Source organism: Pinus tabuliformis, chromosome 3_1 (genome assembly GCF_031772625.1).
Source record: "Pinus tabuliformis cultivar Carrire ecotype Pingquan chromosome 3_1, CPIR1, whole genome shotgun sequence".
Classification (NCBI taxonomy): domain Eukaryota; kingdom Viridiplantae; phylum Streptophyta; class Pinopsida; order Pinales; family Pinaceae; genus Pinus; species Pinus tabuliformis.
Window position 1 is genome coordinate 583,218,742 of NC_142301.1, and position 72,089 is coordinate 583,290,830.

A 72,089-nucleotide genomic window follows, 5' to 3' on the forward strand; every position below is an offset into this window, starting at 1 on the left:
GGTAGTCATGGTTTTGGGATCCAGTGGGAAAATCTTTGTGTATATGTGGTTTATGTTTTATGCTCTCGCATTGTTTATTTTTCCATGTTTTAGAATTCGTATGTAGGTAATTTCTGTACGGGGTTAAAACCTACATTTGTTATCAGGGCCGTTTTGGCTTCAAGGGGACACCTTTTTTGCTGAGGGGTTTTTCTCGGGCCTATGGTAGACCCTGTTCAGTGGGAGATATGCAAGATCAATTCTAGTGGTAAAATAAGATGGTAAGCAGTGGAAAGATAGAGATCGAGAAAGTTAATTGTCAGAGTTTTGAGTTGTGGAAACTCAATATGGAGGATCTGTTGGTGGATAAAGATCAGTGGATCACGGTAGGTCCGGGTACTAAACCAACAGGAGTGACCGATGAAGAATGAAAGAAGTTGGATGGGAAGGCAAAGAGCACAATATGATTGTGCGTCTCAGATTCAATATTGTTGAATGTATCAAGGGAAGCTACAGCGAAGGCTTTGTGGGACAAGTTAGGGACTTTGTACCAATCTAAGTCTCTAGTGAATAAAATGTTCTTGTGGAAAAAACTGTATAACCTGAGGATGAAATATGGAGACTCAGTAACAAAGCATCTGAATAAGTTTAATACTATGGTAAGTCAATTATCATCTGTTGATATCAAAATTTTAGATGAAGATAAGTGCATTAGTTTGTTGTGTTCTTTACTAGATTTGTGGGATAGTCTGGTTATTGCAATAGGTAGCAATGCAACTGCCTTGTAGTTTGATGAAATAGTCTCATCCCTGCTAACAGAGGAGATGAGACGGAAAAATATGGAGGGCCAGAATGGTGATGCCTTGTCTGTACAAGGATGGTCCTAGAATCAAAACAAAAATAAGTCATCGAGTGGGAGATCTAAATCTACAGGGGGATCTAAATATCTAGGAAAACCTGTAAAGGTGGCGTGCTGGAAATGTGGAAAGGAAGGGCACTACAAAAGGGACTGTAAATCTAAAGCTCCTGACAAAGGAAAGGGATCTGATGATGCTCCTTATGCAGAGGCAAAAACCACCTCAAATAAAGGTGGGGATGTGTACTCGGTGTTAGAGTCGGTCGTGAGCCCTCCATCAGCGATCAAAACTCTTTGCATTTGCATAAGTAGGTGTCTCATCAGTGTCAATTTTTGCATCCCATTAGGAATGCCATAACCCTGATGGAGGAGCTGGTGTGTTTATACCCCTCTTGGCATTGCTGGATCAGGTCATTTCAGTCATTAGGCACTTGCAAGCCTGTCTTGTCTTGTTTTGAGGTCAATTTCCTAGGTCTAGGGTTTTGGTCAAATATGTTTACAAGGTCATGTGTCTGAAAGTCAATGAGTGTTCAGCAAGCCATAGGGATGTTTGTAAAGATGTTTCTTCGAAGTTTTTTATCTTGTACAGTTAATTCTCACCTTGGATTTAAAAACTCTATTTTTAAAGCCAAGGTCATCTTTCAAATATTTGTAAAAAGTGATGAAATTTCAAAAGTCTTTAGCGGACAATATGCAACCGTGGTCCCCTTGCCTAGATCGCTCAGATGATCTACCTGCAAAAAGAATCAAGTCAAAGCACTAAATGAGTCAAATTTCAGGACAAAGGAAACCAAAAAGTCAATTTTATAAAGTGTCAAAGAGAAACATTAGAAAGTGGGTTTGAAAATAAAATTTTTTCAAATGGAACTTATAAATACCCAATCTCCCTCCTTTTACTCTCATTGTGCATCCAAGACACTTGCAAGAGAGTTGGGTGAGTGATTGAAGGAAAGGAGTGAAAATTGAAGCGAATTCGGGTGAGTGACAGGCGCGCGACTCGTCAGGCTAGGTGCGCGACCCATCAGAGGGGTTCATGCAGTGCATTTTTACAATGGGCGTGACCCGTCAGGCCCGCGCGACCCGTTGGGCGAGGTGCGCGACCCGTCAAGCCAACCTCCCTTCAAACCCATTTCAAATTTGCTCAAGCACGCTTTAAATCATCAAATTGCTTGAGGTAGGTACTCTAAACTTGGAAATGGTTGCTGGTTATGTGAAGGACATCATGAGTGTGTTTTTAATGATCAAATTGTGCATGAAAAATCGCTCCATATGCTTGTATAGTAAAGTTGCAAAAAGATGCTAGGGTTTGTTGCTGTTTCAATGGTTTTTTCCCTTGTATTCATTTTTCCTCATTCCCTTTACATTTTCCCTGTATGTCCATATAAATTTCCTTCCTAAATTTGAAAAGAAAATAAACCCTACCCCTTTCCCTAAAAAATAAAAAATCAAGCCCTAAACGCTACCCCTCATAATACCCATGTAAACACATGAATTTGATGATGCATGTGCAGTGATGTTTGCATTGTTTTTTCCCTAAATTCCCTATTATATACATGTATTCCCATTTTCCTTGTAAAAATGCCCCTCCCCTAACATTTCCCTCATGTTCCTTGTCCCCTTGAAACAACATATAAATCATCATTTTATAAAGCAGAAGCAGCAGTACATTTTGTCCATTTTGCTCTTTTAAACAATGTCAGAAACCGAAACCTATGAGCAAAGTGATGACCAGTCATGAGCTTCAGAAATTGAGGTACAGAGGAGGCCTCATAAGGGTGGTAAGGGTGGACATCATAAGAGAGAGGAGCCCACCTCTTTAGCAGAGTTACAGGCTTGTCCTATGGCAGTCACATGTTTTCAGTATATGTCTTGCTATGAGTTTTGTTCACGAATTCAGCACCACAGAGAGTTGGCTCGCCTATTTGTCTTACACTTGCATGATGGACATGTCAATATTGCAGGGGTAAACTTTACATTGACACCCGAGGTGATCTCACATGCCACAGGGATACCTAATGTTGGGGAGGTGTGGAACAAGCGCAAGGTGCTGGATAATGTTCACTTTGAGCCTTTTGTCCGGCCACCATTCATGAGACATTTGGTAGGTGTGTTTCCATTTAGGTTTCTCAGGAGCAAGTATGCTCCCATGATGAGGCTCATCATGCACTATTTCACCTGTGAGGGCAGGTTTTCACAGGTATATTCATATCATATTTTCCTCTTGATGCACTTCACTCGAGTGAGGATGATGAACATCCTTGTTTTCTTCTATCAGAACATTCAGAGGATGGTGCCCATGTTGCAGAGGAAGAGCCCGACATAGCAGTATAGGAGCCTGTACCATTATGGTTTGATTCAGCTTGTAGTATTGCATCAGTTGACTCAGCAGGGCATCTCATGGGAGGAGTTCATCTCTCGTGAGTTTTTCACAGCACCACCCTCGCCACATCCTGAGGTTGTTCACGAGGAGGGAGGACCATCTCAACAGCATGACATCCCTGTCACTAGACATGTCAGCTCCTCACCTCTGGTTACCTATCAAAAAGGCCCAAGGGCCTTACTTGCAGCAGCTCAGCGAGTACTATCTCCACAGCAGGTGGAAGGGGTCTCGCCTTCATCATCAGCTCAGCGAGTGTTATCTCCACATCAGGTGGAAGGGGCCTCGCTTTCTTCACCAGCACAGGTACCAGGAAGGGGCAAGCAGCCCATGATTCATGAGGGGCCATCAGCAGTGCCAGATATTGAGCTTGTGGATCGTGAGACCAGTTCTCCTAGCCGAGAGGCAAAGGAGATCATTCAGCATCTCAGAGCTGAAAATGATGCCTTGCAGAGGAGGTTAGAGGGAGAAAAATGGACAATATCATACCTGGAGCAGCGCAACAAACAGTTGGAGGATGAGAAAGTCCTTGATGAGCTATGGAGGATTCGAGGAGACCGAATCTTGAATAGAAGGAGGCCCGGTGACCTATTGCCTGCTGAGAGAGAGTCCATGCTCATCCGGGTAAATGCACACTTAGAGAGGCTGTTGGCTAAGGCCAACCAAGAGAAGAAATTGCTGAGGAATATGAAGAACCATTACTGGGCAAGAATGCATGTGTGCAAGGCGAAGATGAAAATGTTTCAAAAGCGGTTGACCGAGGCACTGAAAATGAGAAAGAGGCCAAATCCCCTCCGTATCTTGGCTGAGGCTTCACTCAAGGATCAAGGCATTAAATAGCCCAGCCACAGCACAAATCCCAAGAAATTTTGAGAATTTTGGGTGAATTTTGGCATTTTTTGGCAATTTGCAGGTTTTTCCCATTAACGGGTCTCACCCCCCACGCGACCCTACATCAGGGCAACTCCTTTTGACCAAAACTCAGCTTTTCCAGATTTTTCATGCAAAGTTACATATGCTCATGGATGGACTTGAGATTTGGTGAAGTTTTAGGCCTCCAGAAAGTCAAAAAACTAGTAAAAATTGACTTTCTGCCACTTTTTTGAATTGCAGAAAGAAGGCTTGGGAGATTTGATTTTTGATAGGGCAAATGAACTCCAAATTCCGAAATTCCAGTTGGGTTGGAAAGTAGACTCACAGACCTTTCCAACAAGCCCACTTTTGCTCAATTTGGCCACCTTCAAGTGCCCCAAAGATGGCTCCAAAGGCGCGCGACCCGTGAGGCAGGGGCGCGCGACCTGTCAGGCAGTTTTGTCCAGAAATGCATTGTACAGCTCGGAAAAGCACAGTTTGACCCAGTTTGACTTTTTGGGATGAAATGTGATCTTCTTTGATGTAATTTGATGTAATTATTGTACTTTTTAGACACTTTTACTCTTATGTAATACTTCTAGAAGATTCATTCATGAAAAGGGTAAATATTAAATGAATGAATTGGTTTCCTAGCTTATAGAGGCAAGTTGTTTTGACTGCCTAATTTGTAGTGCCTAGTTTAGAAGTGGTTGAAACAGCTCCTAGGATAGTGAGCTCGACCCATGGAGGCAGGGAAAGAGGTTAGATCATCTATATTATGTACTTTCTTGCTCATTTTCATGGTTGGACTCTTGAGGGAGAAGCTATCATTGTATTATTTCACTGTATCTCTGCAATTTTTGGCTAAGGAATACCAGGGTTTTGGAGTCCTTTTTGGGATTCTTGTGGACTCATGTGTTGATGGTGTGTTTCTCAATGTTCTTGTAAGTGTGTTATGTGAATCATTTCCTTTCTTTTACTTCTGCACATTAAACAAATGAAGTGTTAAAGTAAGAATTCATGCTTGCCATGCTCTGCTTTTAAATTTGTTTAATTTCAATGTTTTCTACTGTTTAAGGGGAATTCAAAGTTATTGTTTGCTCTCCTTGGCTCCTCACCTATCATTCCTGATCATCCACCTCAATCAAAGGCATCAATATTGTCTCCTACCTCGCCCCAAAGAACCCCCTGCAGAAACTGTGTCCAATCCCCGCACCCAAAATTGCCATCCCCTCAATTTGCCACCAAAAACCCTAAAAATCCCAAAACAACCTTTTTGATCAGTTTACTAGCCTAAAATCAGTGTTAACATATTGGTCATCTCATCCATTGAAGGTTTTACTGAGATAGACCGGAGAGAGCCTTCTCCTGCCCCGTAGGGCTAGCTACGAGGCTAAATGGTTTGATGTTGCCTTGAGGTTTACCTTTCTCAGCCTGAGGTGAAATTTCAAGCACTAACACTCGGCTTCTTCAAGTACACATGTAGATCATGAGGCATGGTTGATTGATTCAGGTGCATTCTTTCACTTCACTCCCCATAGAGAGTGGTTCTGCGAGTATGAGAAATATGATGGTGGTGATGTCTTCTTAAGGGATGACAGGAAGGCTAGAATCATTGGTCGCAGAAAACTAAAGTTGAAGTTGCAAGGTGGAAGAGTTAGAACACTTCCAAGTGTTCTACATACTCATGCATTGGCCAGAAATCTAATTTTTGTAAGCAAGTTGGATGAGGCAAGTGTAAAACCTGTGTTCAAGAAAGATACCTGCAAGATGGTTCGGGGGGCACTGGTATTGATGTGAAAAGTTCAAACTAGAACTCTGTACAAGCTGCAAGGTAGCACTTTTGTTGATGGGTGCAATAGTTCTGTGGTTCCTAAATGTGGAGCAAAATATCTAGTGGTGTCTAGAGAGAAGGCCATGTTGTGGCATCAAAGGCTTGGACATATTGGAGATAAGCGCCTTCGAATATTTCATGGTAAAGGTATGGTAGAAGGTATGAGTAATAGCTCTATGGATTTTGATTTCTATGAAAATTGTATATATGGGAAGCAAAATTGGGTGAGTTTCCCCTCTAGTGGTAAGAGGGAAAAACAGATATTAGAGCTTGTGCACAATGATGTGTTTGGACATATGAAGGTTCCAGCACTGGGTAAGTCTATGTACTATGTATCATTCATAGATGACCTTCCAAGGAATAGATGGATATATTTCCTTAAGAAGAAATCTGAAGTCTTTAACAGGTTTAAAGAATTTAAGGCTCTGGTGGAAAAGCAGATAGAGAAGAAGATAAAGGTGTTGAGGTTAGATAACAGTGGAGAGTTTTGCAGAAAGAATTTGAAGAATTTTGTAAGAAGTGTGGTATAGCACGACAGAAGACTACTCCGTATACACCTCAGCAAAATGGAGTCGCAAAAAGAATGAACAAGATGTTGATGGAAAGGGAAAGAAGCATGCTCAGTGGTGCCAGGTTAGGAGAGGAATTTTGGGAAGAGGCGGTGGAGACAGAACGTTACCTGGTCAACAGATCACCTTCATCAGCGTTGGAGGATAAGACTCCACAAGAGGTATGGACTGGTAAGAAACCCTCTCTTTCACATATGAGGGTATTTTGATGTGATGCATATGTACATGTTCCAAAGGAGAAACGAACCAAGTTAGATAGTAAATCTGAAAAGTGCATCTTTGTTGGGTATAAGGATGGTTTAAAGGGTTATAAGCTTTGGAACTCAGTAACGAAGAAGGTTGTGTACATTCGAGATGTGGTGTTCAGAGAGGTGAAAGATGTTATTAAACATGAAGTCCAACCAAAGGAACCTGAGAAGTTAGAGTTTGAGTGAAAGGAGGAAGAATCAGACTCTATAGTAGAGAAGGAATCAGAAGATGAAGAGCCACAAACGCTGGGTGTAAGAAGATCAGCTCAAGAAAGAAGGCAGCCAAAAAGGAATAGTCCATCTGCTTTCTGTTCAAATTTTTCTTTATCTATTACTAATGATGATCCCAGAACTGTGAAGGAAGCAGTAGACTCAAAGGATGGTAAACTTTAGAAGAGGCCATGTTTGATGAAATGGCATCTTTTCACAAAAAAGAGGCCTGAGATCTAGTGGAGTTGTCGGCTGGAAGGAATCCCATTGGCACCAAATGGGTGTTCAAGAAGAACACAAATGCAGAAGGAAAGGTGGAGAAATAAAAAGCTCGGTTGGTAGCAAAAGGTTATTCCCAGGTGCCGGGAATTGATTTTGGTGATATTTTTTCTCTTGTTGCCAAGGTAAGTTCTATTAGATTACTTTTATTTGTTGTTTCTACTTTTGACTTTGAGGTAGAACAGATAGATGTGAAGACAACAGTTCTTCACGGGGATTTGCAAGAGGAGATCTACATGAAGCAACCTTAAGGCTTTGTGGTTAAGGGTAAGAAAGAACTGGTATTCAAGTTAAACAAGTCTCTATATGGGTTAAATCAGACACCAAGGATGTGGTATTAGAAATTTGATACATTTATACGAGGACTTGGCTTCACTAGAAGCAAAGCAGATCACTGTGTGTATTTTAAATTAATTGGTGACCAGGTTATTTATTTGGTCTTGTATGTGGATGATATGTTGCTGGTTGGAAATGACAAAGAAATTATCCAAGATTTGAAGACCCAATTGTCCTCCAAATTCGACATGAAAGATCTTGGTGCTGAAAACTATATTTTGGGCATGGAAATTAAAAGAGATTGGGCAAAGAGGAAGCTCTGGTTAAACCAGAGGAATTATGTCAAGACAATACTACAGAGGTTTAATATGCAGGATAGTAAACCGGTGAAGGTTCCTATTCCTGTAGGTGTAAAGCTATCTGCTGAACAATGTCCCAAGAAACAAGAAGAGGAAGAGGATATGTCCCGTGTTCCACATACAAGTGCATTTACTAGCCTGATGTATGCAATGGTCTGTACTAGACCAAACATTGCACATGCAGTGGGAGTATTAAGTAGGTTTATGTCAAAACCAGGGAAGAAGCATTGGATAATGGTGAAGCAGGTTTTCAGGTATTTGCGTGGCACTATTGATTATGGTTTGTGATACTAAGGAAGACCAGGATTGGACAGAGTGTTGGATATTCATGGCTTTGTTGATGCAAACTAGGCTAGAGATTTGGATCAGAGAAGATCGATTGGACAGAGTGTTGGATATTCATGGCTTTGTTGATGCAAACTAGGCTAGAGATTTGGATCAGAGAAGATCTACAAGTGCGTACGTGTTTAACCTATTTGGATGTGTAGTTGGTTGGATGAGTAAGAAACAATCTATAGTGGCACTATCAACTATAGAGGCAGAATACATGGCAGTCACTCATGAAAGCACGAAAGCAATTTGGTTGTAGAGATTGTGTTCAAGTATGGGGTTAGTACAGGGACAGCTAAAGTGCAATTTTCTTGGGAAAGAACCCTACTTATCATTCAAAGACAAAGCACATTAATGTTCAGTATCACTTTGTGAGGGATATGATAGAAGACAAAAAGGTGTTGCTAGTAAAGGTGGACAGTTTGAAGAATACTGTAGATGCATTGACAAAATCTATGAGCTCTGAGAAGTTCACCTCGTGTAGAGAAACAATGGGCATCTCAGAGCTGGAAAAATGACTATGCTCTCTTGTGCCCCCTGTGGAAAGAAAACAACAAGTGGGAGATTGTTGGGTTGTGCTATATTCTTTCCACGACTAACCTACGTAGTGAACTAGGGGGTTAGAGGGGGGGCAGAGCACTCCCTTCGTTGCGGTGATTACATAACGAGGGGGTCACATGGGGGGCGGCGTCCCCCCCCTTATTTGGGGGGGTTTGAGGGGGGCGGGTAGGCCCCCTCTACGGGGTAACCCATGTAGCACCCCGAGATTTTATTTTTTGACCCTATATTAGGTTTGGCGGACATACCTATGGTTTTCGGTCCATGGTTTTGGATGCGATGGTTTTCGATCTATGGTATTAGATGCTTCTACATGTATAAATATGTATTGTAACACTGAAAGGAATACAATGAAAAATCAAGCTGGTAGTCCTGGTTTTGGGATCCAGTGGGAAAATCTTTGTGTATATGTGTTTATGTGTTATGCTCTTGCATTGTTTATTTTTCTGTGTCTTATAATTCGTATGCAGGTAATTTCTGTACGGTGTTAAAAGCTACAAGTTCCATGTAGTCAATTTCATGTTGTAGATAAACAAGCTACCCTAAGAAAGGACAAAGAACAAAGGAATTATATCTCTATGGAGGATTGACATCTCTACATAAGTGGTGAGCTCCAGTATTGTAGCAATAATGCTACAACTCCTGGGGCTTCCTGTCTCTTAATTTTATCAATCCGGTAGTTCGTACAAACTTGGAAGCGGCGGTGCTATATGCACAAGTACTAGCTCTTATCGCAGCTGTCACTTGGTCAGCTGGCACAAGTCCGCTAGGGCTCAAGCCAACTTCTATAGGCTCTCAGAAGAAGCTTGCTAAATGATGGACGAAAGCTATTCTCAAAGGAAATCTAATTTACTTGTCAAAAATGAACTAAAAGCAAATCAAAGCATGTAAACCTAGGAAACCCTAATTTGACTAGTCTAACCTCTATAATGCAAAGAATGTGCATGAAACTTCTACCAATGCTGCCATTACCTCTAATAAGTGAAAATGCATGGATCTAAGCTACTTGCATCATAAAAGACATGTTTTTGTGTTTTTCCTTTAAGTGGATGGAATGATTGTGATTTTGTGCTAATTAGGGTTTGGTTGTGCAGATGGGATGGAGAAGGAAGGAAAGCGTGGGAAAGGTTGGGGAGGCTAGGAGAGGTCCCTAGGGATCCTTAGCATCCATCCACAGAGGTTCCTCATGTTCAGAAGCTTAGCAACCGAGTGAGTGGCCTCCTACAGGATGTCTGCAGGGGATCCTACAGGAAACTCAGAGGTTTCTACAAGATGTCTACAAACTGCTACAGGATGACCTACCATGGGTGTTTGAAGTGATGGGGGAGTGATGGAATGGTAGGGGAAGGTATGTAAGGTAGGAATAATGCTGGTGATGGATCAGAAGTGGAAGAATAGGATGGGGAATGAGTGTAGGGTGTAGGTTGGAAGAGAGAGGGCTATGTCAACGAAAGGGCTAGAGAATGAAGCTACGTGAGGAGTGGAAGACTTTGGGAGATAACAGAGCGGAGCAGAGGTCAAGGATGTAGTTGCATGCATGATCAAGATGAAGGAGAAGGTAATGGAACGAGAGAGAGCAGTGCAAATGAAACAAATGCTTATGACTGTCACCAAACCGAAAATGCATTAACCTAGACTACCTGTGCTATGAATTCAATGAACAGCAATCCAAAACGTGAAGAGAAATGTGTATGAAGCGGTGATGAAGGTGTGTGGTGCAGGTGTGAATGACATGGAAGCATCTAACATAACCGTGACTGTGTTGCAGCAATCATAAAGTAAAGAAATGCGTATTTTTGGTGGTTAGTTATGGACTGCACCCCAATCCCTAAGAGAGATGGCAGTGAGCCTTAACAACCTTTTTGCTGGAGCTCCAATAGATCATATCTATCCTCTTCTAACCTAAGCAACTGGAGACCAATTCACCATAAGCAAATCCTATCTAAACTCATGAAAAAGACTAAATTAACAACCTGTAATTCAAATTGCATGTGAAAGTAAAAACTCAAAGGGCTGAAACGAAATGCACACAACATTACAACACCGAGGAGATCTATTGCTATCTTCGAAACTCAGAATTAGATCAAAATCTGCTGCCTTTATTCATAATCAAAAGTCTGATATCATGCCAAAACTGGCTTACAAAGAAAAGACTAATTGGCTAACCGAAATGACTAACTAGCTATTCCCAAGAATGACTAACTACTAGCTACAAAATGACTACTAACTAGCTAACCAAAATGAGGCCCCAAGCCTTCTTATTTATACAATTTGAGGACCCAACAATCCTCCTAAAAGTTAGGGACTTGGCTGCCCAAGACTTGGAGTTAACAGCAGTCCAACTTGACTTGCTTGGCTGCCCTTGAGCTGATTGATTCGGTAGCCCTTGAACTCCAAGCTGATGGTGGCGAATTCGAGGTAAGGGCCCATAAATGAGGGGGGCACCTTCCTACAAATCCTCTAGCTTGTTCTCCCACGAATTTGGCTGCCAAGTGCTCATTAAGACCTTCGAATTTGTCTCCAAGTTGACCAACAAGGCTACACAAAGCACCCATTAGACTTGTTGGCATAATGACTAACCAAATTCACTCTATTAACATAAAAATAATCAAAAACATGCAATAAACAAATGAGAATGGTGGACTAAGCCAAATTAGGAGGTTGAATGAGCCCAAATAATTGTACATTTTTGGGGCTCATCAATAAGAGAACTAGACATTCAAGCCAAGGAGCCACAAAAAAAATTGAAGCCAAGATGACATGGAGAAAAACTCTTGAGCCAAGAAGCATATTCATCTAGTGTATGCTTGCCTGTTATTTAACAACAAACATAGTTTCTTCCTCATTTAATTGATCTCACTAGTTTTTTGGGTAGGGCATACAAGAGTTAGAGTACTGACCATAAATTCAACTTATAGGCTTGATTGACATAAAAGATGACATGTTCCTTAGACTTAAAGGCCTAGCATATTGATTTTTGACTTATTGGAGTTATCACTTTTTAATTATCATTACTTATTAGTGAGTTGTATTAGTGGAGGAAAGTATGAGAACAATGGGTCAATAGAGACTTTCTAACCATTAGAAGACCAAAGAATAAACAATAATATTAGCTCCTTGTATGAAGTATAATAAATAGGCCCAATTGCCTTTTTACGAAGAAAATATTATGCACCAGCCTACGTATAAGCTTCAGATCAAAGCTCAAAAGATAATTTTGTAGAGGTTATATGTTAGTGAATTGAGTGGGATATAATTCCCTCATTTAGAAATAAGCACACCTAAAATCAACACAAACACACACACATATATATGGTTAGGATGGTCAGACTACCCAAAGGTTTTGAAAAAATGACTATAAAATCAAAAAGTACCTTAATAGTACACCCAATCACCATCTATTCAAAGCCCCATGGGATTCTAAAGAAGGTCATTGGGGTGGCCTTTGTTCAAGTTATATGTGCATATGTCACGAGACCATTTAAAATAACATTTTTTGGTATAACCACACATTCAACCATTACCCAAAGGTGCCCCATGGCTTCAAGCCAGGCTCTCATGAGAATTGTACCTTTCCCAATGATGAAACACTCTTCCTTCCACCATTGGATTCAACCACTTTGGGTATCTAAAATCAATGTATTCTCCAAGTACATTATTATAGATGAAATTACAAAAGGATGCAACACATCATAGATCAAATACATAAATATAGAGAGTGCATTATATCTACCATTAAAAGAATTACCAACCATTTATATATAGCTTGCAACATATTAAAGACACTCTTCCAAGTGTCTTCTTCTTTTACTCATACTTCTTGGTATCCCTATTTGAGATCTATGTTGGTGAAGCACTTAGGATATTGTAGATAATACAAAAAGTTATTTCTCCTAGAAATAGGTTACCAATTCCTAAAGGTAAACTTATTCATAACTTTATATTCAATACACATTCTCTAAGTACCATGATCACTGGTAATTATAATTATAAGTGTTGCACAAGGACAGGTACTTGGTTAAATTACTCCTTACTCCATTCACTATTGCAACTGTCTCTTCAAGTCATCATATTCTAGTATGGATTGTCTATATAATCCCATGTTTGGAAATGGATATTCACAAAATAAATACATCTTGTGATCCACTTCCTTTGTAGGTGGCACAAATTTAGAATCTTTGAACAATTCTTTATATGCCTATAAACGCTTCCCTAAAAAGTGTTTCTTCTCTTTAGTACATCCATCCATGATGCCTTTAATTTCCCTAATTCATATCCCTGCATGTTTTTCCTTAATAAGAGAAATACAAACTTCCTACATGAGCTAATCAATGCCTTTGATTAGTTGGAACATACGAGACATATTTTGGATTTAACTTTGTGCATATTAATGATAAAGGGATTCCCATACTTGACTAGGTAATTTAGTTTGGTCTCCTCATGAAGATCATACTCCTCGTGTACCACAAAAATCAAGTGGTACCACATCTACCTCCCATTCATCAATGTAGTTTTCATTGATGAAACAATTAATATTAGATATCCTACTTACCCCAATATTTAAATTCTTATTTACCAACCCAATATGCATAGTAGAAAATGGTCATGAATATTAAATCTAACCTTATTCACCAAATCCTATGCTATGTGATTGGCTTGTGAACAAGAATCAAATAGAGCATTCAATATTTTTTGGCTAACCTAACTTTTGATATAGTAGATTTTGGTCATTTGAATCTTGTCTTCCTTACTAAGGAAGGAAGCTACTCAAGATCATGTTTTTATTAATTATATTGTAGGTACAATCTCTTCATCAACATCTGAGATTCTCTCTACTTAGTTGGAATCCATGGCTAGCATGTACTTCTTCTTATTCTCCTTCTTGCATTTATTTTGATTTAGCTCTAAACATAGTTTCCAATACTTATCTTTGATATGACCATCAATATTAGAATGGTTACAATGGTTGCTTGGATTCTTGCACTAATGTGTAGTGGATGTTATGTTCTTTCCCTTCCATTTCCACTCCTTTATATCCTTAGAAGTGATTTGTTGGTATGTCTAGTTGAGACCATTTTAATGTGGTTTTCCTTTCTTCTTATCCATGTCTAGATGCAGTGCTTGAAGATGCCTTATATGATTCTAGGTTTAAATAGAACCATTTGCCTCCTAAATGGCAATGGAGACTAGCCCAATACTTCGAGAGAACATGCAATTTCTTAGAAATATTCCCAACATAATGGATAACTCTATAAACTTGATGTTGTACTCTTGTACACTTTGTTCTTATTTCTAATAAAGTAATGCTAATGAATACATTGGTCATATTTGCATCAAATAGGGTAGAGAAAGCACTTAATGGGGTTTTAAGTGCCTCCCTCTTGGTTATTAGGGGATCCTCCTCCATCCTAGGAGTATTTATGTGGCTTCCCCACTAATCATGGGCATGACCCTCTAATTTTAGTACGAAAAATAATATATTTTTCTCTTTCTCCATCATTTGAACAATGAAATATACTTATACTTTTGCAACCATTGATTCAACTAACATTGTTAACCTTACCTTAATAGGGTTGGATGCCCTTGCAATTTATGAATCTTTCTCCTTTGAGTCACCCCTTGGATTATCATTGCACTTATCCAGTAAGGCTAGGGTTTGAGATTTATTTCCTTAATCTAATTTCTCTATCATATAATATACCACAAGAACCCTAAAGAAAAATTGCTCTAATATCAATATGAATAATAAACTACCATGTATTAAAATATGCTAAAAAAACACCACACTTTAGACATAACTATCATAAGATGTAGCCTAGGAGACCCAGTATACCATAAGAGACATAATATGGGAAGACCAACCAAAAAGTGAGGAGTGTGCCTTGCTCTTTTCTCCTAAATTTAAGCACAAAGATTAAGAAATATGGGCTTAGTAAGAAGTTGAAAAAGTCACCATGGTGTGAACATCTACTACATGTGCTTCTACTTGTTTTGCTATTCTCATGAGTTTTGAATCCTTTGCTTTTGTTAAATATGCCACAATGAATCAATATAACATGTTTTGATAGTCTTTAGGGGTTATGGTTTTTGCATGCCTTGACTCCTTATTAAGGTTAGTGTTTGGCAATTTTGAGAATCTTCTTTGAAGTCTAGATCTCAACACATGAACAATGGAAGTGGGTGCAACATTCTTAATACACTAATGGTAATAGCATGTAAATTTAGAGAAAGGATGAAAGGATAACTTAGTGTTAAATAAGCACATGACGTGCATGATGTAATGGCTGGGGCGGATGGTTTTCACACCCCCAGTCAGGTTCGAATCCTGCGGAGTATGATGTAACAAGTGTAATGAGATGGGTCCTACCGAAGCTTACAAAAAAAAAAAAAAAAAAACTTAGTGTTAAATAAATTTCTCAACAAATAAAATAACATTAAAAGATTATAAAATTTGTTTGAAAATTTTGACCTTCAAAACAACTAATTAGCTTTTCAGGCAAACTCTAGAATTTTGAGTATCAAAATAAAACTCGTTGTTTAAAAAAAAAAAAAAAACCTACATTCAAAAACTCTACAGCAATTAAACAAAATTAAAATGGAAAGACAAAAGACTTTGATATATTAAAATTCATTACATTACATTACATAACATAACAGGGGGAATACTATCATCATGTCTTATATGAAATATTTTAAATTAAATTTTATATTAATTTTTATAATAAATAATAATAAATTTTATATCTATGATTTTAAAATTTTAATGTTGAATAAAAATTATTTAACTATAAATTTCTTTATGTCGTATATATACAATGTTGATAATTAATTGTATTAAACCTCACACCGCAACTTCAGCAATGTACCGAGGCAATCCTCAATGGTAATGCAAAACCACACATCAATAAGTTAAATCCTTTATAAAAATCACACATTTATACGTCCCTCCATATGCCATAATCTTATTTTATTTTATTTAAATTCTACTTTCCTATCTAATAATCTTAGATGAGTTAATACTATCGAACCTGCACTTCGTTTATAATAATATTACTTTTATCAAAATCTAACTGCGCTGGGCAGCTTTATAATAATTTTATTCTACTTTCTTACCTGCCCATGGTTTATAATAATCTAACTTTTGTTAAAATTTCACGTGCGCCTGCCTTGTAAAGTTAAGGCATAAATATGATATTTGAATTTGCTCTAAGAATAGCGTCCCCTAGCGATTTTCGCACATGATTGTAATATTTCATTACTAAAATTATACAGTCGATAAAAAAATAGATTTAAGATTATGAAAAATCCATAATCTTGGTATAAATAAATAATTTAAAATATATATTAATTTAAACTATATTTTTTAATATTTTTAATTAATTAAATATTAACTTCTTAAATATTTGTTTGGGAATTTTATATTTCTATATAAGAGGAGATATGGTTGGTTGCATAAAAATATACCAATTTATGGTATGATATTATTATTTTCAAGTTTTAGTATAATATATTTGATACAATTTGAGTGGGTCTAATGGTTAATTGCATGTGTTTCTTTCTAAAATGTTTCAAGTTCAAAACCATAAGGATAGAATATGTATGCCTTCTTAGACTTAACAGTCAAATAAAAAGCCCCTTATCCCACAAACAAAAAAGTCTCATACACTAATATGATTGACTGTAACCTTAAAATTAAATAATAATAATAACTATTTTCAAATAAATCTCATAAACATTATCCCAATCTCACTTTATTCCTATAAATATTATAAACATTATCCCACTTCAATTATTCAAAATCATAAATTATTCCTATAAATATTATAAACATTATCCCACTTCAATTATTCAAATCATAAATTATCGCACTTCAATTATTCAAATCATTAATTAATCTCACAAATGATATCTAATATCTTAGATTCCACAAGAAATTAAAAATTTAATATCTTAGATTCCACAAGAAATTAAAAATTTATAAAACTTGTTAAAAAAATATTTTGATATACACCTGTATATACTATAAACACAAAAGCTTAGGTGTTTTGATCAAAATATTATGATCATGTCAACTGTACACAATAAAGATCAAAACATTCATGATCACGTCAACTGTACACAATAATTGTACTTTTTCTCTGGAGACCTGCAACACCAAAATATGCTATTACAACAATGTTCTTCATGTTCCTTTGCAAATCCAAAAACCCCAAGGTTCATTTCAATTTCCTGAAACCCCCGGAACTTCCTGTGACAGCCATTCTGTACAAGATTCCATGTAATTCCATATTGGAATCAAAACTCCCCTGCACCCACAATCCACATTATACTATTTTATCAACAATCTACTAGCCAGACCAGACTCCAGAGCCATATAAAAATTCTTCCCACATTCAAGCGTTCCACACACCTTTCACCTTTTGTCCTTTTCTTCTACCTTCGTCTGAATGGGGATCGTCAAACTCTTTTTCCAGCTTTGTAGCAAATTGTTGGTTTCCTTTGCCATGCCGTAACGAATAGAATGGGAGTTCAGTGAATCGCTTCAAATAAGATTTGCTTAACCCAAACTTCTTAGCCATGGGACAACTGATTTCATGTGCCAATTCCAAAAGATTACCTCAAACTACAACCACAGTTTCCTCAGTGGCGAAATTTGTAATAGGCACCATTGTTTCTGGCTCGGAAGCTTGTGCCGCTGAATCTAAGAATAGGTGTGTAAAATGCGACTCAGGCAGCCCACAGGCCTGAAGCCTCGCAGAACTCATGTATGTCAAAACAATTAACTTGTATTCCCGCAGTTCATTCACAGGAGGGCAATAATACATTTCCTCTTCTCTATTGTAGCAACAGTAGGAGTAAATCTCTGGTGGCACTTCATCATATAAATCACGAAACTTTGCATTCAACCTGAAGATCTCGGTATCCTCGATGGGAGAGCCGATGAATCTTTTGAGAAGAGAGTCGGATGTGCCACTGAAAGGCGTGCAGGCGAGAATCCTGGCATCTGGATAGTTCTCATGGATTTGCAGTATTGCTTCAGTAATAGTTGCAGTGGTGCCTGTACGAGGCTTTCCATAGACTATTTAAGGTGGAGAACCGTTGCATTTGAGTATACCCTTAATTGCACTTAGCTGATCTGAATTAAGCAATGGATTGAAAGGAGTATCAAGTCCTGTATCTGTTTCTCTATGTTCAGGATATAAGGTCTGCACTGTCCTTGAAGGGGATTTGCTTCGAAATAAAAAGCTTTTGCTCAGGTTCTTTATTTTTGCAATTGCATGATGTCCACTTATTATGTTGCTTCTGTTTAACGAAAACCTAGCCTCATACTCAATGTCGAAATTCACTTTAAATCGGTTTTCGAATGTCACGAATACTTTTCTCTTGTCGACCTTATTGATGCAACCCTGTTTCAATCGTTTCAGAAAGGTTGAAAATATTCGGTGGAGAAAAATGCAGAGGCAGTTGTAAAGTCCATCGAATCAAAATTGCATACAGAGAGTAGAAAAGCACTGACCTTATATTCCTTGCCCTTTTTATTAGGATCCTTGACGCTGACATAATCTAGTGTAGAGGGTGAACGGCCTCCACTCTTCTTCTTCCCACCACCCTGCAATGTAAGTACTACTAGTAGCTGGGACTGCTTGTCAATTCTCATCTTCACCATTACGCTTTGTTCATTCAATTCCTGTGCTTCCACAGCAAAAACAAACCATTCTGTGTGAATTTTAATGATAAGTTTTAAGCTCCCATACAACATAGCTGAGGACCGTTGCATTATGTGTGTAAGTTCAAGACATATTTTCCTCTCCATGTTACGACATAGTTAAACCAGTGTAGATTCTTGTGCTAAGAGAATCCAGGGGCTGTAGAGCTAAGCTTAGATAGGTGCCTTGCTTGTTTCAGCATGATGGCCTATCAATATTTGTGGAGTTATAGTTCTATTAATGTATTCGGATCGTACATGCGAATCCAATGATTGACATATACTGCTCCACTGTAATGGAGTTATAGCTCCACAAGTATTTGTTGCCAAAGAAAAATAATTAATTAAAATGTTATTAATGAACAATATTCGAGGTTTAATCACTAAATATCTTCAAAGTGAAGAGTGTAATGACCTTAATCAAAGTTTACCTATAACTCTAATGTTGGCATGGGGAGATAGGTAAATAATGAGTTTGCTAACTTAAAGACAAAATAGTGGTTCCCCTCTTTTGGACTTATTTCATAATGGCTCCCCTTTTTTGGATTTATTTCTCTATGCTTTTTCGTTTCTTTGAATTGTGGGTGTTTTCCTTGAATTCATTTTCGTTTTGTTATCTATATAGTGAAGTTGTTGGATTGGGGAGAAGAAACAGGAACAGAATCTGAAGTTGTTCAAATAAGGGTTTGATTTCAACAAGAAGCAGTTGTCTGGCACAAGCTTGATCGTCTCACAAGAAGCCTCAAAGAAACTTGTGAACGCATATTCCTTACATTCATTTTGGCAGTGAAATTTTGTAGTATTGACATTGATTTATTATATTGGGTTTTCGAAATGTAAAATTTATGAATTCATACAACGCTTACACTTCAGAAGTAGCTTATGATGTTTTCCTACGTTTATATTAATATGATTGGATGTTGCAGTTCATTGGAGCTTCAATGAAACTTCAGAACATAGAATCTACCAGAACAAAATTCTCTCAATCATAACCCTATTCAGGTCCTAACAAGGACTTGTTGTGTTGTGGTAGAATATATACCTAGGGAACACTCAAGAACTTTCTCATAAAAAATAGGCTAAAGAAGTTGGCTTTTAAAGTTGTTATTAATATAGCTTTGGACTTTCAAGAGGCTGATTTTTATTTCCTTAAGCTCCAAAATAAAAATAAAGACACAGTCTAATTTAACTTATTATGGATGTTAAAATCAAACTATAATTTAGCCTACTACGTGTTGGCATAAAGAGCAATAAAGATCTTGTTGGATTGTATTCATAGAGTTGTATAGAGTTGTATTAGCAATTGCATGATGCTTACTTTTATTAATTGTTTTATCATTTATGTCATTGAATCTCGCAGGTTTATCTATCTTCCTTCAAAGAGGATTGTACCCAAGGACATGAGAAAATAAAATATTTATTAGATAAATCTCGAATCACCAAAATAGTTGATTTTGGTGTAGCTCGTGTGAGCACATAATCCAAAGTACATGACTAGTAAAACAAAGACACCTGTTTAACTAATTTATATTAGAAATAAAAATGATATTACGTCCAAAACTATTTTGGAAATCAATGACACATCATGAGAGAAGTTGTATCCAAATATTACATAACCTTTATTCCATATTCATTTTAGTTACTTGAACCTTTAAAAATGTAAATATAGATTTATTTATGATGTGGTAATTGAAATATAATATCAATAAATCTAAATATAGTGTTATTTATTTTTATCTCAATTGAAATATAATATCAAGAACTACTCATCCATAAATGAATTAAAAAAAAAATCTCCCTATATTTCAGCAGAACCAGTCTCTTCCATCATGTTGAGTCTTATCCAATGGAGCTTTGCAATTTGAACTCCCAAGCTTGAAATCCATAACCTTCCATAGTTACCCCAAATTGGGTTTGTCTTATTTTTGCTTTACATATGTAGCAATATGCAAATGCTCTACATTTTACTCAAATTAGCATTCATGCAAAAGCATAAATAAGGATTCTTATTCGCGATAAGAACTATTAGAGACCATTGGAAGTGTTGAAGTGCACATACACATGAAAAGGTTCATTTCAACTTTAGGATGAACCTAACATAAAATATCATATGTTTTTAGTGAACACATTTGAAACATGCTTATTATTTATGAGACCTGTCTTTGTTCTCTTTTCAAAATTTAAAAATGAAAGGGTTGTTACATATATGAGAAAATTTGCATGTTTGTGTATAATGGTTCGATTTCATATGGATGCACATGAATATTAGTTCTTTTTTTTTTTTGTATATTTATGTATTTTTGGGTGACCAATTTTTTTTATTTTTTATTTTATTAGTCTCCTCCTAAGGAAAAATAATAAAATAATGGTTAAAATAATAAAATACAAGTTATAAATTTAGGAGTCAAAAGAAGAAACCTACTTTTATTAATTGTGTTTTTTTCTTATCTCCTTGTAGGTTTACTCAAATTTCAAGTGTAGACACTCATTGGATGCAGTATTAAAGTCCACATCCAACGAGTACCCATTATGCATACTTTTGAGAAGACCAACATTGATAAGCCAAAAATACAATTAAAAAAAAAGTATTTTTTCTTCTTTTCCATCCAAAATGTTTACATGTACCTCTTTTTAAATTTAAAGGATTTTGACTGGTTTACATATTATGACATGGAAATTACATGAGAATTTCATGGGCACTTTTAGGCTGAAATTTCCTCTAATGTGTAACCCTGCTTATTTCGTATTCTTGTTTTCCCTTTGACTTAGGAATTTTTCATTTTCTTACAAGGTTTTAAGTCATCTATTCTTAAAGAATGAAAATATCAATCATCATTAAAGTAAGTTTATTCAGTAGTGAGTTTGGAGTACCAAGTCGTTAACTAGCATTCCATTCCCATTGGGTCTGCCAACACTCTTCCCCACCTCCATGGCATGCTTTCCAAAATGGATAAGGTTTCTCAAATCAATAAGGGAATCCAGAGGTTGTGCCTCCACCCTCAAATCAACAAGGGAATCCCAAGGTTGTTCCTCCACCCTCAAATCAACAAGAGAATCCAGAGTTCGTGCCTCCATCCTCAAATAAACAAGGGAATATAGAGCTTCTTGTGAAAACAAGAAAACAAGCATAAGGACTAAATAATTTCTCCTACAAGGAATTCAAGGAGCAGGTCCCCATCCAAGTTCTTAATGAATCGAGAGAAAAACGTCTCCACCCTTCATACTTACAAGGATTCCAAAGACCACCATTCTCACCTAAGACCTATTCTTCCACCTCACAATGCTTAACTAAGTAATGTCTCTTCTTCCTTGCACTTTATTTGCATCATAGAGTTATTCCTCTTTTTGTTTCTGCTCAATAACCTATTCTTGTGTTATATCAAATTTTCTCTCTTTTTAAAAATTCAATCTTCCTCTATGAGAGAGAGTGTTCTTTTTCCAAAACACTTTTTACTTTTTTCTATCCGGAATTTAGTCCCACTCTCTCAAGAATGCTTCTCTTTTCCATCGACTGTTAAAATCGTCTTTGGTTTTGTGGGATGAAAATGTTGTCGCCCCTCCTTTCTCATCCACAGTGGTTCCATCCAGTGTGGTGGTGGTAAATGTTGTGTGTTATCACTTCCTTCCACACCACTTTAGGTTGGATACCTACTATGTCCCCAACTTCCCATTCATGCCATCTCTCATTCAATTTCATCCTTTTCCTTGCATATTTTTCCAAGGAAAGCATGGTCTCTTGTCCTCTTTCTTCAACTCAATTAATTTGGAAAACTAGTCCATTTAAGGCACACCATCCAAGTTTCAATGGTTTTGAAGAAAAAATTCAAGCTCCTTGTTGATGAACCTCAACAATTTTAAAATTCCGTAAGCCAATGTGAGTGTTGGTCTTCCCATTTCCAACTCCATGTTCCATCTGAATTTTCCATCATGAGCCCTTGTGAAATCAAAAGAAATCCTACCTTCTTTATCTCATAACATTTTCATGCATTTTGACTCCTAGTCCTATTGGTGTAAATGTGCCATGGACTCTCTTGTTGGTTCCTCTTTAGTCTCAAAACACAAGGAAAGAAAAAATAATTGTATTCTTATTTCAAAGAATAGAAGACTACATTATGTTTTGAAAGGAGAAGGTTCTTCTCGTTTAAAGGAGAGATATATGCAATTTTTTGTTACCAAAATGTTATAAGCAAAAAGAAACATTTTTTCTTTCCTTAAGTCCTCATACATCTTTGGTGCTACAAATTAAGAGGAAAAATGCGAAGACTGATCCGGATTTAAGCAGGAACGCAATAGATTACAGAGATAACCATAAATACAGAGATGCGATAACCATAAAAACAGAGATGCAGTGGAAATAATACTTCATTTCATTAATGGAGAATACTGAAATATGCTTACAAATAGAAATAACCCAGCTAGGGCGATGCTAGCTTATCTCTGAGAAGAGATGTGTCGGCTACATGCCTCTGAATTGTTTCGAATTGTCTTTACAATGAAGCTCGAAGGCCTATTTATTATTGAGAAACAATGGAAAACCCTTCACATTCCAAAACCTAACCCTAGAAGATGAAACGCCAAATTGTGAGCCCCGTTTTGGGGTGAGTTGGACAGCCAACTTCCCGGGGTCGCGAATTGGTCGTCTTATCTCCGTTTGACACGCATGATAGCCCGTTGGAAAGATCTCTTCGAGGACTACGACGGAAAAGACGATTTTTATCAAAAAAATCGCTAGCGGTGGATTTCCCAAAAAACGTCGTTTAGGGCCTCAAAACGGCTCCGGAAGTTTAGGACCCGAAAAACTACTAAAAATAGTAAACTGCATTATAATTAAGGAAAGTGAAAAACTGAAAGAGATAGTTGTGGGGGTCCAAATGGGATAGGTGGGTGGCCACCAACGTCCACCTGGATCATTCCTCCCCCCTTAGGAAGCAATGGTCCCCATTGCGTTGAGTTCCTCCCTGAGATGAGGAAGCTTCTGCTGAGCTGGGTCTCTGGTGAGTTGTTCTGCAATCTCTAATGTGTCCAGAAATGGTGGGAAGCATGGTCGACGACGGTCCACATTGAACACTCGGTGCAAGCGAAGGAATGGGGGAATGCTTTGCTTCAAAGCATTGTTGCCCGTAGCCTTGGTACCAGTGTAAGGACCATGTCGGAGTGGCCTGAGCTTCTGATGGGTTCTGGTAAGGCGTTCTTTCTGTCGATGCAACCAAACTTTGTTCCCCACCTGAAACTTGTGTGGTACCCCCGTGGGTGAGAAGAAGTTGTTCGTGTGTTCTGTTCTGACTGTATCCCTCTGTTGCTGCTGCTGTGTGGAGGAACCCTTCGTGGGGGTCATGGAGGTAGCAACGATCTTCCCCTTACTTCGGGAGCGAACCAGACAGAAAATAAATTTCCTAGTCTGTGAGATGAGCTTGTTGCCTTTCTTAGCAGTGATCAAAGAGGTGGCAGTAGGTGGGGCTACCTCCGGTATCCTGTATAATGAATTATCCAAAGAAATAATGACAGCGCGAGGCCTTGACTCATACACAGCATGTCACCTCCACAAGTATGGCTGACCTAATAGTACATCAAAAACATCCAGAGGTGTAACATCACATAATACCTCATCTGTGAAGGGCTTGATGCTGTAGGGAAGGCGGCACTGCTGGCGAACTTTGACATCTCGTCCTTCTTGAAGCCACCTGATACTGTACGGTTGCGGGTGTGGTGTAGTCGGTAGGCCCAACTGCTTCACGACCTCTGGTGAAATGAGGTTCTTTTGGCTGCCACTATCGACAATGAATTGCAGTGGCGAACCCTTCACCCACATTTGTGAGTGGAAAAGACATTCCCCCTCCTCTCGCTCTTCGGGCTCATTCTTCTGGATCTTGTCAGTGGCAACAGTGGCACTAGGATCCGCATCAATGATCTGCTTCCCTTTGTCATTCCCCTTGTTGGGTTCTGGCTCAGAGTCGGAACATGCATCTGATTCGGAAGCCTTCAACTCGGCCACCAGCGACTGCTTGGTCCGACACTCACTTGTGTTATGAGTGGGACTCTTGTGGAACTCACAACACTTTCCTATGTCCTTCTTCGGCTTCGTGGCGGTGTTCTTTTCTTGCGGCTACGAGGGGTTGTCTTGGGTCACCCCGCCTTGGCTTTGTCCTTTAGGCTTTGGATTTGTAGATCCAAAGTCTCACTTCTTCTGTTTGAAATTTTGCTCGATTTTGACAGCGTATCAGTATGCTGTGCCGAGTGAGGAGATGTTCAAGAACTCCATCTCTTCCTGGATGTATCTGTGTAGGCAGCCACAGTATTTGAGTACCAGATGCAGCTCAGAATCTTTGATACCCAACTGTGTGCGAAGGGTATGAAAAATATTTGTGAACTCTGGCACATCTTGGTCTCATCCCTGCCGCAGTGTGGTCCATTTGATGTATTTGTCCTCATAGCTTTTGAAAGGGTAGTACTGCTCCTTGATGGCATCCCGGAAGTCATTCCAAGTGGGGGCGGATGAAAACAGTGAGCCTGTACTTTCATCCTTCTGCTCGCAGTATGAATCCCACCAGTCCTTGACGTGGGGGGCTGCTTTGAGAAGAGCAAAAATAATCTTTTCCCGACTTGAAAATTCATGAACAGAAAAATACCCATCTAGCGAATTTAACCATTTATCTACGACATCTACGTCTATTTGACCCTCGAAGATGGGGATTTCAAAATTAACTTGTACCTTAAACGGTGTGGCATTTCCAGAGTAGCTGTTGGAAGCCGATGCGTCACCTCTGGGTAGCCGTTGAAGGATCTGCGCAAAGCTATCCATCATCGCGTTCCTTTGCCGCTCCTTTGCCGCTCGAGGGCTTCTTCGAGCAAGATTCTGATAGGATCTCCTGCCCCCTCATCTTTCTTCTCATCCGCCATGGGAGGTCGTCGAGATTTGCGAAGCTAGTCATTTTAGTCATCATTTGGAACCAATTAATGACCAAATAAATATAACTAAATTTCGGTCGTGTTATAAGATACTGTAAATTAGCTACTACTAGTCGTATCTATGCAAAATTTAGTCATTATTTGTAGTCACAAATTTATCATTTACGGTAGTCATTTATCTTTTTTTGGGTATTTTCATATTCATTATATAAAGCATTGATTTAGTAGTTTATACTCATTTCATTTACTTTCATTATCAATCATTATAAACAACTGATTTAGTCATATATTCATTTTATTTGTGTTCATCATTAACTAATATAAACTACTAATTTAGTAGTTTTAGATTGATTTTATTTGTTTATTATTAATCAACATAAATTAATTAGCATGGTTTTGCAACTAAATTAAAAATATGTCATACAATATTCATGTTCATCTAATATGAACACAAAAAGTCACATATGTTAATTACAATACTAAAAATAGCAATTACAACTATAAATAATTTCAACCACAAATTATATTATATGAAATGTCAAATATTAATACAATATGAGTTTCCAACTTAATATTGGTTGGACTAAAATTTACACATGAAATATTATTTCATAACTTCAAAACATTATCGTTGTGTTGTCGAGGCATTACAGGTGAATTCGCCAACTCTAAAGACTTGACCATCAGTCTGTATGTCTATGTCTCATGTGGGATATTGGCTTTCAAAGTATCACTAGCCTAGTTCTCTATTGTCTCAAAAATGCCTTCCACTCCACCAAGAGCCTGAATAACATATGTTCAATAATTATTCAGATTCCATATCTTCCCATCATGTCTTTGATAAGTCCACCAAAATGGATTTTGTTTCAACACTTGATATTTTTTGAAGCCTATTCGTACCCTTGAACCTTTGTCATAGGTCAGTGTGTTTATCTTTTTGAAAGAGAGTATTAATGCGAGGAATACCTTGGTTCCATGAATCCTGTAATATCGAAGTAGAAGAAGTAAGTGTTGTAAACAAATTAGGTTCAATAATTATAAAGAGAATCCAATAAAAAGAGCACCTCAAGGTCCTCGAGTTTTAATTGTCTATTCTGAGCTCATGCTTCCTGCCTCTTTAAAATATATTCATCCTAAACACATTTAGAGTGTATGAATTCACTCTCCCAGGGCTACCATAGACCATATTGTTATCTCAACACACAACTTTGAACTTGCGCTTTGAAACAGCTTAAACAAGAGACAAATTTCCTACACATACCTATATGTATTGATATAGATTTGGAATAAGTTGATCTTTCTCATGGCACATGCCACTACGAAAGTGTAACTCTAACATCTATATATAGACTATAGTGTAGGTCACTTTGTGGGATTAAAATATGGCCCATTGATAGCATTCCAATCCTTCCAATTTCCTTAGATGTATAAAAGATAACATGAGGAAACCTAATTTACAGAACATATTTTTTCAGAATAATATTCAAATATAGCCAGGAAATTTAAGTTTACTGAGTATTTCCTTTGTGCATATTATTGTCCTTTTCCTATGAAAAGAGACAAGATACATGCCTGTCATCTTGGAGTTCAAACCAATATGTGTACGTGTTTGAATTTTATTTTCACATTTGACAAGGAGATCAAGAAACCCTTGTCTATGAATTGTTGTTTCATGGAAATAGGCTATGAGCCATGCACCAGTCAAAGAAGAAAAAATGTTACATAATAAACATCTAAAATAAGAAAATGTATTCAAATTGACAATCTAAAATACATTGGAGCATCATGCAATCAAAGACATGAAAATTTTGTACAATTTAGTATGCAATAACTAGAAGCACTTACATATTAGTGCAATATTCCATTTGTTTATGATTTTGGTAAAGGTTGTTGACCTTGATGACATGAGGATCTACCTAACATGATTCTCAAACACCACCGTGTGTTCATCATCAACTCACAAGAAAGCAATAACAGTGCACTCTTTAGTCTACTCATTTTACGAATTCGAGACTACATACTTCGTAGTGTTAAATTCTTCTTGAGACATTATTATATTTGGTAATATTCAAAATTCAAATCCAGACCTACACATAAAAAGTCCACAAAAAAATTTACCTTTTAGCCCTTTTCATAAAACATATAGCTTATCAATACATAGAAACAAGTAAACTAGTTGGGCAAGGATGACTTAAATGTTGAAAAGAAAATTTGGCTTCTCTTTGCTAAAAATAGAGACAAAATTATTCTCCCATTCTAATGTTTTGATACTACGAGGGAAATTGTTCTTCATATCCCAGAAAACACTCCTCCCAAGGTTAACTACAAAATCTTCAAGAGACTAGACATGGTTGATTTTAGATTTGAATAATCTCAAGTGCCTCAAGATTTTACTGAAAGAAATAAAAACAACAAACCAAAGGAAAAAAACACCACTTTAACATCATGTTTCATAAGCCTCATGTGAGCATCTCTAGGCTAGCACTTTTTTTTGTTGTAGCTAACCATGTTTTATTTGTTCAGATCTAGATTTATTGTAAGGTACCACTACATAAGATCCATTGCCTCTTCATGAGTGAATCTAAAAAGAATGTGCATCTTGTCAATATTACAAGAATACAATCTTATAGGATATCTCGTATCCACTTTTAAATCCCAGTAAGTAATAAATTAATTTGGAATTTGTGGAGGACCAACTATTTCACTTACCCGAGTCAAACCAAATACCAAGGGAGCCAAGACCAAGCCATAATATTGCATAACAGAGGAAAACTGAAGACCTCGAATTAGCCCATATGAATTGGTATGGCTCATATATTAGTATTATAGAACAATGTTGTTTTTGCAGTGACATAATTGACAATGTTGTGGTCGAGCACCAAATGTAGAAGCCTACAATAATTATTAATTTGGATTCTAGAAAAATAACTGAATCAAGAGAAATATTTTCAGTACTCACAAACTAACAACATAAAACAAAAAAAATTACCTACTTAACATTGCCTGATCTATTTTTTCAAAGAAATTTTCAGATTTTGTCTGAAGCATCACAACACATTGAGCTTCACTGGTATTCCATATATCCTGCAAACTAATGATTCGTTGACACCACTTATATACCAAAAGAGGAGGTGGCTCTAAATCTGTAGGTTTGATCCAATTTGGAAAGAGATGGAATTTGTCACCTTCATACCAAATACATTGATCAAGATATGCATTTGTAATTTTATCAAGGGGTTCAATTTCATACATAGGGATCAAATTGCTATACAAGTCCATACACTCAATGCCCACCTACAATGTGAAACACAACCGGTCATTAGAAACCCAGACAGACAACATCTCAATGTCATTGATTTAGCATCTGGAAGTGATTAGTTATACGAAATACTTCTGTGAAGGCACGTTGTGTAAGAATATGACATTTGATACACAATAATGCCTCATGTGGATTATCATATGCATGCTCGATAAGACCCAACTCTTCGCTCTGTTGTTGATTTTATTGGACAACAACACTATAATATTCTTTAAATCCAAGTAAATCAATGATTTTTATGATTTTTATAATTTTTTCTAAGGATGCAACATGCTTGTGATTCTTTAAATAACTTGCAAAACAACTCACTTCAATCACTTAACCAATATGACCTACAACAAAAGAAGCATGAATAATAAATGCATAAATAAGAGATGCAAGTGAAAAAGACATTCAAAGGAAATAAATAAATTATACAAGAGGGATATGAGGCTCCTGGTATGGCCAAGCCCAAGGAAACTTAGAGTCCTATGAAGGAAACCAAGCTTTAGAAGTTAAAAATGGCACCAAACTTCATTATTTGAATCAATCCAAGTACATCCCTGCTAAAAATGATAGTGGAGCAGCTAAATAACAAGTTTTATCCACAAGATGACTAAGAAATGCATGCCCCTATAGGCCAATTAGAATTGGTACTTATAAAAAGTGATGAGGGAGCATTCTCCTTGAAAGGAGGCAACTTTTCCCTCCAAAATCCCTCAAAAAGTGGATCTGGTTCTCAATACTAGGAATCTTCATTAAATGATAGGGAAAACATTCCTAGATTTTCTCAATCAGTGGAACCCCAGAATTTGTTAATAATTTCATGATATATTGTTAATTTATTATCCTATCTTGGTCCTCCTGTTGCAGGGATAAAGTCCCTAAATTATCTCATCCTCCAAATCTTCATAATCTTCCCAATATTCTCACAATATTCTACAAAATAAATAATATTAGGCACATATATGAAATTATCTCTAAACCTTCCTAATGAACACATTATAACTCAAAATATGTCATATAATGCAAAAAGAGAGGTTTACTGTGCTAAAGGATGGTCAGATGGGCCTTAAATTGTATCTAATTTGGAGGCCCATCATACCACCATACTAAAAGTGTTGCTCATCCTCTGAGAAACTTAGTGACCGAATTGTACCTCTTTCATGGCCTTGGTGGCCTCCCTAATCTGTAATGTAGCTATCCAACACTTTCATGTAGAAAATTTCTACCTTCCCATAGCAGGAAAGATTCCTCTTTAAATTGTTTGGTCATGGCTCCCCTAGTGCTTGGCTTCTTCTGATAGGCTTGGGGCTCCTATATTTTGGCTTGGAGGGAAGTTATCTCTTCAGATTGCTTATTATTCTCCTTTTATATTTTGTTTTAACTTTTTTAGGCACTTTTCTTATATTTCAGCATTTTCATTTTCTTTGCCACCTTCTTCTTCTTCTTCTTGCAAAATTGGATGGTGATGTGGTTCTTACTGCACCACATTACCAAATGGGGGGGTTTGGTGTTGGAGAATCATATTTCTTTGTCTTTTTATAAAAAAAAATGAATGAGAATACTAATGCAATGTAATTTTTTAGTCTTTTAAATGAAATATGCCCAATGATTTTTTTTTTGTTCTTGCAGAAATTTAAATAAATGAATCAATTATGGAAGAAAATAATGCATACTTGGACACCTCCCTGACAATGACGTCAAAAAGTGATGAGCCCCAATATTGCAAGAAGAATGTTGCAACTCCCAAGGTTACGAACTTAAATTATTAACCCGAGGTTTGTACAAACTTAAGAGGTGTTGACACTATATGTTCAACATGCATTGTGTCCTTCTTTCATTGATATGATGCAACAAAGTGAATTCCATGAAATCCAAGCCTAAACAAATTGCAGAAATGGAATTCTTACTCTATTTGCATAAAGGAAAACTAATTACTTTTGTAGAGAGGAAATTCTAGTTACTTTTTCAAAAAGGAAAGGCTATTCTAGTTTTCATGAATGTAAATTTTAATCCTATTAGGAAAAATGTAAACATTACTATATTTGCAGAGTGTAAATGGTACATCAAAAGGAAGCCTAGTTTGTGGAGTAGAAATATCAATTTTGGAAATGGAACCCATAGCTTAAGATGTATGAAACAAAATGAAATCATTCTTCAATCACTGCATTCAAGATATATTTTTCAATGACGTTCATAAGGTTCTGAATAATGTAATCATAAAAATCATCATTATGCTCTTTAAGTCATGAATATGTCCACTAACCGTAAGTGTAGTGGTGAATTGCAATGGAGAAGAGGCAAGTATTAAGAGGTTTTCAGTCTTACTCAATCATGGTTTTGGAGCTTGGGGGGCCATTATACAAGCCTAATGGACAAAAAAAAGCTTTTGGAGTAGATCTATTCAAGTTTACATGTACTACAAGAGTGTTACAAGATTGCTAGAGGAGGTGCTACCGGAGGCCCTATTTTTCTATAGGAGTGAGATAACTTGTCAAATGCCCAAGTAAATCAAATGAAAATGAGACAGGAAAAATTGTGTTATTAAGTAGGATGTCTTAGAACTCTGTTCCAATTGGATTCACTCCAAAATATCCAAGTTAACATGTGGTAAAATATAAAAATAAAAATAAAAATTACTATTCTAAAAAACAAAAAATTCAAGAACTAGTGAGTTAGTTAACCTACCAAATGTCTAACCTAATAAAGTGAAAATGTTATGGTGTAAACATTTTTTATTAACTTAAATTTTTTTATGACCCAATACAAGTGGAATTAACTCAAATGAAGCTTGTTAACATGCTCTAAAAAATAGTAGAAAAATACTACTATTTTTCTACAAGGGATTTTCGGAAATTCTAGATTTGTGAACTAGTAAACCAATCCGAGTAGCTCAGTGATGAATATGAATTTTCAAATATTTTCTAAGGATGTGTTGATGGTTTTGGACCCGCCAACATTCAGGGGATCACCTCAGTATGAAGTCCCAACTAGACCTCACACCTTTTGGTGTGGGAGTCCCATCTGGTATGATGGCCAGGTTGCCATTGTCTTAAGGATTTGCCTCAAATCTTACTTGTCAACACAGGAGAGTGGTTCACTTTGTGTTCGAGAAATGAAGTTCACGTGTTTGGTTAGTGTAATTATACTTGTGTCAATGGTTCTTTCGTTGTGAGGTGAAAAAGGTGAAGGTGAGTTCTGGGTTGAAAGGGATCAGTCCCAACTCGGCTAGGAACACACAACACAAACGACATACACAACTTCCAGCCAACCAATCCACTCAAATGCGGAAGTCACAACATACAAGGTAAAATAACATGTACAACACTCATGAATCAGTCCAAGACGAGTGCAACGGTTGTTACAACAAGGTTCATGTGAAAGGTCTATCTGATGTTCGGCAAAGAAGTCAACATGGATGGGACAACATTAAAAACATATACAATATATTTCCATTAATAGATTATGCATTACAACAAATGAATCAGTTTAGATTTAGAACACATGGTTAAAGAAACATGCATTACAAGTGTTAAAGATCAGTCTTACAATAAATAGAATACATGTGTGAAAACGTGTTGGCATGTTGACAGGCTTTTGGAATGAGCGAAAGTTCCAAGACAAATCCTTACACCATACATCACTAACCCTGTCAGCGGGGCATTGGAACCACTACTTACTCCTCAAAGAAAATATTGCATACTCTCTTGGCTATGTGGGAGGAGCTGAGGTGAAAACCCCTTTCATGTACAAATGAGGGGGGTATTTATAGCCAAGGGTGAAACTAACCCTTGTGGTTGTTCGAATACCCTCATGAACGTTCAATTTCCATGAATTTTTGACTTACATGACTCTATGTTCAAACAGTGGGTCTCTTGGAATTCCATGTTACATCACATTAATTGACAACAAGCCCATAGTGGAGATGCAGGCAACATGACTTATGACTTGACATGACAATGCTAGTACATTTATGCTGCTACTGGAGTGCATGTCACTATAGTGTTGCTGAGTGATGGATTTCTTCATCATGTATCATAGCTTCACCTCTGCATGGTGAAGTGTGTGGAGTCCTCAATTGTCCTTGGTTCGCTTAATGAAGCTTTAGCATGTTGTTCCTTACTTTCATGCTAGAAGGTTTGAGAGGCTCACTTGTTCACGAAGGTGCATGTTCCTCACGTTCATCTGCTTTGCATGCTTTGTTCATTCATCCGTTGGTGAACCTGTCCATCTACATGTGCTCCCTTTGCTCATCCCATTTGTCGTCTTGACATGTTTGCTAGTGTACCTGTACCTGCAGTCACTCATGACAAGATGACATCAAATCCAAAACCTCCTAGTCTACCACGACACATGATCATTCGAATGCAAGTGACCGGGAGAGGAAATAGGGCTGTGATGTGGGATGATGGCTTCGAGAAACTACTGATGAAAACTACGCAAGAGTCACTAAGAGATGGAGATAGACAATCCAAGTTATCAATGACTGTCTGCAAGGTCTGGCTCAGTTGAGAGGCAAAATTGTGCAAGTTTTGGGAGGGACAGTCTGGGCTGTAGGAGGGAAAGGTAGGCATGCTCTGCACATTTTCCTGAATAAACAGTCAGTAGGGGATGGACTGCTAGATTTGCACAATTTTCTAGAGGAACACATCGAGTTGCATGAAGGGTCAGCAGGCAGGGATTATGCAATTTTTCTGGGGAAATACCCAGGAGACTGGCAGCCAGATTTGCACAATTCCCAGAGGGAACTATCAATTCATTGTGGGTGTCACTGGAAACTAGATCTACATAATTCCCAGGGGGAACTGCTAGTTGGCTTCTGGGGCCACTGGCAGCTAGAACTGCGTAATTCGCAAAGGAAACTGCCAGTTGGCTGCTCAGTCACTAGCAGCAGAAACTACGCAATTCCTAGATGGAACAGGAAGTCTGCTGCTGGGAGCTACTAGCTAGGAAAATTGCATTAAGGCTGGGAGGTCAGCCTACTGATCATCTCTGTGCAATTTCTGAGCTGAGTTGACTGATGGGCAGCGGGAGGCCTGCTCATGAGCACTACACAATTTCTGAGATGAACAGTCGTTTGAATATCCGGGTGGCCATCATGAGTGTTGATTAAGTTTCTTGCGGGAAGCACAGCTTGAAAGAACCAGCTTGGTGCTTCTACATTATTCTGGTTGATAGTCGATCAAGTCGAAAGAAAGGTGATGGTTCGGCTGTCAGTGGCGAGTCTGGTCGTCAGAACTTCATCAAAAATGACTAAGCGTGTGAATAGTAGAAAGATGCATAGGTGATCATACGAACACACACTAACATGACTTGACGACGAAGCGACCGAAACATCCAAACACACATGTTCAACATGATTGACCGATGGTTCAAGCGACAAGTGCAACAGTCGTGATTGATCATTCATGATCAAGACGACACTTGCGCGACAGGTAATGTGACTCCGTATGTGAGTTTGAAAAATGCTTTCATGGCGAACACAACAAACACATATGAAGCAAATACTTTGAGCATAACCTTAACACAGTCACAAGCATGACTTAGACATCAACATGTAGAGACTTGAGTGCAATAAACAAGCACGGCAAATGTAAAGACTCACGCAAGCTCACGAAGTGAACTCGAGTGTGTGTAGTCATCAAGTGAAACTCTCCAAGGGAGGCTCCGAAATTGGTGCAAGCCAAAATTTTGGAGGGTGGTTGTAGATGCTACAACAAGAGGCATCATACTTCTAACTCTGTAAATGGCCTACAAAACAACTCACTTGAATCATTTAAATGATATGACCTACAAAAAAAGAATCTTGAATCATAAATGCATAAATAAGAGATGCAAGTGAAAAAGACATTCAAAGGAAATAAAGGAAGTGTGAAAGAGGGTTCTAAGGCTCCTGAAATGGCCAAGCCCAAGGAAACTCAAATTCCTATGAAGGAAACCAAGCTTTATAAGTTAAAAATGGTACCAAACTTCCTTCTTTGAGTAAATCCAAGTACATACCTACTAGAAATCAAAATGGAGCTGTTGAATAACAAGTTTTCTCCACAAGAAGACTAAGAAATACATACCCTATAGGCCAATTAGATTTTTTACTTATAGAAATTGATGAGGAAGTATTCTCCTTGAAAGTAGGAAACTTTCCCCTCCAAATCCCTTAAAAAGTGGATATGGTTCTCAACACTAGGAATCTTCATTAAATGACAGGGAACACATTCCTAGATTTTCTTAATTAGTGGAGCTCCACAATTTGTTAATGATTTCATGATATCTTGTTCTTTTAATATCCTATCTTGGTCCTCTTGTAGCAGGGAGCAAGTCCCTAAATTATATCATCCTCCAAATCTTCATAATCTACCCAATATTCTCAGAATATTCTACAAAAATAAATAATAGTAGGCACAAATATGAAATTATCTCTAAACCTTCCTAATGAACACAGCTCAAAATATGTAATTTAATGCAAAAATAGAGGTTTAATTTGATGAAGGATGGTCATATGGGCCTTAAAATGTATCTAGTTTGGAGGTCCATCACCTACGTTGATGTCATGTAACTAAATGGTAGAGTAGACATTATTACACACACAAAATTGTGGTGTGCACTCTTCTAAATCAATGTAATTGTACACATGTATGACGATTGTATAAAAAAAGACACATGATCTAGATTAAACTAACAAAACATTGAAAAATTATTCGCAACCACATAACACTTTAGGAGCTAACTAGTTGAAGAGAATCTCTCATGTTCAACTAGATTTAACAACCTCATAATACCTCGGAACATTTGTTTGTGTAGAGATGAACTCTACACAACTCTGACCGATTTTCATAACAACAACAAATATGATCACACATAACACAAGTAGGACTTAATATTTCCAATACACTATTATATTATAAGGGTGTTTCATACATCAAATTTGCATCCCATGTTCTTAGATTGTTTTTAGTGTCGCCCTTCAAAAGTTGAACCAATGTCCTACTAACACTCCTATCTACCCATCTATTTGTGGATGGAGCACCATATATTTCTTTAAAATGCATCCAATATTCCAAACTATAGTCCAAAAGGCACTATGAAATTTGGTATATTTGTCTAATGCATACTCCTTGCTATCCCAAAGTGCATCTAGGTCATTTCAAAGAACAAGATTGCTATGTCTTATCCCCCAATGTTATTTATGAAAGGTGTGAGAATACACATTTTACTAAATTTATCTAATAGGTACCACAAATAAGTAAACCGTGCTCACTTGTTTCGTACAAAACCAACCATAAAATATAATGTGATGAACTCCCATGGCCTAGTAGGTACATTGAAGAGACAATATATGTATAAATTAATGTGTAGATTCTAAACGGCTCATGAAATTTTCTAAATCACAAGGCTAGGAGCTACTCTACTAATCTGCGAAAGTAAATTCACAAATGAGAACAAAAATCATTGACATGCATCAAGATTCAACACACATACACATAGATTTATCTAGGTGAAATAAACTACTCGAAACACCTTACTCTCTATATTGCATTAATCAAATAATCTGGATGAATACAATATGATTTGATCAAACTTCAACTCAACCTATCCCTATATCTTCCATCCTCTTCCTGACTGACTGGACTTGGCCAATACTTAGCTCGTTTTCATATCCTCCAAGCTCATATTTCCTTGTGTTTCTTCCTTGGGAATTAGGCCCCTATTAATTAGGAAATTCCCTCATCTAGATTGCACAATTCCTTTAGGTCAATTCTCTGACTGCATGCACCACCTGTACAACTTGAACTAGTTTACAATTGATAGCACACTTCCCTTAAACTCCAACCTCAACTGGGTAACTTCAATTCTCTACATGCATGAGTTAATTTAGGTTGATTGATCAGTTAACTAAATGATCACTCACTATGAAAAAAAGTTACACAGTACTGCTAGACTTTCCACTAGTTCCTCCAACAGTTGGAACTAGTTTAAATGACCATAACTCAATTTAACTGAATTAAATTGTTAAAACTAAAATTAACTCAACCTGGGCTTCTAAAAATTAGGAATCATTGTACACAACTCAATCTCATTCCCCCAACTTGAATTAACAAATATCACTGAGTTAAATTCACCTATATCACAACTATATCACCTCAGTTAACTCATTCAAGTTGTCTGTTAATGTGGAATTTCGAATTTCTCCTAATTTAATCAAGGGGAAATTAAATTAGCAATTTTGTTTTGCATTTTCAACACTCCCTCTCAGGAAGAAAGGGATTCACAGATACCCTGGTCTACCACCTTTGGAATGTACTGCATGAAACACTTATCTCTGTTGTTGCTACTACTACCAAATATGCAATTGAGAAGCATCCAAAAAATAAAAGATAAACTTGAATCAACTATGTCTACAACTATCTACTAGGAAAACAGTGTTGATGTTGACTCTGCTATCGAGCCTCCTACAATGCTATCAACACTCCTCTGCACTTCTCAGTATTTTATTGGCATTGATCCTCCTACTACTAAATACTATGGTCCACTGTAGCAAGGGTAATGATCCATGAGACAAACACACCTCAATGGACCCTTCCCAATTTGATGCAACTCTTGGACTAGAGATTCACATCACCCCACCTCACACATAGAGGTATGGATGCATGTGCTCCCTCTGCCCACTTGGCTCAAACTCTCTCTTTGTTGGAGGTCTCTACTTGAGTGGATATATCCACTCTACCGCCTTTCTGCTTCTCCATTTTTGGCTGCTCCACAACTTCTTAAGGCTTCTTCTAAGGTTGCATGTTGATAGGTCTACCATGTGATGAGCGTGACTATTACAACAAGGATGCTACAACTCCTGGGCTACCAGTGTTACTTATCAACCCGGGGTTCGTACAAACTTGGAGGTGACAATGTTGTATGCACAAGTAAAAGTGATGGTTCTACCTGTTGTCACTATTCAGTTGGCGAGAGACCATAGGGGTTCCAATCCAGACTTCTATAGAGTCGAAAGAAGCTTGACTCTTTGATGGAAGAAAGGAAAATATACTCTAAGAGAGTTACTCTACTGCAGTAATGGAGAAAGCCAACATGTAATGTTAAACCACGTCATACCCTAATTAACTATTTAAGAAGATATGATAAGCAGAAATGCTAAATCAACAATAAACAAATGCTAGTATCTAAGTTGCAAAAGTATAAAGCATCAAACAATCTGAAGTAAAGAAACTAAACTAAATCTATTTTCACTTTTTTTGGTCTTTTTAGGCAAAATCAAGTATGCAAACTAATTGTTCTTCTAGATGTGACAGGTGGATTGAAGGTGTTTGAGGATGGATAGAAGGTTTATGAAGTGTTTGGATGGTGTGTAGGTGCCATAGGAGGCCTTTTGTGACTTCTTAGAGGTTTCCCATCAATTCAGCCTCAAAACAGGTCGTTTCAAGAAAGCCTACATGATGTACTAGAAACCTACAGGATTATCATGTAGGAATTACAGGAAACCTACAGGATATAGTCGAGAGCTAAATCTGAGGTGTTGGGAGGCTTAGGAAAGGTGTGTGTGGAGTGTTAGAAGGTCTAAGAGCACATGGGAGTCAATATCCAAGATAAGAGATGGCTAGATTCGCTCAATGTGTTTAGGAGAATTTCAATGAAAAATGATGAAAAAATAGTGAGGGTTATGGTGAAGACAAGAGATGGCTAAGGTGGATGAATTGGAAGGGGGATGTTGGCTATGAATTCTTAGTCTCCTCCTGAAGCACCTACTCTACATAAAACATGTGTGTCTTCCAAAAAAAACTATGCAACAAGATACATTTTCATAAACTAGAAAAGAAGAACTAATGAATCAACTACCTATATTATGAATGAAGAAAGTTGTTGTAGGGAATGAAAGAATGAGTGAGATCTTATTGCAGAAATGGAGATGGGAAAAGATGACAATGAAATCTACCTTACAACATTAACCAAATACTGAAATAAAGACAACAAACTCCAAAGCTCATAAAAGAACTAGAAATCTGTGTTTTTGGGTCTGTTGAAGGGTTCCTTCCTCAAGTCATGGTCCCGGAGGGAAGAAGTGAGGTCGATACAGCTGTTGACAACATTGTGTTGATCCTTTTCTCCTTTCTAACCTGCTACTTGAAAGAAGGCACAAATGGAAGCAAACTATCACACAACCAATCTAATCTACACTACTTGTAATGAAAATGCATCTAATAAGAAAATTAATAATTAAGCTATGAATCTACACTAAGAATACTTGTACAATAGGGAGGAGCCTTGGCTGCTAGGTTTGGGCCCTAACCCAAGAGCTTCAGCCCTATGAGTTAACTCAGTGCTGGCTCAAAACAAAACTCGTTCGTATTACCAAAACAACAAATTACATCAAAAGAACTGTCACAAGTCTTGCAGCTTGAAAATAGGGTAGACTTTTACAATCAAAATCCGAATCCTACTAAGGTTCTAGGCCTCTCTACTTATACATCTGAAGTATCCAACGACTTCCTTAAAATTTAGGGAGGCTCAACTCCCAAACTGAGATAAACTGGTGCTTTGTCTCTCACTTGCTCGACTGCCTTCTAGTTCTCATGATTTGGTTGTTTCCACTCCGAGCTGATGGAGGAATATTCGAATGGAGGGGTAGTAAATGAGGAGGATTTACCTCCTATAATCCTTGTCCCTTGTCCCATTCTAGTTTTGATCTTGTTCTTTGCCAAAATTCCTTGATTTTATCCTTTAATCCTGCATTAAATGCTTATTAGACCACAAATAAAAATATCCAACTCTAACTCACCTCATAAACAAAATATAATCAAAAGCATGCAATAAGTTATGAGAATAGTTGGTTTGACTAAGCTAGGAGGTGAATTAAGGCCCATATAGTTACCCAATGATGAGGCTCATCATCACCCCCCTACTAAAAGTGTTTCTCATCCTCTGAGCAACTTAGTCAATATCCATATCCTTCATGGCGCTGGCAGCCTCTCTGACATCCCATGCCTCTATTGTGGTCTCTTCTTTTTCATAGAAGCCTACTTTCTTTTCTACCTCTTCCCACTGCCTCTTTTCTTCTTCTTCTTTTCTCCCTTCTAGCATCCCTAAGAGTAGTGGTGGATTGATTTTTAGGCCTATCCAATTGACCTTCAACCTTTGCATAGTTTCTTATACATAGGTGTCATGTTGAGTGCCTTTCTCAACCTTTGAGGGGAGTGATATTCTCTTATCTTTAAGTTGTATGGCAAGTTGTTCCATCTCCTCAGGCAAGCATGTATACTAGCATCTCCTATCAGCCTAAACATGTCCTCAAAATGTGAAATTGCTTGCTCTTGGGCAATAAGATATTTAGGTGCCAACTGAGGGTCATTTGCAATCAAATTATGCGTACTGATGAGGGCCATGGGATTTGATTGTTTAGTTCTTATCAAAAGACGTTCAGTTTGCTCTGTTTCAAATATCCTTTTCATCTCTACAACTCTTGACTCCTTATGGTTCATCCATGATGCCAAAGCCATTAATTGTAGATCTCGTAGCATGGCATTAGGGTCCCATACATTCATGTATGTGAGTGTCATGTTGTGCAAATAAATATCAGCCATTTTGGCCCTATCCTCTAGTGTACTTTGATCACAAAGATCAATAAACTGCCTATAGTCCTGAAATGGCATGGTTCCCCTTTGTGCTACGGTTTTAATATGAAACTGTAGCCATTATTATTTGAGCTAGAGAGCATAGGATTTAGCTTGCATCCTACACTGGATTTCCTCCAAGGAGAGGCTGGCCATACATGCCAATTGGTTCTCTCTTTCCTACAGCTATCCCCTTAGCCATGCATATTTTGTTTCTAGTTGATTTCTCATTATAGCTTCTCTATCCCTCAAGCCACTTAGCTCTCTTCCCATTTCCTTGAGTTTCTCCTCCATGTGCCCAATGTCTTCCACCCCCTTTGATTTGGCAATCTACATCCATCTGTGAGTTCTGGCCCTCTCCTTCTCAAGCTCAAAGAATAGTGGGATGGAAAAATTTTGAGGTATGACCCTGCCTCCTTCAATAAACCGGTAATAGGATTCCAGTTTAGGTTGTGGGCTGGGTTCTTTTGTCTCTGGTCCTCCTATTTAGTTTCTTGTTCCTCCCCTACCTTCCTTTCCAATTTTTGTGCCTCCTGTAGATTCAACAAAGTATCCTGTAGGATTGTTTTTGCTTCCTGTAGAGTTTGTTGTGGATCCTGTAGGATTTCCTTTCCCTTCGACGAAGTTCATCTACTAGTAGGCCTCCTCGCATAGGTTATAGGGGACTTAGGGGAAGGCATTTTGTATTTTTGTGTAGGGAAATCTTCAATCACAATAGGAATTTTTGTTGATGTTTGTGGTTTCCCCTATCTTATTCTTGTGCTCTTCTTCTGAAACATAGTGGGGTCTGTCTCTGCCTTTTTCCTTTTTTCTTGATTGGGGTGCTGAGAGGAGTGAGGGAAGTTGTTGCCTCTCTCTCAGTGGACTTTGGAGACACCCTAGGTGACTCCTCCTTGTTTTATATCCCTCTAGTATATTTCCTTCTTCCTCTTTGTCTTTCCTATCTTCTTCTTCTTGTAGATCTTCATCATCTCTATTGATTTCCTCACTAATTTCCTCCTCTATTTCTCCATCATCCTCCTTCTCTTCTCCCTCTTCTTGTTCATATTCATCATGTTCCTCTATGTCAGCTCCTTCTTTATCCATCTCATCCTCATCCCCTTTTGTATCTTCCTCTTCCTGTTTTACTTCCTCGTCGCTAACAATAGGACTAATATCAACAGTGAGACCTTTGATGTTATCCACTGCTGGCATGTCTCTAAAAGCTCACCATGTTATAGGAGTTCTGAGGTTTTAGAGGGCATCTTCTATGAGGATCCTAATCAACCCATGGTGAGACAATTGTTGTGAATTTCCCTCCTTTACTTTGATGCTTGAGTCTATGAGTGATTGAAGCAAGAAGTATGGTATGCTAAGCCTTTGATGAGGGGGTGCTTCTGCTCCAAATCTTAATTCTTCAAGGATCCTAAAATGATAGCCATAGACAACACTACACCTACCCTCACATGAGATGTATTTAATCAGTTGATAGCCTACCTCATTCCATGGATATGGTGGACTTTCCCTCCTTACTCCATTTTTGTCCTCATTGGGTTCCTCACCTTCTAAAAATAATTTTCTTTCAGCAACCGGGCTATCTCCTTTGTCTTCTTTCCTCCATGGTATTCCTAGGGGAAGTGTGGTGACTCTGCTAAAGAGCTCAAGGGTGAGATTTATAGTGAGACCCCTTATTACAACAGTGGCATGGATTTTGGTGTGTGGAGTGAGGGAGAGAGAAAATTCTTCAACCATCTCATCATCATACCCTCTGAATTTTTTGAAAAACCCCATCCAATTATGTTTTGTGAAGATTTGAAGCACTTGGGGGTGTTGTTGGACTCTCACAGTGTTTGTGGGCTCTCTCCTATTAAACCCTCTTTTGATCTTGCTGGTCAATCTTGAGGAGAAAATGAGGGGGTTGAAACAATTTTTCAAATGCAGGAGAAAAATATAGATGACTATGTATTTAATTCCCTTCACACAGTGGCTAAATTCACTCAAATTTAGAGTATTCTTCGTTCATTTACTTGCAAAGGGGAATGTAATTTCAGAGCCTACCTCTTTACACTGTTTGCAGTGGCCAAATCCCATGATATCCCTACTGAACTCTTCTCTGCCAATCCTGTAGACTGTCTTTGTGTATCCTGTAGGAATTCCTATGCATGCTCCTGCAGGAATTCTTGTGCAATCATGTATGAATTCCTGTGAAGTGGAACAATGGAGTATTTCTTTTGGTGGGTTGCCTAGGTATGAGAGCAACTTGAGTGAGGGATTTTCGAGGAGGTGAAATGCATGAATGCATGGGAACGATTTTTAATTTCCTCTTATGGTGATTCGAGGTGAGGTTATGTGTTGGAAGCAAAGGTACATTGCCATTTTTGGACCGTTGGTCCCCATTACCACCTCATCATTTCCCACTCCTTGTAATCAGCTCCCACCTTGTAGATCCATTGGGCTTAAATTGCTGCATTAAATTATCAACCAGGGAAACTTGTAAGCTTGTGATGATGCCAGCAAAATATATGCAGGAGTAGGAAACTAACTCTATGTCTAGCTAAATTATTTACGATTCAATATAATATGCAAGGGAAGAGGCTCCTAACTAAGGAGGTCATGGTTGTCCTTCCCTACAGTATCATAGCGAAATCATTGATTACATAAAACTAGAAACTTGAAATGAAGACAAGAGAATGAACTTAATTTTTGTTCAGATTCAAGTAGAGAGAGAGACTAACTTAGTCTCTTGATTTTCCTCTCATGTACTAGTCCAAACTAAACTAAGATTCATTCACAAGCATAAGAAATGAAATGACTTGAAACATAAAAGCACAAAAGAATGAATTTCAATTACCATATAAATCAATGGAGAGAGAGCCTAACTTAGACTCGTGGTCTTCTCCTCATATGATACTTGAAACATAAAAGCAAAAGAACAAATTTCAATTATCATGCAAATCAAATGGAGAGAGAGTCTAACTTCGACCCTTGGTTGTTCTCTCATATGATGATAAGATTCTAATTTAAAACTCATTCATCAATAATAATCAAATCAAATCCTCAAACATCTAAGAAATTAAATGAAATAAAATCTAATATGAAATAAAATGTTTCTCTCATCCTTTTAGAGTGAGCTCAATTCTCTTAAGAACAAGACAAATTATTCCATATACTACATTAAGGAAAATTAAATATAAAACTACATATTGGAAATATATGTAAAATGAAGCTTTATTCTATTCCATCATAAGTTTGGATACATGCTCTAAGAGTCCTCCCCTTTGGAATGGAGGAGGTACTCCTATTTATACAATAGGATGAGATAACAAACTCATAATGATGATCCACTAATCTCTCTTTTAGTTCCATACATTTCTCAACCATCTAGACACATAACCCTATCCTCCATGATCTCCTCCATGAGGTCCATCATTTTTCTCCATGATCTTTCCATGAGGCTTATCTTATCAAATTCGAATTTGATCATTCAAGGCCACATAAAGATGCCCTGGAAGCTTCCTTTGTACCTACACATGTCAACAAACTCATTCTAATTGTTAGGTATAAGTATAAGCATATTATTTTCTAAAGTTTAGCCATAAATTCACTAAAAAATGTTAAGAATTAATAAAATTTGGAAAAGCATAGTTATAATCCAATAATGAGGTAAATGGAATGATGTGGAGGTGGAATGGAGGTGACATGAAGGTAAAATGTGAAGATATTGGTGAATAATAGAGTGAAAATAGGGACCATTATGAGGCCCAACATCTGCCCCAAACTAAAGGTATTGCATGTCCTCATGCAATCTATTACATTACTTTTTGGTACTTTGAGCTTTGGCTTAAACTCTGCATGATATCATTTACATAACTTTTGCAAAGCGTTATTTTGATGAATTACAACTTGGTTGGTTCTTGTGTTTCAACCATATTTTGTTTGTTGCATTCAATGTATGATCTTTGCATATTGATAATGTGATTTTTGTTGCAGAGTATTTTTGTAGGAATGCATCATGGTTGGTTCTTGTGTAACAACCATGATTGTATTGGCATCCAATTATCTTTTAAATGATTTTTTCAAAGCCATTTGTATTCTCATGTAATAGTGAATATATTTTGAAGGTAAGTGGGGTTTAGAATGTGATATATGACTGTGGATATGAATGTGACAAAGCATGTATGTAAATGTATCCTTCCCCTTAAACGGATGGTTTGGGCAGTTATGTGAAATGGGGAAAAGAAGGGGAAAGGAAGTGAAGTTTTTCCAAAAATTATTATTCTAACTTTTCAAGGAATTTAATGGTTAAAAGTTAGAAAACATCATACCTTAACTTACCCTTCCAAAAATGGATGAGAGTTGTGCACGTGTGGCGGCAAAGACTGTTGTTCATAGTCCTCTTTACTTGGTTTGGAAAATCATCGATGAATCATGCATGTTTAGCTGCCACAATTCTGCTCTGAAGTTGCTTCTTCAATTTGTGGATGAAAGATGGATCTGTATTATCGTATCGGCTGTTAGATCCTCTGCTACTAGATGATGAATCTGAGGAGTCTGCGGAACATGGCTGAAAGTTGTATATGTTGTTGGATCCTCTGCTGCTGGATGATGAATCTGATGAGTCTGCTGAATATGGCTGAAAATCTATAAGGCTTGGAAGGTATACAAAATATATAAGTGACATTTCCCTCCCAGCCTTATTGATTGACTTGTCCTCAAGTGATGACAAACTGATGAAAGGAAATTGGCTTCATCTGCTACAAAATATGGGTCTTCAAGTCTTCAACGCTCGATGGCACAAATCTTACTATGTGATTAAATGTGTCAATGTCGAACATAGCAAGAAGTTGTTGACTTAGTGGCCATTAATGAATGCCCTTAGCCAACACAAGAGCTCCCACCATTGATTCCAATGGGAGTCAGGATGCCTAACATATCTTTGTAGGTACGAATAAATTTGTCGTAGTCGAGTCACCTACAAGATCCAACGAACAAGGGATATTAATGTACTCCCATTGTTCATTGGCAAGAGTACTTGCCATTAAGGCATGCAAGCCCCTAGGTTTTTTTTCAATGATACTTTAGACTCTAGGACTCTGACTCAAGCAGGGTTTTATTGGTGGAAATGAAGGGGATTGGTAATGACAAGGAAAATGGATGGATGTAAGGAAATGCATGGTGTATGAAATAAGAACTCTTGCTGTGAAAAATGGATATGGAAGTGTCACGCCTTATGGATGTACGATTGGTGGAATTCAAAATCTTTTTCAGGGAGGTGGAAGGTAGTGGTTGTGGAGATGGATTTGTCTTCAGAATTTTTCATGAAATTAGTCTTTGGAAGACTAATTGTCGTCACAATGTAATCTCCTGAATGATCACTTTGTTATCCTGTAACCTGTGAAAAAAACTTGGCAGAAAGAAAACATAAGTTTGTTCAAGAAGAATTGTGCATTTGCTTCATGATTCTTATGCAAAAATTTCATACCAAATAAAACAGATTTAGGAAAAATCAAAGTGTTGAAAGTAACTCAATTCATGATATCAATTTCAATCCATTCTTAAAAACAACCATGAAAATTAATACTCCCTGTTTATGAAATGTACTTTGCAAAAAGATTGACATGAGAAATATCTGTTTTGTTCTGCATATGAGTATGTCACATAAAAGCGTTTAACAGAATGTTGTGATGAGTTAATGCCAACTTGAAGCTATTGAACAAGAATCCTCCAATGTTTGATAAATTGGTTTTTGAAATTCGTTTCCAAATATTCCATTTTTTTATTTTCAAAGCTGTGTGAATTTTGTGAACCTCTTTTTTTTTTTAATTATTTAATTATTTTTTTTATTTTTTATAATTTTATTATTATTATTTTTTTAAACAACAAATTTTAAAAAGAAAATATTCAAATAAATGAAAACCTAATTTTGTTTTGTTGATTTTATTTATTGCTTTAGATTTTTTTTTTAAATAACAAATTAAAAAACATAATTTTTTTAATTTATTATTTAAGTTGAAATGTTTTTTTTAAATTATAAAATCAACAAAATTTTATTTACTAAAATGAAGTTAGTGTTGTTTTTTTTAAATTAAAAATAAAATAAAAATAAGAAAATCCTTTTATTTTTTTATTAAAATTAAAAATAAAAATTATTTTGTGTTGTTTTGATTTTTATTTTTTTAATCCAAAATATTAAATCAACACAAAATATATTTTATTTTTATTTAAATAACAAACAACACAATTTTTTTTTATTTAAATAACAAATTAAAAACAAATGTTTTTAATTTATTATTTATGTTGAATTTTTTAGAAATTTTTTAGTTGTAAATAATAAATAAAAAACTAATTAAAAAAACAACAAACCGTAAGCCAAACCATAGAGCTGACAACCATCGGCAAGATTGATGGAAATGTATTCCTCATCAGCCCAGAAATGGAGGGCAATCTCCCACCGCTCGCAATCTCTAGGATAATCATCAATCGCCTCGCTACCAGGATAATCATCAAGGTGCATGGGCAGGAGTTCTAGGAACTCATTCTTGAGCTTGCTGGCATCCATCTCGTTATTGCTTCTAAGATTTGAAAGCAGGAAGCTTCATCAGGCAAGGGTATGTATATTAATTGATCAAGGCGACCAGGTCGTAATAAAGCCGAACTCCAATAATGAAAACAGTTTTCTTGGCAGACATGCCATCCATCTCAGTCAGCAACTGATTCAAAACTCTGTCTGTCACACCCCAGCATCTCTAGCACTACTACCACGCTGGGTAGCAATCGAATCAAGCTCATCAAAAAAACAGGACACAAGGTGCTGACTGCCTAGCCTTATCAAAAATATCGCGCACATTGGCTTCACTTTCTCCAAACCACATTGTTAGGAGCTCTGGGCCTTTCACACTGATAAACTTGGCCTGACACTCATTGGCAATGGCCTTTGCCAGAAGCGTCTTACCACAACCAGGAGGTCCATAGAATAGAACACCTTTAGAGGGAGACATACCAAACTTCTCGAATTTCTCTGGATGTTCCACCGGATATTGCACAGTCTCCTGAAGCTCTCTTTTGACATTTTCCAGACCCCCAATATCCTCCCAAGAAACATTTGGCACCTCTACAACAGTCTCACGCAGGGCAGAAGGGTTACTAGAGCCCAGTGCAGCCTGAAAGTGCTCATTTGTAACAGCCATAGAATTCAAAACTTCCGCATCAATAGTTTCATCTTCCAAGTCAATTACATCCATTTTTTCCCTAATACAATGCAGTGCAGCCTCAGTGCAAAGAGCTGCAAGATCTGCCCCAACATAGCCATGTGTATTCTTTGAAATACGTTCAAGATCAACATCTTCAGCAAGCTTCATATTCTTTGTGTGGATGCGAAGAACTTCCAGTCGACCAACTTCATCTGGAACCCCAATGTCAATTTCACGATCAAACCTACCAAACCTTCTAAGTGCTGGATCAATGTTGTTAGGCCTATTTGTTGCTCCCATGACAATCACATGAGATCGAGATTTTAGGCCATCCATCAATGTCAATAGTTGAGATACAATGCGCCTCTCTACTTCACCATTTGTTTTCTCCCTCTTTGGAGCTATGGAGTCAATTTCGTCAATGAAAATGATAGAAGGGGCATTCTTCTCTGCTTCTTCAAAAGCCTTTCTAAGATTGCTTTCACTTTCTCTAGCAAGCTTTGACATAATTTCAGGACCATTAATTAGAAAAAAGAAAGCTCCAGTCTCATTTGCCACTGCCCTAGCAATCAAGGTTTTTCCTGAACCAGGAGGACCATAAAGCAAAATACCCTTAGGGGGCTTAACACCAATGGATTTGAAAAGTTGTGGATGCCTTAGTGGTAATTCAACTAGTTCTCTGATCTGTGCCATTTGTTTCCTTACACCACCAACATCATCATAGCCAACATCATCCAATCTGTCTTCATCTTCTCGTTTTATTGGCTCTCCCTCACAAAAAAATTCAGTATCTGGAGAAACAACACAATACTCACCAGGATCTGTCTCAATGATTTTAAATTCTACACTTCTCATTCCTCCTCGTACTAGAAAAAGGTCTCCTTTTCTTACTGGGCGATAGGCTTCCAAGAAGTAAGGCTTCAAGTACACATCGAACAAGTTTCCTGTAACACCTTCAATTGTGTCATCTATAGGAAGAATATGCACACGCTTCCCATACTTAACATCTGGGCACTGATGAACAGATACTACATCCCCTAATCTTACTCTTAGATTTGACCTAACAACTTTGTTCATTCTGATCTTATGCTCTTCACAGGTATCATCAGCCAGAACAATGCAAACTGTATCCTTTCTCTTTTTACCCTTAACAAGAATGGTATCACCCCGGAAAAGCTGCAATGTTTCCATTGTTTTCGAATTAAGAGCCACAACCGAATTATCATCATTTATGGCTTCATCCACAACTAACCGATTAGGAGACTTCTTACGCTCAAGTATTGCAGTGCTAAAGTCTTTCTTTGTTCCCTTCAGCAAGTGGACTGTAGATGGGCAACACGTGGAACTCCAACATGGAGACCTGGTCATCACTAGGCAGATTCTTCAGCAGCTTGCTTGTGGCACCAGTAAAAGCAGGGTCAGTCGAGCAGAACACAGTCAACCCGCCCTGGACGGCGTCCTCGAAGGTCTTGGCGACGCCGGTGGTGGAGATCATGGTGGCGAAGATCTTGCACCCGCCCTTGATCATAACGGTAGTGATGTTCACATCGGAGGGCGCAGGGCTGGCGCCTTCGCCACATTGGTCGTGATCGGCTTACTCACCTCGATGACTGACAGATTGTAGCCCTCCTGCTTCACCGATTTGATGTACGTGGCATCCAGCTTGGCGCCGTGTGCCACGAGGCCAAACCCCACCTTTCCAGCCTTCAGATCTGTAATGCTGATGAAGCCACTATTGCCTGGGGCCATTCCCGTGATCTGCAAGAGTATGGTGCTGAGCGTTGTCCCGTTAGTGATCTCGTGGAGCTTCTTGGGATCGAATAAGTCAAGCACCACATGGAGGCTGAGCACATGCTTGAGGGAGGCAAGATCCAGGCCACTGAGCACGTCCATGTTACTGTTACTCAACGCCAGAACTGTAATCATCTGTCGGCTGTTGATCTTGTCCGCTAGCTTCGTCCGCGAGAGATCATGATTGAACTTGCTGTATTCTGGAAATTTGGCCAAGATCGTGATATTGAACGCAGTTGCAGAGCACTGTAAGCTCAGCAGGATAAGAAACACAAATTCGAGCCATAAAATCTTCATTATGCCGGAAAAATGACCCCAAACCACTAAAATTGATACACTCAGATGCTCTGAAAGCCCAACAAACCCCTGGAGAGCACAATGTGGAATGTCCTGAACACACTTCCCCTCAGCGGAGCTACCACCAGAGAAAACACAACAGAAATGAGAGTACCCAAATGGTTTTTATATCAATATTGTTGCCATCGTAAGGATAAGTTATGTCGCAGCACGGCCTTCTCGGAGCCAGGGTCAAATCATGCTTCTATACTTCAGAGAAAACTGCAATTCTGTGTACATTGTCTGAAACATTTTTACTCAGATTGCACTGGTTGCTGTCGATACCATCATTTGTCTGGTAGTGGCTAACAACACCCTCAAGTGTATCATTATCATTAATAAAATTAACCGCCTCCATGAACAAAACCCTGGGTCTGTCGCAGCGATTTTTGGGGACGGGCCGAGTATTGAACATGAAGGGGTATTTTCCATACATCCAGGGCCAGAATGTCAGCATGGGGTATTCCAGTATGCGAGGAGTCTCGATTCTGTTATAAATCTGGATGGCATACCCCCAAGAAACAGAACGAGCTGCAAATGGTTTTTTTTATTTGTGTATTTTTTAGTAATAATATGTATATATATGATATATATATTATTATTATGTTGTGAATTTTTTTTTAAATATCTAAAAAACAAAAGAAATGGTTAGTTTTTTTTTTTTTTTTCTTAATAATAATAATATGTGTATATATGATACATATATTATTATTATTTTGTGGAATTTTTTTAATCTAAAAGTTAAAACTAAATTTTTTTATTTTTTAAATCTAAAATTAAAAACTAAATTTCATCTAAAAATTTAAAGATGTTTTTTTTTCATTCACAAAATTCTTTATTGTCTTTTTGCAAATTAGTTCTCCAGCAAGAGTATTTATATTTGAACAAAATCAATAGATTTTCTGATCTTCCTGATTGCATGGAGCGTAGGAAGAGAGCATACTAATCACTTGATTTGTTTTTATTCATGCAGGGGGGTGTTTTTGAAAAGACGAAATTTAAAACTAGCTAAACATTAAAACATCAGAAAACTCAAACTTAAATTCCTTTGTGAAGAGCCTGCTGTCACCAGGTTTCACAAATTATTTTGTCTAAAGAAAAATAAATACTGAATTAAATTCTAATTCCTAATCCCTTAGCACCATCCCCGGCAACGGCGCCAAAATGTTGGGCAATTTATTGGGCTTAAATTGCTGCATTAAATTATCAACCAGGGAAACTCGTAAGCTTGTGATGATGCCAGCAAAATATATGCAGGAGTAGGCAACTAACTCTATGTCTAGCTAAATTATTTACGATTCAATATAATATGCAAGGGAAGAGGCTCCTAACTAAGGAGGTCCTGGTTGTCCTTCCCTACAGTATCATAGCGAAATCATTGATTACATAAAACTAGAAACTTGAAATGAAGACAAGAGAATGAACTTAATTGTTGTTCAGATTCAAGTAGAGAGAGAGAGACTAACTTAGTCTCTTGATTGTCCTCTCATGTACTAATCCAAACTAAACTAAGATTCATTCACAAGCATAAGAAATGAAATGACTTGAAACATAAAAGCACAAAAGAATGAATTTCAATTACCATATAAATCAATGGAGAGAGAGCCTAACTTAGACTCGTGGTCTTCTCCTCATATGATACTTGAAACATAAAAGCAAAAGAATGAATTCCAATTATCATGCAAATCAAATGGAGAGAGAGTCTAACTTAGACCCTTGGTTGTTCTCTCATATGCTGATAAGATTCTAATTTAAAACTCATTCATCAATCATAAACAAATCAAATCCTCAAACATCTAAGCAATTAAATGAAATAAAATCTAATATGAAATAAAATTTTTCTCTCATCCTTTTAGAGTGAGTTCAATTCTCTTAAGAACAAGACAAATTATTCCATATACTACATTAAGGAAAATTAAATCTAAAACTAGATAATGGAAATATATGTAAAATGAAGCTTTATTCTATTCCATCATAAGTTTGGATACATGCTCTAAGAGTCCTCCCCTTTGGAATGGAGGAGGTACTCCTATTTATACAATAGGATGAGATAACAAACTCATAATGATGATCCACTAATCTCTCTTTTAGTTCCATACATTTCTCAACCATCTAGACACATAACCCTATCCTCCATGATCTCCTCCATGAGGTCCATCATTTTCTCCATGATCTTTTCCATGAGGCTTATCTTATCAAATTCGAATTTGATCATTCAAGGCCACATAAAGATGCCCTGGAAGCTTCCTTTGTACCTACACATGTCAACAAACTCATTCTAATTGTTAGGTATAAGTATAAGCATATTATTTTCGAAAGTTTAGCCATAAATTCACTTAAAAATGTTAAGAATTAATAAACTTTGGAAAAGCATAGTTATAACCCAATAATGAGGTAAATGGAATGATGTGGAGGTGGAATGGAGGTGACATGAAGGTAAAATGTGAAGATATTGGTGAATAATGGAGTGAAAATAGGGACCATTGTGAGGCCCAACATGCGTATATACACAACTGTGTTTAATGTATCTAGCATATATCCAGTAAACTTATGATTCAGTTAGTTGATCTTCAATGAATGCATCAAAACATTATTAACCATATGAATAGTAAACAAGTGCAGTAAAACATAACAGATCATCACACATAAGAAGCACACATGAACACCATGATATAAGGTGGAAACCCAATGTGGGTGAAAACCACCTGTTGCAATTCATCTCTATCTTCTTTAATTAGAAACTTATTTTTACAATGTTTATGTATTGGAGCAGTCTTATACCAGTACGCAAGCTTCTACCTGTAGAAGACTACAACCTTCTCTCGTTCTCCAGCTTCTCTTGGAAGGGAGCTACAACCCCCTAGCTTTTGTACTAGCAGATGTACTAGTACGTAGGTGCTGACCTACAGAAGGTTACAACCTTCTCTTCTCTAATGAGGACCATGTTTCATAAATTTTCAGACTGGGTCCATAAATAACATCAATCAAACATCTAATGCATCTACATCAACCAATCCCCTTTGCACCAACCAAAACTGAATCAATCAATCACTTCTCTAAATGTTGTAACCAGAATATAGTAACAGTGACGAGAAACCAATCTTGAACCCAGAATACTGCAGCAATAAATAGAAGTAGCTAAAACATATTTTATGAGACGCACACTACTTCAAGATGAATAACCTGCGTGCATATGCTTCTGTATTAAGGCAAACCAGCATATACGTTGTTTGGAATTACCGAACCAGCGTGTATACACGCCTTTGCTATGTTGAACCTGCGTACAGATCTATAAAAGATAATTTACCCTTTTCAATTATTCATAGATCAGTTATACCCAGATTATCATATTTATAGATAAATTCATGGGCCAAATATAACATATCAAAATCACACAAAGATACTACAATTCAAGCCTTAAGATCTTGACCCATCAATAGAACTTATCCTTCTTCTAGCGCTCAGGTTCCTCCTTGATTTAGATCCAGCTATGCACCATAACCCAATGACTAGTATTCTAGATCTTTCTCTTCATAAGATATTCAATCCTTGAGTGAATGCCTTTGCCTAATGATCTCCTTCCCCTTTTATAGTCTTAGGCCTTACTCAATACCATGGTCCAAAACCACTTAGAACCAATACCTAGGTCCAAATACCTGGGTTCAACACTTCGGACGAGATACCATGGTTCAAAACCATAGGTCCAAATACCAAGGACCAAATTCCATGGAGTAAAAAACAAGTTTTCCCACATGTACACACTTTTCCTTGCATGAAAGTGTGTGCATACGCACACGCGCCTTTTGATCGGTGATCCCACGTTTGTACGCGGCTTGGTGAAGAGGAAATTGCATATATATCTTTTTCCTTCATTTTGAGAGCTTGAACTATGATCTGCCATCTGATTGATTTTCCATCAAGGATAACACCTGTGTCATAGTGCCAAACCTGTGTCATAATGCCAACAATCTCCCCCTTTGGACTTGATGGAAACCCTGAGTCACTCCAAGTCACTCTCCCCCTTTGTCATCAAGGGCAAAGGGTGATGCTCCCCCTGAGTACATGTGAAATCTTTTGCTCTGCTATGTTGTCCATGATCCCCCTGACTGTAGGCTAGGTCTGCAAAAAGATGTTCTACAAGAAAGAACATGACTCTATAAATGACCTTCCTATCGCCAAAGACTCATACATACATCCATCTCCCAACCAAGTGGGGATACACCAAAAGTTTACACATGATAAAACAAGAACATTACATCATCCATCCTAGGAATAGTGGGGAAACAAGATATACATGACATACATACAAAATATCTACAACAAGATTATGATAGTCATCAACAACTATCATCAGTAGCATCTGTTAATCATCATTCAGACCAGTAACCATGTTCTCCCTCAACACATGTTCCACCTGAAACCAAAAACAATTGTGAAAGAACCAAGTTCTTCTAAGATAATGACAACAATGAATTATTAGAAGTATATTCTCCCCCTGAATCTGTACCAGATGGTCTCTGTCAGACCCATGTCAGACTCCTTTCATCCTAAGTCTGGCCCACATTTTCTCTTCACATCAACATATATGTGATTGTATCCACAAAAACCGGCATATGTATATGGATGCTCCTCATGAAACTCGCATACAACCACTTTTATCTTAAACAAATGAGTTTCAACAGCAAGATGATGCATCAACTACTCCCAGCTTCTGTCTAAGGTATTCAAATGTCTCCCTGGGCAGTGGTTTGGTGAATATATCAGCAACCTGTTCCTTTGAGGGAACATACTCCAATTTGACCTTTTGTTCAAGCACTTGTTCCCGGAGAAAATGATATTTGATAGGTATGTGCTTGGTCTTTGGATGCATGACTGGATTCTTTGAAATACTGATTGCAATTGTATTATCACATAAAATGGAGATAGGTGGAGTACAAATGATTTGAAAATCTTACAAAGTTTGCATCATCCAAAGGAGTTGTGTGCAGCAAGATGTAGCAGCCACATATTCAGCTTCAACTATAGATAATGCAATTGAACTTTGTTTCTTGCTGAACCAAGATACTAATCTAGAACCCATAAAGAATGTACCACCACTAGTGATTTTTCTGTTATCCACGCTATCCTGCCCAATCTACATATGTGTATGCATGAAGTGTGAGATCTGTACTTCTAGGATATCATAAGCCATAGTTTTGTGTTCCTTGAATATATTTGAAAATCCTTTTAACCTCCTGAAGGTGTGCTTCTTTTGGATTTGCCTGGAATATTCCAACTATTCCCACAGCATGCATGATGTCTGGTCAGGTACCTGTTAGATAGAGCAGACTACCAATCATGGATCTATAGGTTGGTTGATGTACTACTGCTGAATCATCATTTGCGCTGAGGCTGCATCCTGTTACCATAAGGGTACATACTAGTATCAAATCTTCCATGCCATATTTCTTCAAGATCTACTTGTCAAGGTACTTGGTTTGTGATAGAAAGATATCGTCTTTGTTTTGTTGGACTTATAAACCAAGAAACTATGTCAGCTCACCAAGCAGGGACATTTCAAATTATTTCTGCATCACCAAACAAAGTTTTGACTCATGGCTTCTTCATTGCTACCAAAGATGATATCATCAACATACACAACAATTATTAGCAATTTATCATTATCAATTTTTATATATAGATTGCTATCTGCTGATACTTTTGAAAAACCTTGTTGATGGAGGTATTTGTCGAGACAATAATACCATGCCCTTGGAGCCTGTTTAAGACCATAGAGTGCCTTCTTAAGTCTGCACACAAGTTTTGGATCATTTCCAAGGGTGAATCCATCTGGTTGCTCTATATACACTTCTTCTTCTAAGTCTCCATTTAAAGTGGAAGATTCCACATCCATTTGATATACTTTGAACTTCTGAAAGCTAGAAAGAGCAAGGAACATTCTTATGGCTTCAAGTCTAGCAACTGGTGCAAAAGTTTCTTCAAACTCTATACCTCCTTGTTGAGCATACCCTTTACAAACAAGTATGGCCTTGTTTCTAATAGAATCTCCATTTTCATTTAGATTGTTTTTGAATATCCATTTGGTCCCTATGACATTCTTATCATTAGGCATAGGAACCAATTCCCAAGTGTTATTATTTCCATTCTGCTCAAGTTCTTCATTCATGGCCTTGACTGAACATTCATCTTTACATGCTTCAATTACATTTCATGGTTCAACGGAGGAGAGCAATGCTAGATAGCTTGAAGCTTCTGTTATAGTTCTTCTTGTTTGAACACCTGCCTCTTTCTGCCCCAAAATTTGAGTTTCTAGATGGTTCTTCTGAACATATCTGGAAGGAGTCTTTTCTTCTATTCTTATCTATTCTTCTGGTGCCTCATAAGATTCTTCTTTAGCATTAGTCTGATCTGATGTTAAAGGATAGTCCTCTTCATCTTCAAAATTTTTGTTTTTTATCTGTTTTGAATTGTTGCCTTCTTCATCAACCACCACATCAATACTTTTAACAATTTTTCCAAGTGTTTTATTGTAACACTTATATCCTTTATTCTGGGAAGAGTAACCAAGGAGAATGCCTTCATCTGCTCTAGGTTCAAACTTGCCAAGATTTTCATCATTCCTAATGTAACATTTGCTTCCAAAAACCTTGAATTATTTGACCATAGGAGTCTTACCATACCAAAGTTCATGAGGAGTTTGAGTGTTGTTTACCCGATCATTTGTTTTGTTTAGAATAGTAATGGAAAAAAATGCAGCTTCACCCCAGAAGGTTGTAGGAGTTCCAGATTCATCAAGCATAGCACGAGCCATTTGTTGAACTATTCTGTTCATCCTTTCCACTACTCCATTTTGCTGAGGAGTCCTTGTAGCAGAGAATTTCCTTCTTATTCCATGTTCTTCACAAAAGTCGAAAAATTCATCCGAGGTAAATTCCCCTCCTCAATCAGACCTGAGGCATTTGGTTCTGCGATCTGATTCATTTTCAACCAAAGCTTTGAAAGCTTTGAACTTTTCGAAAGCTTCATCTTTATGCTTCAGAAGTCCTATCCAACACATCCTACAAAGGTCGTGAATGAACAATATAAAGTATTCTTCTCCTCGAGGTGATTTTTTCCTTGATGGACCACATAAATCAGTATGGACAAGTTCAAGTGGCTTACTAACTGATCCTTCCTTCTCATAGAAATTAGTTCTGGTTTGTTTACCAAACTGACATGATTATCATATTGTATTGTCTCGAATTTTGATGTCTGGGAGATCACAAACCACCTGATATTTGCATGCTTTCCTTATCTGAGAGAAGCTTAGATGCCCCAATCTTCTATGCCACAACCAGTGTTCATCATTCTTGCTTAGATAGCATTGTTGTTGTCCTCACTTGAGTATGTATAAATTGTTTGGAGTTCTTATGCCTTTGATCACTGTTTCTCCTGTATCAAGCTCATGAACAATACATCCATTTGATCGAAATATTACCTCATTTCCTTGATCACATATTTGGACAACACTCAATATATTATGCTTTAAGCCATCAACATACATAACATTTCCAACTTTGACTTTTTCTTTCAAAAGAACACAACCTTTACCTTTTATGAGTGTAGGTGTGTCATTTTCGAATGAGACCTTCCTTTCCTTTTCTAAGGCACTATATGACTGAAGTTTATCTTTATCACCTGTCATATGTTTCAAACATCCACTATCAATGTACCACTGATTTTCTTGTCCTTCCACATATAAGGCTATACCACATATTTTTGGTTGCGGTTCTTTCTTTCTCCATGTTTTTGGACCCAATGAAGGTTGCTCCTTCTGAGATGTTTGCCAAAACTTACTCCTGCATTAAAAATATTCATGACCAAAGTTGTTACAAATAGAGCATTATATTTCATTTTCAAGAGTAGAAAATTTATTGTAGGTCCTCTTCATGATCCCAGTCACACTCCTTTGATTTCGTGCTTCTCGAGTCATGATGGTCTTGAAGGCAACATATTGAGCAGCTTTGCGTCCAAAGTTATGACATGAAAAACATTCGCCATTAAAGAAATTCCTGCGATTGTCAAATCTACCGTCCATGTGATTGTAGTTTCCATTGACATTCATTCTTGAGGAAAATTGAGAATGATTTACCTGTGGTTGGTTGTAGCTTCTGCTCATCCTTGAAGTAGATTGACCCCGATTTACTTGGTGATCTGTTTTATGCCTTTGCTGATGATTGTCAACCTGTTCACTTCTCCTTGCTGCATCAAGGTAACTTTTGGAGGTGGATGGCTTTTGTGCTTGAGATGCTTCTTTAGTATATCCAAGACCTGTCTTGATTAGAGGAGAACGTTGCACTTTTATAATCTCATCTAAAGTTTCAGATCCTTTAGCAAATCTAAGATTAAGAGCTTTTGTTTTCTCAATATCTTTTCTAAGTCCCACAATTTCACATTCTAACTTTTCATTCTGTTTTTCCCTTTCGGCAGGTTAGAATTTCAGAGTATCTATGATCACATTCTTTCCTTCTAAACAAATTTTAAGTTTAGAAATTTCTTCATAGAGATCATCTTCATCTATAGCATCCAAGAAATCATCATCTTCAAAATCCATCAAAAGTCTATAATCATTACCATGTTCATCTTCAGCACTATTTGAAAGTCCATCGTTGTCTTCATGTGTATAATAGCTCTTCCTACTTACATTTTGTTTCTGTTCCATTTAATCGATTCCTTAACCTTATCAAGCTTATCTTTATGAGGAAATTTCGTTGCATAGTGACTGACTCTCCCACAAGCAAAACATTTGAAAGGTAGCTTACCTCTGAATCTTCCAAAACCCCGTTGAAGGTTCTTGACAAAGTTTGATTCTTCCTCTTCTTCTGATGTATGCCCTGACTCATTCTATTCTCCTTTTCTTGAAGCTTTGAATGAGACTTTTGTCATGTCTGGTGGTCCCCCTTTTCTCATTTCGAAAGCAGTTAGGATTCTGTGCAGTTGTGACATAGTAATACTCTAAAGATTCTGCTTTTCTTCTATGGCAGAAACTTTTGATTCAAACTTAGAAGACAAAGATATTAGAAATTTTTCAACTAAAGTAACTTCTTTTACTTCTTCACCCAAGTTTTTCATGCGATTAACAATCTCATCTATACGTAAGAAATAATTATCCACACTTTCATCATTGTGCATTCTGAGAGTTTCATATTGAATCCTGAGAGATTGTAGTTTTGCATGTTTTACCCTATCGTCTCCTTCATAGCTTAGAATGATCTTGTCACATATTTCTTTGGTGGCTTTGAGCTGCATAACCTTGACGAATTCTAGAGTATTGACAGCCTTTTCATTTGTTTCATACTGCTTTTTACCAGCTATATCTGTAGGATTTGTTGATGGGAATGTGTATCCTCCTTCCACGATATCCCAAACTTCTGCACCAAGAGATTGAAGATAGGTTGCAGTTCTTACCTTCAAATAGATGAAGTTGCTCCCATCAAAGATTGGCGGCCTAATGGATGCCTCCTTTTTGTACTTGCTCATGATGATAGATCTTCCTTCAAGCGATCAAGCTTCTTTTGAAGGACCTGCTCTGATAGCAATTGTTGGAAATAATATTGAGAGAGGGGGGTGAATCAGTATTATCAAGTCAAACACTTTTTATTTTTTGTACTCAGATTCATATACGCTACTTCAGTTAAGGATACCAGCGTATATATGCAACTGTGTTTAATGAAACTAGCGTATATCCAGTAAACTTATGATTCAGTTAGTTGATATTCAATGAATGCATCCGAACATTATTAAGCATATGAACAGTAAACAGGTGCAGTAAAATAGAATAGATCATCACAAATAAGAAGCACACATGAACACCATGATATACGGTGGAAACCCAATGTGGGTGAAAAACACCTACTGCAATTCGTCTCTATCTTCTTTTAATTAAAACTTTTTTTTTACAATATTTCTATACTGGAGCAGTCTTATACCAGTACACAGGCTTCTACCTACAGAAGGCTACAACCTTCTCTCATTCTCCAGCTTCTCCTGGAAGGGAGCTACAACCCCCTAGCTTTTGTACTAGCGAATGTACTAGTACATAGGCGCTGACCTATAGAAGGCTACAACCTTCTCTTCTCTTCCAGGGACCACGTTTCATAAATTTTCAGACTGGATCCATAAATAACATCAATCAAACATCTAATGTATCTACATCAACCAATCCCCTTTGCACCAACCAAAACTGAATCAATCAATCACTTCGCTAAATGTTGTAACCAGAATATAATAACAGTAACCAGAAACTAATGCTGAACCCAGAATACTGCATCAATAAACAGAAGTAGCTAAAACATATTTTATGAGACATATGCTACTTCAAGATGAAGAACCTACATTCATACACTTATGTAGTAAGGAAAACCAGTGTATACGTTGTTTTGAATTAACGAACCAATGTGTATACGCGCCTTTGCTGTGCCGAACCTATGTACAGATCTATAAAAGATAATTTACCCTTTTCAATTATTCAAACATCAGTTATACCCAGATTATCAGATTTATAGATCAAGTCATGCGCCAAATATAACAGATCAAAATCACACAAAGATACTACAATTCAAGCCTTAAGATCTTGACCCATCAATAGAACTTATCCTTCTTCTAGCACTCAGGTTCCTCCTTGGTTCAGATCCAGCTATGCACCATAACCCAATGACCAGTATTCTAGATCTTGCTCTTCATAAGATATTCAATCCTTGAGTGAATGCCTTTGCCTAATGATCTCCTTCCCCTTTTATAGTCTTAGGCCTTACTCAATACCATGGTCCAAAACCACTTGGAACCAATACCTGGGTCCAAATACCTAGGTTCAACACTTCAGACGAGATACCATGGTTCAAAACCATAGGTCCAAATACCAAGGACCAAATACCATGGACTAAAAAACAAGTTTTCCCACATGTACGCGCTTTTCCTTGCATGAAAGTGCATGCATACACACATGCACCTTTTGATCGGTGATCCCGCATGTATGCGCGGCTTGGTTAAGAGGAAACTACGTATATCTCTTTTTCCTTCATTCTGAGAGCCTAAACTGGGATCTGTCATCTGAATGAGTTGCCATTAATGACAACACCTGTGTCATAGTTCCAAACTTGTGTCATAATGCCAACAAGGTGGAGGTTGGTTATCTGGTAGAACTCTCCAAGATCTCAGGTTACTCTCTTGGATTTCCATAGCATAAGTTGGATATGATGTCTCTCCCCTATATACTTGTTGATTTTGCCTGTTGTTCGGGTTCAGATTTGGTTGGGTTGGCATCTCGGGTTGCTTGGGTAGAGGAAAGTGTAGGAGCTATGGTTGGGCAAGTGGTGGAGGAAATAGAGTTGGAGCATTGTTGTAATGGGGCCTCCACCCCTAGAGTGGTGTATTCGACTGAGGTTGTGGTGGACCATAAGTTTGAAATGACTGGTTGGCTAGCTGGGAATGATACTGAGATGCATAGGACCAAGGAGGGGGTGTACAGGAGGAAGAATGAGCAGGGGTCCCCAAGAAGGTATGGTTGTGGCTTGGTTGGGGTTGTAATATGCATGGGACGACCCTTGCATGCACTGCTAGTATGGTCTAGGCCCATGAGGTCTCCTTTGGTTAATGTAGCAAAGCTGCTCCATGACCCCTTCAGCTCCTTGATATACAACTTTGAGTCTAGGTAAAGAAGGGCACTTGTCCGTGGAGTGGTTTTGTTCACATACCGAGCAAATTTCAATAGAGTTCAATGGATATTCATTTCTAGGATGCCTCTTGGTGCATTTAGAACAAAATATGGCCACGGCTCTCTCTGCTTCCTCCTACTTCCTTTTGATGTTCATAGTGTCCATTTGAAAGGTAAGGGTTTGCAGCATCTCACTTTTGAAATCTTCCAGCATGTTTCCAATTTCACCTTTGATGGATGAGTTGGAAGATGATGTACTGGCCATAGGTTGACTACCCCTACCCTTTTTCTTGACTACCCTAGAATGGTTTCTAAAGATAGTCTTGGTATCCTCATAGGGTAATTGGTAGATATCTCCTCCTGCTAACAAATGTAAGGTATCCAGAATATCTTCTCTTACTCCCCTAAGCAAGACCATATTTAGTAGCTCAAGGTTAAGTGTGCACCTGGCCCTTTTGTAACTAAGCTGGAATCTTTCTTCGTAGTCTTCTAAGGATTCATCATTGCCTATGGTCATCCTGAAAATTTCTTCTTTAGTATCCTTTGACCAACAGTAGTCCCGATATTTGTTTTTAAAGGCCCGCTGCATCTGAGCCCAAGTTGTGATGCTATCTCTAGGTAAACCCATGAACCAGCACAATGCTGCATCCTTGAGGGTAGATGGAAATAGTTTTAAATTTTTGTCATCATCTGTATAGTAATAGGTTCATTATATAGCAGCAAACTCAAATAGGAAAGTGTCGATGTTCTCTATGGTCAGGCCATGGAAATAAGGTAGGGAAGAGGGGCATATATTTTTCATCTTAGTTTTCCTATTGGTTTCCCTGATGGGGAAGGCACACTCAACTCTCTCTCTATTCCGTATGTCATTTCAATTTTCAACCATTGGTTCAATAGGAATGGGTTCCTCTTCTTCTTCTTCCCCTGTAGGTACTTCAAATATGTCGGATTGCTCACTTAAGGGTTCCTCCAGTTCACAGCCACCGAAGAAGAGAGAAGGTTGGTTGTTGGATGCTATGGGGGTATTTGGAAAAAATTTCCCGAAGTTGTCCCTCTTTCTACAAGGCATAAAAGGAAATATTTTTGGGTTGGTTTTGCAATTTTTTTTAAAACTTGGAAAGTAATTGTAGAATTGAAATTGCCGATTGAATGAAAATTCCTAACAGAATGAAAAAAACTACTCGCTGAATTGAAATCCTACTTCCAGAATGGAAAGGAAAGTAGATAATGCAAAATGAAAGAAAGGAAACAACTAGATTACTTTTGCAGAAATAAACTAATGGCATAATATTGAAGACAAGAAATAAAATAAAGGAAAGTAGTAATCACATTCTACTCAGACACCACCTCGGAAACGGGCCAAAAAGTGATGAGTGCCAATATTGTAGCAAGGATGTTGCAACTCCTAGGCTACCAGATTTACTTATCAACCCGGGGTTCGTACAAACATGGAGGTGACAGTGTTGTATGCATAAGTAAAAGTGATAGTTCTGCTTGTTGTTATTGTTCATCTAGCGAGAGACCACTGGGGTTCCAAGCCAGTCTTCTATAGAGTTAGAATAAGCTTGTTTCTTTGATGGAAGAAAGCAAAATCTACTCTAAGAGAGTTACTCTACTGTAGTAATGGAGAAAGCCAAAATGTAATGCTAAACCACACCATACCCTAATTAACTATTTAAGAAGCTATGCTAAGCAGAAATGATAAATCAACAATAAAAATTTGATACTATCTAAGTTGCATAAGTAAAAGGCATCAAACAATACTAATGTGCAAGTAAAGAAACCAAACTAAATCTATTTTCACTTTTTCGGTCTTTTTAGGCAAAATCAAGTATGCAAACTAATTGTTCTTGTGGATGTGACAGGTGGATTGAAGGTGTTTGAGGATGGATAGAAGGTTTATGAAGTGTTTGGATGGTGCAGAGGGGTCCTAGGAGGATTTTTGTGACTTCCTAGAGGTTTCCCATCAATTCAGCCTCAAAACAGACCGTTTCAGGAAAGCCTACAGGATGTACTAGAAACCTACACGATGATCTTGTAGGAATTACAAGAAACCTATAGGATACAAACGAGAGATAATTGTGAGGTGTTGTAGGTGTTGGGAAGCTTAGGAAATGTGTGTGATGGGTGGAATGAAGTGTTAGAAGGTCTAGGAGCACTCAGGAGTCAATATCCAATATAAGAGATGGCTAGATTCGCTCAATGTGTTTAGGAGAATTTCAATGAAAAATGATGAAAAACTATTGAGGGTGATGGTGAAGACAAGGGATGGCTAAGGTGGATGAAGTGGAAGGGGGATGCTGGCTATGAATTCTTTGTCTCCTCCTGAAGAACCTGCTCCGCATAAAACATGTGTGTCTTCCAAAAAAAAGTATGCAACAAGATACATTTTCATAAACTAGAAAAGCAGAACTAATGAATCAACTGCATATATCATCCATGAAGAAAGTTGTTGAAGGGAATGAAAGCATGAGTGAGATCTTATTTCAGAAATGGAGATGGAAAAAGATGACAATGAAATTTTCCTTGCAACATTAACCAAATACTGAATTAAAGAAAACAACTCCAAATCTCATAAAAGAACTAGAAATTTGTGTTTTTGGGGTTGCATAAGGGTTCCTTCCTCAAGTCATGGTCCCAGAGGGAGGAAGTAAGGGTGAGAACCTGTTGAAAACCTTGTGGTGATCCTTTTCTAATTTCCAACCTGCTACTTGAAAGAAGGCACAAATGGAAGAAAACTACCACACAACCAATCTAATCTACACTACTTGTAATGGAAATGCATCTAATAAGAAAATTAACGATTAAGATATGAATCTACATTCAGAATACATGTACAATAAATAGGAGATTTGGCTACTAGGGTGGGTCCCTAACCCAAGAGCTTCATCCCTATGAGTTAACTCAGTGCTGGCTCAAAACAAAACTCATTCTTATTACCAAAACAACAAATTACATCAAAAGAACTGTCACAAGTCTTGCAGCTCGAAAATAGAGTAGAGTTTTACAATCAAAATCTGAATCCTACTGAGGTCATAGGCCTCTCTACTTATACATCTGAAGTCTCCAATGTCTTCCTTAAAATTAGGGAAGCTCGGCTCCCAAACTCGAGATAAATTAGTGCTTTGTCTCTCACTTGCTCGACCTCCTTCTAGTCCTCATGATTTGTATGTTTGCACTCTGAGCTGATGGAGGAATATTCAAATGGAGGTGTAGTAAATGAGGAGGATTTACCTCCTATAATTCCTCTCCCTTGTCCCATTCTAGTTTTGACCTTGGTCTTTGCCAAAATTCCTTGATTTTCTCCTTTAATCCTGCATTAAATGCACATTAGACCATAAAGCAAAATATCCAACTCTAACTCACCTCATAAACAAAATATAATCAAAAACATGTAGTAAGTTATGAGGATATTTGGTTTGACTAAGCTGGGAGGTGAATTAAGTCCCATATAATTACCCAATCATGAGGCTCATCACCATGCTCCCTCTTAACCATGAAATCTCTAGTCTCTGTTTTTCTCCTCAAGGATTTGCATGCATAGTCTCCCTTAACTGTATATAGGTTCTTGACTCAAACCCTGATCTGATTCACCTGTTACATGGCGATGTGTCTCAAGAAATCCTTCCCTTTACTGAATATCACATCGTAGTCGTGACCTTCCAAAATAGTTATGTAAACAATATTATTCTTTAGACCTGGGACAAATATCACATCCTTAAGTTTGAGGGGGGAGCCTAACTCCTTCTAAAAGGTGAAAATACCAATCTCAATCGTACTATACCTTTCGTCACCTCCAAAATCAATGTTCATCTATAAATATTTCTCCTCCAAGTCAATGAGAAATTCTCTAGTCCCCGTCATACCAATCGAGGCACCACTGTCCAAGTACCACATGATCCCCATCATTGTGATCTTCATGCATGCGATGAGAGTGAATTCAAGCTTGAATTGTGAAGCTAAATCTTCACCTGTTACTGCTACTTCAGACTCCTTCTTGCTTGCCTTATTCTATGAACACTTCATCGCATAGTGCCCGAATTCATGACAGTGAAAGAACTTGATTTTGGACAAGTATTTCTACTTTCCCTCTTGGCTGGAATGAGCCTCAACTTGGGTCTTTTTCCCCTTGGCATTCTTTCCTTTTCTAACTAGCACAAAGTCCTCATCCTCTTGTTTAGAAGAGGTCCCATCTCTGGTATTCTGCCTTATTTCTTCCTGCACTAGATCAGACCATAATTGTTCCCACCTCGGTAGTTTCTCTCTTTGATTTACCAAATCTTGATATCTATGCAAACTCTTCGAAAGGCCCAAAATGGTTAGATCTATCAAGTCTTCCTCAGGGGCATTAACATCGACCCTGCCAATCTCATCATGACATTGTGTAAGCCTTCTTAGGTACTATGGAATTGTGTCATTCTTTTACATCTTGATACTTGGAAGCTTGTCCTTGAGTGTCAGCTTCTTATGGTCACTATTGTTCTCAAACAACTATGCAATGTTTTCCACATTGCAAACAATGTCTCTTTCCCATGGAGAATTAAGATAATATGATCCTGAACTCCCTCCAATATGATCCATGCCGCCTTAACCACATCCTTCTTCCACTGAGCAAGATCATGGGAATCAAATGCTGGGGATTTTTTTACATCTTTCTTGATGTATTCTAACATCCTATTATCATTAAATATTGCCTCCATGTATATCTTCCATGCCATAAAATTTGTGGTCCCTTCCAAAACACACTCGGGCCTGATTCCATTGAAAGCCATCTTCTAAGTCCTTGAGAAAACCTGTAACAATGATCTTCAAATTCGAACCTTTCACAATGACAACTTTGAAATATCTTCTCTACTATGAATCTAGATCTGATGCCATGTAGAAATTAATGTGTAGATTCTGAACTGCTCATGAAATTTTCTAAGTCATAAGACTAGAAGCTACTCTAGTGATCTACAGAAATAAATTCATAAACAAGAACATAAATCATTAACATGCATCAATATTGAACACACATACACAACGATTTATTTAGGGGAAAGCAACTTCTCAAAACCCCTTACTATATGTATTGTATTAATCAAAGAATATGGATGAAAGCAATATGCTCTGCTCAATATTGAGCTCAACCTGCACTTGTATCTTCTATTCTTTACCTGACTAACTGAACCTGGCTAATACTTAGCTAATTCTCCTATCCTCCATGACCCTATTTCCTTGCGTTGTTTCCTTTGGAATTAGGCCCCTATGAATTAGGAAATTCTCTCATCTAGATTGCGCAATTCCTTTAGGTCAATTCTTTAACTGCATGCACCACCTCTACAACTTGAACTAGTTTATAACTAATAGTACATTGCTCTTGTACTCCAATCTCAACTGGGTAACTCAAATTATCTACATGAATGAGTTAATTTAGGTTGATTGATTAGTTAATTGGATGATCACTCAGTGTGAAAAAAAGTTACACATCACTGCTAGACCTTCCACTAGTTCCTCTAACAATTAGAACTAGTTTAACTAACCATAACTCAATTTAACTAAATTAAATTGTTACAACTGAAATTAACTCAACCTAGGCTCTTAAAATTTAGGAATCACTATACACAACTCAAGTTCCTACCCCCAACTCAATCTAACTAAGCTAATTGAGTGATAACAACCATATCACCTCAGTTAACTCATTCATGTTGTTTGCTGATGTGGAATTTTGAATTTCTCCTAATTTAATCAAAGGAAAATTAAATTAGGAATTTCTTGCTACATTTTCAACCATATAATCCTTACCTCCTATTACTAGTTATCTAGAATATAAAACATGCATCCTCTAATAAAATGTGCTACATTTTCTAGCATTTTAGGCCAGTGGACATTTCTTTATACATTGATCACAACTTTCCAAAAAAAACAAAAAAATGGAGGCATGAGCCTCTTTGATAAGTTGCAATATTTCTACTTTAAGAACATAAAATTTACCTAGATTTAGAGAAACCAATCTTGGAGACAATACTTAGTCTTGTTAACACCTTGATCTTTATGAAATATGCTTTATAACCCTTGAAATGTCTCCTTAGATTCCTCATCTCCTACGTTTTCATTTTTATAAGCATCATGGATGAAAGGTTCCATGTGAATAAGAGCACCACTATTGTGATCTTGGGTGTGGGTGTCCTAGAAAGCATGTATTCCAACATATTAGTATTATCCTTGTTATAATTGATAATAAAATAACATTATTACAAATATCTCATCCACTCGTCATATCTTATTTGCTTAAGTTTGTTCTAATCCTAGAAATATTGTAGCGGTTAATGATTAGTGTGGATGATGGTCTCCTTGCACATTATATATTGTTTCAAGTTTTTATTAGCTTGCACTAGATCTTAGAGGTACTTATCATATGTGGGGTAGTTCAAGGATATTCAATGAAAAAGTTCATAATAATATTATACTAATTTACCTCCTTGCATCAAGATCACTCCCAAAGCATATTTATGTGCATCTATTTGAACTTCAAATGGTTTATTCAAACTATGTAATGCAAGAATTATTGCTTGACTAATTTTGATTATAGCTCTTCAAATTCCTTTGTTTATTCTTTCCCTAGTGAAATCTCTCATTACCCATTATGGCATGGATTGGTGTAGCCATAATTGAAAAACATGATATAAATTCTAAAGGTTACCTGTTACTTCCTCAAAACTCCTAACTTCAATTACATTAGTAGGATCATTTGATGATGACTTCCACCTATTTAAATCAACCTTGAATTCCCTTCACCTATCATTTACCCCAAATGCACCAAGTAATTTCAATAGAATTCACATTTTTTTTAAGTTTTCCAACAATTGATGATTTTTGCCCACGGGGCTTTGGATTGACGATGACTAGGTGCGCTGTTAAGGCACTCCTTGTGATAGGTCACCGTTCAAATCCCCCATGGGTACTTAGGTTAGTCTAATAGATAAAAATAATAATAATAATAATAAAATAAATAAAATAAAAAATAAAAAAATTGATGATTTTTAGGGTCTCAAACACCTACATGAGACATGGGATATAATATTCGTAGGTGGATGATCTAAAATTGGTCCAACCTAATGAATGAGTAGAAGAATCAAAACCTGCATTACTAATCAGGAAATTCATGAAGATTAGAAAACATTACAAAATGTTGAATGAGAAAAAATGAAATGAGAGGAAAAAATGTCATAATTAAAAGATGAAAATTAAAATAAAAAGAGAAAAATGAATAGAAGAGAAAGTTAAGGAATTGGAAGTTAAGGGAATGGTTGTTGGCATTCTCTTACCCCCCTCCGCAGCTCTTCCTATTTCTTCCTTCATTCTCATTATGAAAGGATCTTTTTTCCAAGAGAGAAAGTGGCATAGGAAGTAGTGAATTATTTGTACCAATGCTATCTCTTAGTCAATTTCATTTTGTTTGGCCATTCTTTAACATTGTTGAGAAGATTTTCTATTTCTTATTTAAATTCTTACATGATTCGATCATATTTCAACACTCTGGGATGTTTTCTAATTTCTAGGGTCATTTTGTAATTGCTTGGGATGTTTTCCACTTGCATGGGATACTTTTCAAGTCCCTAGGAATTAGAGAACTTTTGAGGTCTAAAATGGGCCTCCTAAGAAAACTGTACAACCGAAATAAACTTTATAACAACCAATAACATTCAATATGATTGTGTCAACCATGGGGGATGATTCACCATTTTGGGGGTAAAAAAGTAAAAAGATTAAAAAATAATAAAATAATAAAACTACTTTTTGAACTTGTATTTTCAACTTATCTCCCTAAGGTTTTACTCAAATTTCGAGCGGGAGTACTCATTGGATGCAAAATTTAATTCCTTGTCCAAGGAGTACCCATCTTTCATACTTTGATGGATCCTACTACACAAAAAATAGAAATACATGAAAAAACGTGATTGCAATAAAAATTTTCGTGTATTTCTCACTTTTCATTTAGAAGGGTTCATCGAAAGTATACAACATGGGTAGTAATTGGATGAGGAATCAAATTATGCATCCAACCTATGTTCTTGCTCGAAATTTGAGTAAACCCATAGGGAGATAAGTTGAAAATACGTGTTGAAAAAATAGTTTTTTTATTCTTTCCCTCTAAAATTTGATGATGTAATCTAATCTTATTTTATTGTTTCCACTATTATTTTATAATTTCCTTAGGAGGCCCATTTTAGACCTAAAAATTCCCCTAATGATTATCCCATTGTCTACATCATTTCTCACTTGTCTAAGTGATTATATACTCATCTAGGTCAAATCCCACCTACTTGAGAAACAATAAACTTTGTTGGATTGGTTTGTCACCGCCTAAGTGACTATATACTCATCTAGGCTAATTTCTTATTATTTGGATTGTCATTTCCTTGCCTCGATGAACTTTTTCTAATATGAGCCACAATGTTCTTGGATATTTTCTACTATGATTTTCATTTGGATTTTCCTTTAATGGGATGATGATATTGACTATGAACATTTGAACAAGGGTTTGTAACCATTACACCTCCATTATGACTGTGCGAAGCTAAATTCATTGGGAACACTTGTATGACCATTTGGAGTGTTAATGCATTTGATCAGGTTGCACCAACATCACCTTGATAAGGATATGAAACATGGCCTTTTATTTCTTATCCTTAGACCATGTAAACTAAGAATATTAAGGCCTTTCATAATTCTCATTTGGCTGTTGCAAATGAAAAAAAATATTTTATATAAATAATAGGGAATTTTACCATGTAAATATCAAATTTTTCATTTCTAATATTCAGAATTCAAGCAAATACATCCAAGTTCTGCAAACCCAATTATTATTTTTACAAAATAATTGATGAGTATTGGATTAGTATATCGTTTTTATTTCAATTCTTTCAGAGTGGAAAAAGTGGAGGAATGAACTCACATGACCCTTTTTAATGGTGGGACCTGGTTTGGCAAATTGGGGCCTAAGAACTTATGGGGGCATTTTCAAGCATCAAACGACATTTTTTGGGGGTAAAACATTGTTTCTTTAGTGTTGCAACATATTTTACTATTATAAACATAGAGACATTACCAATGGTGCAAGAATCACGTCAATCAGAGTCTGTATGTGAAAGTTATGCCACTCAAAAGTTGATCTTCCTATATTCACTATCATAATTTGAGAGGATGCCACATTACCCCCATTATTAATGGAAAATGGGTTATCCATATCATTATGATGAAGAATACTCTGGAACATTCTATATTGTAACTCTAGTTAAGAGTTGAGGTAGTTAAACTTAACAACTAGTAGGCTATTAGGTTGTGTTATAATCGAGCCACTAGGAGGAAAAGGGATCCCATTTTTTAGTGTGTTTCTCCCATAACTGAGAAAAATAGCTAAGAGGTATAGTAGATAGAGAACACATAGAGGATTTATGCATTGTAGTAGCTCACAGGCCACATGCCATACTTATTTGTACTCGCAGATATTTTCTATTTAGAGAAAGGGAGCAGAGCGACCTCACCTTCCAGATGGGTTTTTCTCCCAAAAGGGTTTTCCAGGTCGTATGTTGTGTTAAATGTGTGTGTGAGATTTTATTCACTATTCTCTATTTTTTGCATAATTTTAATTCACATTCATTCACTATTAATAATATTCTACAAATCTATAAAGCTAAAGAGAAATAAAATTGTAATATTATAGTTTTTTGGATTTTTAAGTGTAACTTTATCATATATTTTTTTACGAATTGTCTAGTGGAATATCCATGGCAGTTTACATATCAAGAATTGTATTAGTGCCACAAATTTCCATGTAGCCAATTGCATGTTGTGGACAAACAAGCTACGATGAGAAATGACTAAGAACAAAGGAATTATATCCGTTTGGACGATTGACATCTCTGCATAAGAAAATTAGAAATTCACGCCAAGCAGAAAACAAACAAAATTGGAGCCAAGGTCCCATGGAGAATAAGTCTTGAGCCAAGAAGCATATTCATCTATTGTATGCTTGCATGGTATTTAACAACAAACATAGTTTCTCCCTCATTTAATTTATGTGACTAGAGTGTTATGTAGAGTATACAAGACTTAGAGTACTGACCATAAATTCAACTTACAAGCTTGATTGACATACAAGATGACATGTTCCTCATACTTAAAGGCCTAGCATATTGGTTTTTGAATTATTGTAGATGTCATTTATTAATTATCATTACTTGTCATTGAGTTGTATTATGTGGAGGAAGGTATGAGAAAAAAGGTTCAAAATAGGCTTTCCAACCATTAGAAGATCAAAGAATAAACAATAAGATTAGATTTGTGTATGAAGTATAATAAATAGGCCTAGTAGCATTTTTAAAAGGAAATCATTATGCACCAACCTGTGTATAAGCTTGAGACCAAAGCTCAAAAGATAATTTTGTAGAAGATATATGTTAGTTAATTGAGTGGGATACAATTCCCTAATTTTCAAATAAATAGACCTAAAACAACACACACACACACACACACACACACACACACATATTGTTAGAATGGTCAGACTACCCAAAGGTTTTGACAAAATTACTGTAAAATCAAGAAGTGCCTTAATAGTACATCCAATCACCATCTATTCAAAGCCCCATTTTATTCTAAAATTGAAGGTCATTGGGGTGGCCTTTGTTCAAGTTATATGTGCATATGTCACGAGACCATTTAAAATAACATTTTTTGGTATAACCACACATTCAACCACTACCTAAAGGTGCCCCATGGCTTCAAGCCAGACTCTCATGAGAATTTTACCTTTCCCAATGATGAAATACTCTTCCTTCCACCATTGGATTCAACCACTTTGGGT

General features: G+C 37.2%; 3 pseudogenes; all 3 read right to left on the reverse strand.

Moving 5' to 3' along the window:
- Positions 1-16,873: 16,873 nt before the first annotated feature.
- LOC149188353 (putative RNA helicase SDE3) lies at positions 16,874-18,394 on the reverse strand (annotated as a pseudogene).
- Positions 18,395-46,756: 28,362 nt separating this feature from the next.
- LOC149188354 (cell division control protein 48 homolog E pseudogene) lies at positions 46,757-48,738 on the reverse strand (annotated as a pseudogene).
- Position 48,739: 1 nt separating this feature from the next.
- On the reverse strand, positions 48,740-49,509 carry LOC149188355 (fasciclin-like arabinogalactan protein 8 pseudogene; annotated as a pseudogene).
- Positions 49,510-72,089: the final 22,580 nt, after the last annotated feature.